The 63,263-nt window shown below is 41.4% G+C and overlaps 1 long non-coding RNA gene across 1 annotated transcript; it reads right to left on the bottom strand.

Moving 5' to 3' along the window:
* Nucleotides 1-10,763: 10,763 nt before the first annotated feature.
* LOC138752316 (uncharacterized) lies at nucleotides 10,764-62,693 on the bottom strand. Its single transcript, XR_011350516.1, has 2 exons — nucleotides 62,437-62,693; nucleotides 10,764-11,090 (listed from the first exon to the last, which is right to left on the bottom strand). It is a non-coding gene; the product is annotated as an uncharacterized lncRNA (long non-coding RNA).
* Between the last annotated feature and the right edge of the window lie 570 nt (nucleotides 62,694-63,263).

Below are 63,263 nucleotides of genomic sequence, written 5' to 3'. Positions count from 1 at the left end.
AATTGACCAAGTTACCATGCATCCCATGTGTTTTAATCTTCTTGCCTGTAGCTACGGACAATACAAATGGTTAGTGAAACAGTTAGCACAGCGCCAGCGATCAGGACCTGGTTCATATCCTGGGCTGCCTCTAAGTCAGGGATGTCAAACTCAAATTCACGGAGGGCCAAAATTAAAAACTTGGACTAAGTCGAGGGCCGAACTAAATATTTATTGAAAATTTTCAACAACGTCTGCATGTTTTCTCTTCTTTCAACATATGTAATGTTAAACTTTTTCTTTTTAAAATAAATGTTTAATAATAGTTTTGGATAAACTCTTTCCAGAAGCATTAACAAATGAGAAAGAAAATATTCAATAAATAATATTTCTCTATAGAGGATTTGTCAAATGTTGCTAGTGTGCCGTCGAATTGTAAAATCTGAGGGCTATTGAGAATGTGGGAGAATAACATGATTCCTGAAACAATCAAATGGGTGACTGATTGTGGGCATGAACTCTAGCAGGGTTATTTGCCATGCCCTTTTTCCATTGGTACAGATATCCTTTGATTTACACACTTTTCAAGTTTTATGCCTAATGAGCTTGTATCCAGGTGCAGGACCATTTTTAAGAAAATTTGTGAATGGTGTTGTTGTCGTACCAAACCACACAGTCGTAGGTGTAAAGCAAGTAGAGCAGGGAGCTACTGTAAGTATGCCACCCTGTGATACTCCAATGTTGATGGAGATTGTGGAGGAGATATTCTTGCTAATCCAAACTAATTGTGGACTTGGGGGGTGAGGAAATCCAGGATCCAACTGCAGACTGGGGTATTGAGGCCCAGGTCTTTGAATTTGTTGATCAGTTTTGAGGGGATGATGGTGTTGAATGCCCAACTGTAGGTGATAAAGAGCATCCTGATGTATGCATCTTTGCATTCAAGGTATTCCAGGGTTTTGTGGAGAGCCAGTGAGATGGTATCTGCTGCAGACCTGTTGCACGGTAAACATATTAGAACAGATCCAACAGGAGCTGATGTGCTTCACACCAGCCTCTCAAAACACTTCATCACTGTTGATGTGAGAACCACAGGTTAATTGTCATTTAGGCAGGTTACCAAGCTCTTCTTGGGCATCAGTACAATTGAAGCCTATTTCAAACAGGTGGGTACCACACCCTGTCAAAGTGAGATGCTGAAGATATCTACGAATGCCCTCACCAGTTGATCAGCACAGGTTTTCAGTACTTGGCCGGAGTACTGACTGTTGCAGTAGAGTGAAGGAATCAAGATTTATGAAGAAGTGCTGGACTGCATAATAATGATCAGTTGACTGTTTAGAGCTCCTGCTCCCTCCAGATGGTTTAAATCAGGGGAAAATGGCAGGACCACTTTTCACGTGGTGTTGAAAATTCAGTATGTCAACCTGATGTCTACTTTTCCATGGTGTTACTAAATTAAAGTTTGCTCTTTGTTGTACTGGAATTTAAGTTAACAATCTTGGACTGTTAGTCTGGAAACAGAGCAATTGTACCACTATATAATATTACATGATTCTGTCTTCTCTCATATCAATGAAACCACCAACTTAGAAGGATAACTTATGAGGTAAACTGCATGATCATTATTGATAACAGATTAAAAAGGAACACAGCCAGAGTGAGGAAGATAGAATAACAGAAATGGATCAGAAAAAGAGCTTGTGAGGAAGTACTTCTGTTCCTAGCTGCTCAACCAAACACAACACTGAAAAAGTGTTTCAAGTTTTTCCTGTCATATTTCGACATTGCCTTTTGCTTGCCTAAACTGGTGAAATGTAGTCTGCCTTTAAATATGGACACTTCTTCAGATGACCCACTCAGTACGTCTTCCTGCTCTGCATTTTCCACTCACACATTCTTTTGTGTGGGTTATTTTGTCTGTGTTCTCAATCTCTAATGGCTCCCATTGACCATGTTGCTCTGTTTATAATTTATCCCTATGGCTACTCCAGTTTTACACTATCAGTGACATCCCCATAGTTTAACAAACTTCTTTTGTCTCCTTTCAGTTGTTGCAAAGGGTCTCTGATCTGAAACAATTTTCTTCCCTCAGATGTAGCCTGACCTGTTGAATATTACCAATATTTTCTGTTTGGTGCCAGGTTTTCAAGGTTTAGCAACTCCCCAGTGAACAGGACTAACACTGATAACTATTTTATGTTTATTAGCTATCCTGACCTATATATTTGTAAATATTTCCAAGTCATTGCTCTCACCCCAATTCTGGGCCTGAAGAGAGGGCAACGCAATTGCTTATCAATTAATGTGGGAATCCAGTAATTGAAGTCTCATGGTTTTGTGGGACTAATAACAAAATGATTCTTTGATTCTTTTTAGTCCATGTTCTCCGTAAAATTTGCCTTTTTATTTTTAAAATGCAAATTGACTGCTGGAATGAAAATCGATAAAGATGTAATTGAACAGCTGTAAGTTGTATTACATTTTCTTTTAAAAATAATAAAGAATACAGCATGATTAGCGTAGTGGTTAGTGCATAAATCCGACGCTGTCTGTAAGGAGTTCGTACGCATCTCCGAGGGTTTCCTCCAGGTGCTCCAGTTTCCTTCCACCGTTCAAAACATACTGGGGTTGTCGGTCAGTTGGTTGTAATTGGGCAGCAAGGGCTTGTGGGTCGAAAGGGCCTGTTACTGTGCTGTATGTCTGAATTTAAATTTAAAATTTGTATTGCTCATGAGCAGAAAATTTCACTGTTACATTTTAAAATTATTATTATTAGTTATAGTTTTAATCCAGAGGCGTTCTAAAGGATGAGAGACAAATTCCACAATTGTAGCCAGGGAATATAAATTGATATATTACTGTAACTAAATAACTGTAGAATAAAAATTAGAATTAGTTATTGTAAACAATTGTTCCAAAAGTACACTGATTTTTAGGGGAGGTTACCTTTTACTTAAACTTGATTTAACCTCCTGTTTGTAAACTCCATTCCAACTTCCCATTGAATCGGTCCAGCAGACTATTCATTTGTCTAAAAAACCCTATGCACTTTGGTTATATTTTCCTCAAATTAACTGCAATATGGCACACTTTCCCTTTCTGTGGGGCAGTTGGTGATCAGCAATGTTAGAAGAGTCTGTGATTAATTTTTAAAAACATAAAATCTAAATGAATTCTTATTAGGCAGCAGTTGCATTTCAGATATGTCTGACTATGCTTCTCTTTAATGTTTTCACTTCCTTTTGGGCTTTTTAATAATGTCTTATGCGTAGCATGACTCCTGTCTAAAGGTCATTTTAAAATTCTGTGATTTTTTTTGCTCTTGCTTTGTTTTATTTTGACTTAATTAAGGTACATAGCAAACAACTGCCACATATATGGAACCAAGACCAATTATGAAGAGCAGATTGTAATTGGCCTCCAGAAAACTATTGAAAGCAGGTTTTCAAGGCATAGGTTAAATGCAAGAAATGAGGCAAAACGGAGAAAAAAAATTCCACTGTTTTTCTTTGACAGGTTACACAAATTCCCATGATCTTATATAAAACAAGCTCTTGATAATTAGTTACAGTGTTTTCTTTTTCTCTGTTATCAATAATGAGCATGCAGTTCAACATTGGTATTAGAGAAAAACACAGAATCATAGAATTTACAATGTTCTCAGCACTGAGACAAGGTAAGTGCATTCTTTTCTGTGTTGTGACATTTAATTTCCCAAAATATACTTTTGACTGGCAAGTATTGTGGCTGGACTTAAAAAGCTAACCAGGTGCAGGGAAGCTCCTGGACTCGGCTACTGATTGATAGGTAACCAAGACATCTATCATCCTTCATGAATTAACAGAAAGACACTTAAGCCTGAAACATGGCAGAGATCAAAATACAAGTCCCTTCAATCCATTTCCAATGTCTGCATCAGAGTCTGTTGAAAATGTTGCTCAACTCAGATTTCAAATTTTTAGGCCAAAAAACTCTAAACACTGAACCTAGAGATGCAAGATGAATTGGAGCCCTGACCTCAGTGTTTACCTGAAAGTTAGCAAGTGGGTACAAACCAAGAAAAATCTAATTTAAGTCATTTTTCACTGAATTCCAACCAAATTAAATCCCAGGACAGTGGTCAAGCATAGAAATTTAGTGGCCAGAGTATATCACTACTGGAGATGTAAAGATGGTTTTATAGAAGGTCAGACTATAAGGGTCTTCCAGCAGGATTGGTGGGCAGGATGGAGTTGGGGAGTTTGAGTGGTCCTAGAGAGGCCTTTGAGGAACTGAAAGAAGCAGATACTGGGTTGGATCTTGCTCCCGCCTTAGATCTAAGGCCAGCTCCTGGCAGTACATCACCGCCCCCCCTCCCCCCTCAATGAGTAATTCTACTTTGGGGTGCTTTCAGCCAAGACATTTGAATATTTTTACTGCCTTTTGTGGGAGCCTTGTGACTAAGTTGACTATGGAAATAGTATAAATGCAAACACCCAGAAAGATTGCAAGTAAGAAATGGGAGGTACCAGTAAATGGTTAAAATGTTATCTTCTCCATCCACTATTCTAGCTGGACATAGATAGCAGGGGGGAATGGCCATGTTGGTTAAAGATGGGTCCACAAGAATTAGCTAAGCCTTCGTCTGTAGATTCATATTGAGATGTTAACAAATAATTCAGTTTGGGAAAAGTCTATTTTTATAATAAAATTCTTACAAATTATGAGCTAACCAGTAGTTTCAAAGAACTGAACCAGATAGACATGTCAATTTAGTAGAATGTGAAGCTAATTCATTTGACATTACAGGCTGTTCATAAATCCAATGAGTGGAGGGAGTGAATCTATATGATGTGTCTATATAGATTTCACCAAACCATTTGATCATATTCCATTCAGAAAACTGGTCAAAAAAGCATAAGTTATGGGATCAAAGGGTGACTGTCAAATTGGTTCTGAACTCTACATGACAGTGCTTGATGTTCTGCTACTAACCTGGACAGACTGTCTTTTCATTAGGAATTCCAGGATCCAGTTTCAAAGAAGGGTATTGAGTCTCAGCAAAGATAGCTTGATCGTATTAAGCACTTATGAGGAACATGAGGCGTCATTCTCCAGGTTATCAAGATGGAGTGAAACAACGAAGCTATAGCATCGTATATGGAACAGTTTCTTCTATAGGTGAATTCAAATGGATCCAATGTTTCTGGGAGGTGTGCATTGATGCGTTCCATCACCAGACACTCAAAGCATTTCATAATGGTAGACGTCATTTCCACAGGGCAGTAGACATTGAGGCCTGTTACTGTCACCCTCTTTGGTACCAAGATGATAGTGGCTATCTTTGTGGTGAATGTCTGCCAAGCTGCCTATTTCCCCTCTGGCGAGCCTTGCTGTACTAACATTGGCTGTGCATTATCTCTACGGTCAAGGACACTCCCCTTGGGTATAACTGTGTATGCACCTATTGTCTTTCATTATTGTACCATGAGTTTCTGCTAATAAAAGCCATGATTAGTGCTTGACCACGTCGTCTTTGTCCACTTCATCAACTGGCACTTCAATCTTGAACCATGCAGGAACGATGGACTGCTGCAGGGAATGCAGTAAATGGTCATTCCCATGTAACATAACATAACATAACAATTACAGCACGGAAACAGGCCATTAGGCCCTTCTAGTCCACACCGAACCAAACACCCCTTTCTAATCCCACCTCCCTGCACAATGCCCATAACCCTCCATCTTCTTCTCATCCATATACCTGTCCAACCTTTTCTTAAATAATACAATTGACTCCGCCGCCACTATTTCTCCCGGAAGATCATTCCACACAGCTACCACTCTCTGAGTAAAGAAGTTCCCCCTCATGTTACCTCTAAACCTCTGCCCCTTAATTCTTAACTCATGTCCTCTTGTTTTAAACTTTCCTCCTCTTAACGGAAATAGTCTATCCACATCCATTCTGTCTATCCCTTTCATAATCTTAAATACTTCTATCAAATCCCCTCTCAACCTTCTACGCTCCAAAGAATAAAGACCCAATCTGTCCAATCTCTCCCCATACTCCAGATGCTTAAACCCAGGCAACATTCTGGTAAACCTTCTCTGCACTCTCTCCACTCTGTTTATATCCTTCCTATAATTAGGCGACCAGACACAGAACTCCAAATTAGGCCGCACCAATGTCTTATACAATCTCAACATCACCTCCCAACTCCTATATTCCATGCAATGATTGATAAAGGCCAGCATACTAAAAGCCTTCTTCACCACCCTATTCACGTGAGTTTCTACCTTCAGGGAACGATGTACCGTCACTCCTAAATCTTTCTGCTCTTCTGTATTCCTCAATGCTCTCCCATTTACCACATATGTCCTATTCTGATTCTTCTTACCAAAATGAAGCACCTCACACTTATCAGCATTAAATTCCATCTGCCATTTTTCAGCCCACTTTTCTAAGCAGCCCAAATCCCTCTGCAATCCTTGAAAACCTTCTTCATTATCCACTATTCCACCTATCTTAGTATCGTCTGGATATTTACTAATCCAATTCACCACCCCATCATCTAGATCATTAATGTATATAACGAACAACAATGGGCCCAATACAGATCCTTGAGGCACACCACTGGTCACCGGCCTCCAACCTGACAATACAAGATATGATTTGACTGGAGAAGATGCTGAAGATACATCTGTAGATGCTTTCAGAATTAAAAAATTTTAGATATGATGTGAAATTTGATCAACTGGTATTTTCTTTTCTTTTCAAGAAAGCACGGTAAGGGGAGAATTAATTGAGGCACATATAATTAGGGAGAAATTAGGAAAGTATTTTCTTTAGCTGAGGGCATAAAATTAGGAGTTGTAGATTTAAAATAATTTGTGAAACACTTTGAGCAAATTGAAGTTGTTTTACACCTAGAGGCTGGTAGATTCAGGATCTCTCTATCCAAAGATTGGATGTAGAAACTATGATTACATTTCAAAAATACTCATATATGTTCCTGAAGATCCATGATTGCAAGATCTGAGGATGGAAAATGGCATTAGGTTGGATATGTCATTTTTGGCCAGTCTGGACAGGGTGGACCAAATGGCCACCCCTATGTTTCATTGACCACCGCCAGTGGGCTGATAACGCCTCAAACCGTGCATCTTGGCGCCTCACAGTTTGGCGGGCAGCAACCTCCTTTGAAGAAGACCGCAGAGCCCACCTCACTGACAAAAGGCAAAGGAGGAAAAACCCAACACCCAACCCCAACCAACCAATTTTCCCCTGCAACCGCTGCAACCGTGTCTGCCTGTCCCGCATCGGACTTGTCAGCCACAAACGAGCCTGCAGCTGACGTGGACTTTTTACCCCCTCCATAAATCTTCGTCCGCGAAGCCAAGCCAAAGAGAAGATACTATTTTACCATTCAGGCAGAACAGGTCACTTCAGAATTCCATTGAAGGATTATCAAGCCTTCACTAATTTTCTTTAATTATTCAATGTGCATAAACTTAATATTTTGACATTGTCCCCTGCAAAATTTCCAAATTATTTACGTAATTGCTCCAGCTCATAATTCCTGTGCACCCATCTCCATCCCGTCTCCCAGATTCACTTGCTGACAAACTTATCTTCTTTTACTTTTTATTCAAAAGCTCTATTTTAAACATAGCCTCATGAATCTTTGAACAATATAATGAGGTCCCTAATGATTTTCCTGCATCACTGAAATCTTCTGGCCTTTCAGTCATTTCCTTCAATACACTACAGCAAACCAGAAACAAATGATTACAATGGGTATAAATCCAGGAAGAAGTTTTGAGCTCTGAAGCCTTTTCATCCAGCAACTATGTAATTTATTAGTATAATATACAAAAAAAATTATATTGTAAAGGGCTTATACTAGTATGCTTAACGCTACAAGCAAAGTTAGTTAACTGATCTTCAATTGCATTCTTAGCCTTAAGTTTTTCAAACTCAATGGATTTAAGAAAAAATATATTCATATGTTCAAGCTTCTAAGTTTCGGTGATAATATTTTATGAATAAGATGTCAGAATAATGGATTGCCCATGTTAGACAAATATATGATAGTTCTGTTTAACTTCAAGTAAATGAGAAACCATTGGTGAAAAATGGTTTATCCTGCTTTCCCACACTGCACAGCATTGGTAGATTATTCACACTACACAGAATTAATACATAATTTTCCTGGTTAGGAAGAATATGAATGTTGTGGTAAGTGGGAATGAGGTGTTGCTATGTGTCTTGTGGTGGTTTGTGGAAGTGTCTGGCATTGGAAATAAAACGAGGGCAATTCAAAAATAGCATCAATGGATAAAGCACTAGCCGAGTGGAGGAGAGAAATGTAGAATTGCAACAACCACAGGGCATTTACTAGTCAGGAGGACATGGGTACTTGTGAAATCATTAACACATGTATTCTGTGTTGTCTGCCTGGTTTCAGGGTATAGGATATTATAGAGATGTCTTTTAAACATTTTTTAAAAAGTAAAGATTTACTCCCTTGTACATTGAGATCAGTTATGAAAATGTTACGCAAAGCACTTGACAAAATGTCTACTAACTCTGTCATTAATTATGAATATTTTAATAATTTCTAATCATTGCAGCAATTATTAAAAATCCACAAAACTTTTCTCTTCAATATTTCACAATCTTCACGCCATCCTACTCACCAAATCCCCCCAATACCACCAACTTGTTACCAACTGGTGAGTATTAGCTGATTGAAACTGTGCTAATCCAAACTAGGCAAGCGACCTCTAAATTGGAGAAGGTGTGGCGGCACACCATTAGGCAGGCGAACCAGCCCCGCTTGTAACACACGCGGCGGAGCAGCTGGCCGAAATGGCGCCGTCGGGGGTTTCCCCTTCAACCTCGGCACTGGGCTCAGAAGCCCGCTCTTGGGGACCCACGTAATGCTCTGGTGACGTCAGCGCCCCCAGCGTGGTTCTCAGCCAGGTTTGGGGTGGGAGTATAAGGCCAGCAAGGCAGCCTGCAATCAATTAGTTCTGCTCACTGAGCTCAACCCATCTGGTTGTGTGTTATTTCAGTTAGCAGTGTAGCTGCCGCTACAAAGGCAACATGCTAATCCAATTTACTGGAAGTCAAGCCATTAAAAGTAGACAGGCCCTCCGGTCATAGATAGGGGCCCATTCCATAATTAAAATTTCCTAAGTAATGTTTCATCTTCAGCTTTGCTATTATGTGACTTTGTTGTCCTATAGTTTGTCTGGCAACCTGTTTAGAACTATCTGTGTTCTTTCCTCCCTCAGTATCCTTGCCAAGAAATCTAGTAGAATTTTCTAGTCTATTTTTGAGTCTGTTTGTGAAAATAGTCAAATTTTGTGATTTTTCTGTGCATATTTTTCATCTGTGAATATTGTTACGAGTTCAGTGAACCCCATATACTTCTTTGGCTTGGCTTCGCGGACGAAGATTTATGGAGGGGTATGTCCACGTCTGCTTCAGGCTCGTAGGTGACTGACAAGTCCGATGCGGGACAGGCAGGCACGGTTGCAGAGGTTGCAAGGGAAAATTGGTGGGTTGGGGTTGGGTGTTGGGTTTTTCCTCCTTTGTCTTTTGTCAGTGAGGTGGGCTCTGTGGTCTTCTTCAAAGGAGTTTGCAGCCCGCCGAACTGTGAGGCGCCAAGATGCACAGTTGGAGGCGATATCAGCCCACTGGAGGTGGTCAATGTGGCAGGCACCAAGAGATTTCTTTAGGCAGTCCTTGTACCTCTTCTTTGGTGCACCTCTGTCCCATATACTAGCAGCAATAGAAATACAATGTTTCCTTAAACAAAATTCAATATTTCCTTAAACAAAATTCTCTGAGTATAGAGGATCAACCCTTAACTTAACAACAGTGTTATTTACACAATCCCTCCCCCCCAACCTAATCTAAAGGTGCTTTCAGGTGGCCAGAATAACCGAATGTAAAGCCGCCTAAAATACTAGAATGCGGCTGTTGGGAGGCCACCTAAAAGTGGAGAACCCGGCCCCGAGGAGCACTTAACTAACCCTCCTCGGGGAGGCATATTCTCCGGCTCGAAGCAATCCCCCTAGGCACCTGAAAGCAGCAAGGCAAAGCGGCTAGCACCTTTCAAGTGCCTAGCAGTGGGCGGGCTGCTGACAGTCAGCTGGCAATCCGCTGACAGCTATCCTTCCTGCTGCTGACACCTACCCTCCCTGCTGCCGACACCTACTCTCCCCGCTGCCTGACAGCCCTCCGGCGTGGGACTATGGGGCTGGGACAACCAGTGTGGGACTATGGGGCTGGGGTGGCTGGCGCGGGACTACAGGGCTGGAGTGGCCGGCGCAGGACTACAGGGCTGGAGTGGCTGGTGCGGGACTACGGGCTGGGACGGCCGGCATGGGACTACGGGGCTGGAGTGGCCGGTGTGGGACTTTGGGCCCCTGACATCCTGAGCCGGCCGCTTCAGCCCTGTAGTCCCGCGCCAGCCACAATTTGGTGTCGGTTTATAGACAATAAGGAAGGCTTGTTAGTTGCAGTTAATCTTTCATATTGATTTTTGCATTCTTGAGAAAGTTCTACACGAGCATCTCTCAACCTTTGCATCCTTAAACCTGATAAACCGAAACACGCAGAAATTCTGTCATAAATTATCATTGATCAAAAGTAAAGGATACATCAATAGGGAGAAATACATCAATAGGGACCAATACATCAATAGGGAGCAATAAATCAATAGGGAGCAATACATCAATAGGGAGCAATGCGCAGAGATATTGTCCTCGTGAAAACAAACCAATAACTGTTTTGTGGACGACAATTAAAGTTTATTTCTTTTCCATTATAATGCTGCTACAAGATGCTCCATAAACAAGTCGTGACTACGGCCACAGTTTACAGGAACTGGCGTTTGTTCAGATGTGGCTCTCCTTCTGCTGGCACGTTCAGGTGACATAAAGGCGTCTTCTCTGCAGCTGCACTCCCCCAGCCGCGTCTGCCAGCGCATTATCTGCGTCCGAACACCTGAAAGCGGCTTACTTGCAAGTGTGTGTAATGTGTTTTCAAGAGAGTCCTTCTTACTGTCTTCCACTGTCCACGTTTTCAAGGCTACTGTTTCCAGTAATCTTCAATCCTGTGCACAGAATTAAACAGTCATTACATTCAAGCAAACTTCAGTCCTTTACTTAGAATTACCAGACAGGAAAGTTGTGGAGGGTTACAGAGAGATGGTTGTTGCTTGTTGAACACCCCATCCAGGAGTGTCTTCCAGAAGAAATATATCTTTTTTTCCCAGGTTCTTCTCACAGAGTTCTTCTCCTCTTCACTACACCGGGGAAGACTAGCCACCACTCCTGATTTCCACAAAGAGAACACTCAGGCTACCTTATTTGAACTCTGCCCAGTCTTGAAAAAGGGGTCTTTTCTCAGACTGCCTTCTGCTAACTGCCTTCTCTCTCGTTTTCTACCCCTCCTTCCTGATGTTCCAGGCACTTATTTTTTTGGTTTCAAGTTTGCAAATGTTGCAATTTCCAAGCTTTACAAAAATCACATGGCCGGACTCTGCAAATGTTTCAATTTCTGGGATGTGCTTGCCATGTTGCTAAAGCTCAGATCCTTCTGTTTGTACCTGCCCTCAGACTTTACAAGGTTGTGTCTGTGAAATGCATGCAACCTAACAGCTAACCCAATTCTAATCCCTTTTACAAGCATATATTTAATTAACCCATTGCATCACAATATATTTGTCCCATGGGGTGTCACACGTTTATTTTTTTAACTATCAGTTCATTTTAAAGTTATTGAAAACAACAAGAAGAAACTTGAAATGTCAATATACACTTTTTGAATTCAGCTTCACCTGCTGAGTACTTCTGTTTTTTTTGTTTCAGATTCCAGCATTTTCCATCTCTTTAGTATTCACGATAATTCTAGGGCTGTTTAAATTTTCCAAATAGAATTAACATGAACAAATACAATCTCCTTTGTTTTATTTTGAAGCTTGATTTCCTGAAATCTAATTTTCTTTCCTTCTTCCTCTGATACAGAATCCTGTTTGCTTGAGGTGTGGAAATGACATCCTGGTTGTCTGGCCTTCAAGTCATATGCATTTCATCATATGAAATCAGTGCCAATATGTAGAACTAATCTGCTTTGTCCTGGGTTTTCATGAAAGATTTTTGAGTTATAAGGGCTACCTAATAGGAATTCACTGACAGTTTTTAATTCAAAAGGAAGCTTCTGCCTGACTAATGTGGCAGTAAAGCAGACAATGGTCGTCCTTGCTGTAATAGATAATGCTCCAACATTGACAGCAGCAAGCCATGAATTCATCTGTCAGTTTCCAAATCTCTTAACTGAACAACCTTCTGTGGTATTGATGATAAAGAAATTATATTTTAAATGTTAAAATCACGTATTCCACTTTTTTAGAAACAAATGTCATTTCTGGTCTGTCATTCTGAAAATCGAGCAACTTGCATTTTCCCATCATCCTCCTTTTCATAACACAGAGTGGATTCCAATAGAAAATACTTCTCCATAATCTGAAATGTCAAAGAATTCAGTACTCACTTTAAATTATTTTGTGACATTCAAGAAAAGGAAGGGCAAAAAAAGTTAAAGCAATTTCAGCCTTTCCATGTGCCTCTCAAATATCAATATAATCCGTTTAATTGTACTGTTCCCTGCAGAATAGTTTGGCTGAACCCACCTGCTGTATTTCCTTTTGGTAGTTCATGTAGGTGGTGATGGTTATTCTCACTGTCACCACAAACTCATCAAAACAATTTCCAGGCCTAACCTTGCTTGGTTGGGTGTATCTCTGATATACATGGATTGTTATTCACAAGACGGTGCATTTTTGATTCTCATTCTATTCTTTGAAAAGTTCTTATTTTTGTCAAGATGAGTTAGTGGTGTTGATGCATTATTTGAATTCAAATTTAAATTGCCAACGAATAAAAAAGCTTATATTCAGCTAATATGCCTTTGACACATCAGTTGACATTGTGAATTGAAGTCTGAAAAGCAGAAATATTTTCTTATCCAATTGATTACCAAAGAATTGTTTATTGGAAAGGACCAATATATGTACTGTAATCCTCCTGCTGAGCATCATTTAGCCAAGGGATTCATTGACAATTCTCTTCACTGTTTGAAGATGACTAGAGCACAAATGCAAATCAAAACAATTCAATCCCACTGAATTTCCATAAGGTTTTCTCTGTTTTGGAGAAAATCAAGTGACTGGTTTAAAAACAAATCCTAAGAAAGTTGTTTTGAGAAGATGAACAGTATTGCAAGGATATAGTTCTCCATGTCTTCTTTGGCTTGGCTTCGCGGACGAAGATTTATGGAGGGGGTAAAAGTCCACGTCAGCTGCAGGCTCGTTTGTGGCTGACAAGTCCAATGTGGGACAGGCAGACACGGTTGCAGCGGCTGCAGGGGAAAATTGGTTGGTTGGGGTTGGGTGTTGGGTTTTTCCTCCTTTGCCTTTTGTCAGTGAGGTGGGCTCTGCGGTCTTCTTCAAAGGAGGTTGCTGCCCGCCAAACTGTGAGGCGCCAAGATGCACGGTTTGAGGCGATATCAGCCCACTGGCGGTGGTCAATGTGGCAGGCACCAAGAGATTTCTTTAGGCAGTCCTTGTACCTCTTCTGTCACGGTGGCCAGTGGAGAGTTCGCCATATAACACGATCTTGGGAAGGCGATGGTCCTCCATTCTGGAGACGTGACCCACCCAGCGTAGCTGGATCTTCAGCAGCGTGGACTCGATGCTGTCGACCTCTGCCATCTCGAGTACTTCGACGTTAGGGATGAAAGCGCTCCAATGGATATTGAGGATGGAGCGGAGACAACGCTGGTGGAAGCGTTCTAGGAGCCGTAGGTGATGCCGGTAGAGGACCCATGATTCGGAGCCAAACAGGAGTGTGGGTATGACAACGGCTCTGTATACGCTTATCTTTGTGAGGTTTTTCAGTTGGTTGTTTTTCCAGACTCTTTTGTGTAGTCTTCCAAAGGTGCTATTTGCCTTGGCGAGTCTGTTGTCTATCTCATTGTCGATCCTTGCATCTGATGAAATGGTGCAGCCGAGATAGGTAAACTGGTTGACCGTTTTGAGTTTTGTGTGCCCGATGGAGATGTGGGGGGGCTGGTAGTCATGGTGGGGAGCTGGCTGATGGAGGACCTCAGTTTTCTTCAGGCTGACTTCCAGGCCAAACATTTTGGCAGTTTCCGCAAAGCAGGACGTCAAGCGCTGAAGAGCTGGCTCTGAATGGGCAACTAAAGCGGCATCATCTGCAAAGAGTAGTTCACGGACAAGTTTCTCTTGTGTCTTGGTGTGAGCTTGCAGGCGCCTCAGATTGAAGAGACTGCCATCCGTGCGGTACCGGATGTAAACAGCGTCTTCATTGTTGGGGTCTTTCATGGCTTGGTTCAGCATCATGCTGAAGAAGATTGAAAAGAGGGTTGGTGCGAGAACACAGCCTTGCTTCACGCCATTGTTAATGGAGAAGGGTTCAGAGAGCTCATTGCTGTATCTGACCCGACCTTGTTGGTTTTCGTGCCAACAGTTGGATAATCATGTTGAGGAACTTTGGGGGACATCCGATGCGCTCTAGTATTTGCCAAAGCCCTTTCCTGCTCATGGTGTCGAAGGCTTTGGTGAGGTCAACAAAGGTGATGTAGAGTCCTTTGTTTTGTTCTCTGCACTTTTCTTGGAGCTGTCTGAGGGCAAAGACCATGTCAGTAGTTCCTCTGTTTGCGCGAAAGCCGCACTGTGATTCTGGGAGAATATTCTCCATGTATCAGATCATTTAATACATTAATCCTTCAAGATTATTCAATATTACTAGCCTCACTGCTCTGGAGAGAATGCAATAAAAGATGCCATTTCTTTTAAGGCAATAAATCAAATTGATTGATAGGCTAAAAAAAAAGAGCTGTCAGAATGATCCAGTTAGTTTAGCTGTTTTATGATTTAAAATACAAGAGTGCATTTTACTGCCTCTATAAATCCACTGTCCACATGTATGAAAACAAAACCCGTTTTACAGCACTTACCTATATTACTGCCAGACTCTTGTTTCCATATCTCATTAAGTTTACCTGCATGTGCAGCCAGGAGGATTTGTAAATAACATCATAACCCTATATTAAAATGGGCTATTGCTACCCTGGCAAGCAATTCCACCCAGTCACCTACTGCATTACACGTATCTCATTCCCCTCGGGCTCAAGGTTATGGAAGTATCTTGGCTTTTATTCAGGAATCGGTATTTCATCAACAATGGACATGCCTAATTTACAAATAATAGTTTTGTAACTAATGAACACATTATAGTTTTTATTTGTTCAAATTTGTTTTATTTTTTTTTTCAAATTCTCCTTCCCGCAATTTTTTTGATGGGTTGAATTCCCCACATGATTCATGCAGCCTGCAGCGCCCTTCACTGGATCAAACAAGAAGACCTTAAGGCTCAGTTAATGAAGTGCCAAAGATAACTGCACCAACATTTAGGTCTCATTTGAAAAGTATGGACCATGTATGTTGATGCTTAATTTGCAATAATACAGTGTTCGGCATTAGCATTGGAATCCATTAGTTTTTCTGATCACTCATGAATTTGGAGAATGATAATAGTTTAAATGTAGAGAAAACAAATTAGCACAGAGAATTAGTAGTTTCTCTGACTGGATTGATTATAGGGATTCCACTTTCAACTATGACAAAGTATCAAAAACTTTCAGTGCCCTACATGCCTTCCATAATTCTGTGAGAGATGGAAGCCCTGCATCAAGTAAACAAAAAAATGAAGGTTGGTAGGCAAAATACGAGTTCTATATTTTATAACATAACAAACCCATAAACAATATGTTTTGGTTAATTTTTTACTATTTATCTATTACTTTTAGATATAATCTCTGACGCATCATGCTCCAACTTTATTTTTTATAATCTATGTTTATTTCCCAAGCTCCAGACATCATGAGAATAATCAAGACAGTCCATTAGGCAGAGCAGACATAGGATGATTGGAAGATTAAATTGTATTTATTCAAATTCAAGGAGCATGACCAATAAGGCAGATGAATTTGGAGAAATGATCAACACATGGGAATATGAGATTATTGCAATTCCAGGCATATGAGTGAAAGAAGGACAAAACTGGCATGGAAACTGGCAAGACAGGGAAAAAAACATTGCAACCTTGATTAAGGGAGCTATCAGTAATGAGGGAGAACATTCTAGAAGAGTCTTCAAATGATGCCATAAAAGTGGAACTTGGAAGTTTAAAACAAGGCAGTCATTTTGCTGGGGATGTACAACAGGCTTCCTAACAGTTAACAAATTACAGAGAGGTTTGCAATAGGATTACATTACATAGTAGGGGATTTCAACTCAGGTGAGATTCGTAACACATTGAATGCGAAATTATACACCTTGTATATTAGAGAATATATTAGATCTGGTCTACATAAATGTCCATGGAGCATACAAGGCTGCCTTCCACCCCCCCCCCCACCACCCCCCACTCCTACCTTACTCAGACCACATATCCATTTTGTTAATTCCTGTACACAGACCATTGGTAAAATAAGCCGAATCAGTTCACAGAGACACCCAGACATGGCCAGAGGAAGCCTCAGCAGTGCTGCAGAACTGCTTCCAAACCATGGACTGAAGTGAATTCAGGGAGGCTGCCACCTACAACAACCACATCAACATCGATGAGTAAACAAGCACACTGACCGGCTACATACGCAGTTATGAGGATGTTATGAGAATCAAACGCAGCACAGCAAGGGAAAAACAGAAACCATGGCTCCGTGAGGAGGTTCTGAATTGCTCAGAGCTCGTGACACTGCATTCAGGTCAGGTGATAAGATGGCATTAAGATTAGCAAGGATTCTGTGCAAACTGGAAGGCAAAGCGTGGGTGCACATAGAGAATCCATAGATACCTGTATGATACTGGCAACACAAGGTGCATGTTGAAGGCTATATAAACCATAACTGATTATAGGTCAACCCTGTTGGTCAGTGACAATTCCTTCCTAACTCCCATGCTGACAAGTTGAATACCTTCTACGCACAGTTTGATGTGAAAAAATGATGTCACACCAAAGAAATCCCAGTCTACCCCTGAAGAACAAGCACCCTGCATAGCCGTGGCCAAGGTGAGGAGGATCCTTTCCAGGGAGAACCCACGCAAAGCTGCAGGACCAGACAACATACCCGGCCAGATGCTGAAGGACTGAGCAGCCCAGCTGACTGAGGACCTAACAGACATCTTCAACAAATCATTGCAGCAGTCCACACAGGATTCAAGGCAACCACCCTCATCTGGTGCCAAAGAGAGCAACAGAAACTGGAACTAAATGACTATCGCCCAGTGACTCTCACTTCTATTATAATGAAAAGTGTTATGAATGCATCAAATCACACCTTCCAGTGACAATGGACCAATTCCAGTTTGCCTTCTGTCCAAACTAGTCTATAGCCTTGATGCTCCACTCCATCCTAACTCAGCTCGAGAATAATGATGCATACAACAGGCTGTTGTACATTGACCAGCTTTGCACAATCATACCTCAAAGGCTGGTGGATAAACTGACCTCGATGGGGCTCAACAGCCCCCTCTGCAACTGGATACTGAACGTCTTGAGTGAAAGACCATAGCCAGTCTAGTTTGGTAGCAAAATCTTAAGTCCCATCATCCTGAACACTGTCACAACTCAGCCCACTACTGTTCATGCTGCTGTCCTACAACAGCACTGTGAGATTCAGTTCAAACAGAATCATCAAGCTTGTGGATGATACATCAGAAGTTGGCCTCATCAGTTTTCAGAGAGGAGTTTGGAAGGCTTGTAAAATGGTGTGAGAACAACAACCTGAGACTCAGAGTCTCAACAGGGACTAGATAAAGGAGATGATTGTGGACTTCAGAAAGTCGAAGATCGACCATTCTCCATTATGCATCATGGTTCTGTCGTGGAGAGCACAAAGTGCTTTGGTGTGCCTTTAAAGGACAACCTGTGCTGGACACTTCCACATTAATCTGGAAGGCACAGCCGCACTATATTTCCTAAGGAGGTTGAGGAGTGCAAGACTACTGGCCTCCATCATGGTTACATCATTGTATTCAAAGCCGTGGACTGGAAGTCTACACATGGAATCATCTGTTAAAGTTGACCTGCGCTGTATAAAACAACAGCAGAATAAATGAGCTACACAAACAACCTTTATTGCATATCACTAGTGGGAGTGGGGAACATAAAGGAGGAGTAGCTGTTGCTATTTGTTTCTTTCTGCTATACCCACTCAATTAATACAGAGTTTCATTCACTTTAAATGAAAGACCATAGCCAGCCTGGGTTGGTAGCAATAGTTTTCAAGGTTGACATCAGACTCTACGTGCAGTGGTCTTGGCTCAGCAATCCTCTGGTTGCTTCTCATTAGGTCTTTTACAATATCTCTTTGTAGTCAACTAAGCAGATGAGGTTACATATCTTTGTAGCTGAGCATAGTTTCAGTTATGCTATGTCTTGCAGTTTTGATCACATGATTTTTGGCTACTTTCTTTTGACTATTAATGCTAACAAATGTATGTCAATTTATTTTCTGCAACTTACATTTTCCTGCCCTCCCCTTCAACATTCCCTCCTTTTAATCATTTCATGATAATAACTAAAATCTGGTAGGATTGATACAGCTGATACAGCAAGAATATAATATAGATAACAAAAACTATAACTGCAATAATAAGATAATGCATTAACATACCTCCCCACCCCAACCAGTAAACAGTCCTCAAAGTTCCACCATCTAGGTGACCCTGAGTGAAAGACATGCAGATCGACACCTAACTATTGAGCTTCGAGATTTCAAGCTGTCAAGTGTTTAGATAGAGAATAATATTTTCCAACTCATCTGAGATTTCAGTGCAACATTCCTGTTCTATTATGGCACATATACCACCCTTCTCGGCCAAAGGGTAATCCAAGGCTATTCAATTTTGTAATAGTTTGTTGCATAGCTATCATCTCAATACTGGCTGTCTGCATCTGATTGTATTAGCTAATTTTTCCAGGGAGGTGGCCAGTTTAATAATTTCCCTCAAATTTCTGGCTGTTCCATACAAGGGAAAAGCAATCATCTGAATCTTTCAGATTCTGAAATGTCCTGCTGGTGACAAGCCAGCATTCCTTGATAATACAGATTTCCAAAGCTGGCTTGTCACCGGCAGGGCATTTCACATAATAAAGCTTCTACATCTGCTTCTGCCGTTGCTCCAACCATTGGTATTGCCTCGATCCACCTACTAAACATATCTATCATAACCAGACAATCCCGTAACAATGTATCCTGGGTAATTTTATAAAATCTATCTGTATGCATTCAAATGGCTCTTTGAGTATCCTGGGGACATTTGGTTTTCCTAGATTATTCTTTTGACAGTAACACAGCTCTGGGTTTTTTGTTGTGCTTCCTTTCTCAACCATGGGTGCCACCAAGTATGTAATACCACTGCATCCCTGTAATGTGATTGAGACCTGTGTGGTGCACAAACACGCTTTTATTAGCTTCCAACTAATGGCCAGTATTTACAGAGGTCTTATATAACCATATAACCACTTACAGCACAGAACAGGCCAGTTCGGTCCTACTAGTCCATGCCGTAACAAATCCCCCACCCTCCTAGTCCCACTGACCAGCACCCGGTCCATATCCCTCCAGTCCTCTCCTCTCCATGTAACGATCCAGTCTATCCTTAAATGTAACCAATGATCCCGCCTCAACCACGTCTGCCGGAAGCTCATTCCACATCCATACCACCCTTTGCGTAAAGAAATTTCCCCTCATGTTCCCCTTATAATTTTCCCCCTTCAATCTTAAACCATGCCCTCCAGTTTGAATCTCCTCCACTCTTAATTGAAAAAGCCTATCGACATTTACTCTGTCTGTCCCTTTTAAAATCTTAAACACCTCTATCAAGTCCCTCCTCAATCTTCTACACTCCAGAGAAAAAAGCCCTAGTCTGCACAACCTTTCCCTGTAACTCAAACCTTGAAATCCTGTCAACATTCTCGTGAACCTTCTCTGCACTCTCTCTATTTTGTTTATATCTTTCTTATAATTTGGTGACCAAAACTGTACACAGTACTCCAAGTTTGGCCTCACCAATGCCTTGTACAATTTCATCATAACCTCCTTACTCTTGAATTCAATACTCCGATTTATGAAGGCCAACATTCCAAATGCCTTCTTCACCACACCATCTACCTGAGTATCAGCCTTGAGGGTACTATTTACCATAACTCCTAAATCCCTTTGTTGCTCTGCACATCTCAATAGCATACCATTTAATGCATATGACCTATTTAGATTAAGGTCATCAGGATTAAGGCAGGAAAACAGAGTTTCTATCAGGGCTGACGGGGGCAGAGCCAAGAGGAGGGGTCGGCCATCTACTTGACATACAGACAGTGAATTCCAGATCACTGCATTCACCCCTTCCTTCAGAAAAGAACCTGCAGGCGAAAACAGAGACCACATTCAAAAAAAAATTTTTGTACAAATATTTACAAGTTGAGTCTGTCAGGGGACCTGGTTATTCTGGTTGAGCATGTTAGCACTGGTGGGCTTTGCTCTTCCAGAACTTCCTGTGCCTCCTGTGGTTCTTGGGTAGTGGGACTTGGAGGGGGACTTTGGGGTCCTAGTTGGGGTTCGGGTCTAGTGGTAGCTCTGTTGAAACCATGTCATCCGGAACCTTGCTCGGGGTGTTTGGAGGTCCCAGGCCCACTGTTTCTGAAGGTGCCAGATCTCTGATCGAGTCCATGTTCTCCCTGCCATCCAGGTATGCCACATAGTTATACATCGGGTTTGCATGCAGTAGGTGCACATTCTTTACCAGCGGGTCCGTTTTGCTTCTCCTCACGTGCTTCTTCAACAGGACTGCTCCTGGTGTTGTTAGCCATGCTGGAAGAGTGGCTCGTGATGTGGATTTCCTCGGGAATGTAAACATTAACTCGTGAGGAGTCACATTGGTTGTGGTGCAGAGGAGTGACCTTATGGAGTGGAGCACAGTGGGCAGAACCTCTTGCCAGAGTGAGTCTGGAAGGCCTTTAGACCAGAGGGCCAGTTTTACAACCTTCCAAACTGTTGCGTTCTCCTTTTCAACTTGTCCATTCCCCCAGGGGTTATAGCTAGTCGTCCTGCTGGAGGAGATGCCTCTTTCGAGCAGGTATTGGTGTAGTTCTTCGCTCATAAACAATGAGCCCCGGTCGCTATGAATATAGCTGGGATACCCAAACATGGTGAAAATGGAGTGCAGAGCTCTGATGACTGTGGTGATGGTGGTGGTGTCTGGGCAGGGGATGGCGAACGGAAAACACGAGTACTCATCGTAAAGAAAGTACACATTTCCATTGGTGGAAGGTAGGGACCCCTTGAAATCGACGCTGAGTCAATCGAAGGGGCAGGAAGCCTTTATCAGGTACGCTTTGTCAGGGCGGTAGAAGTGCGGTTTGCACTCAGCACAGATCTGGCATGACCAGGTCATCTCCCTGATGTCTTTGATAAAGAAGGGCAGGTTGTGTGCCTTGATGAAGTTGGCCATGTGGTTGATGCCCAGGAGGCAGAGGTCATCATGAAGTGGCCACAACTGGCTAGTGTGTGCTGTAGCACAGCTTTCTTGGGATAAGGCACCTGGGGGCTCATTGAGGATACCTGGCCTATACACTATCTCATAGTTGGAGCTGGAGAGTTCGATTCTCCACCTCGCAATCTTGTCATTCTTTATTTTGCCCCTGTTTGTATTAGTAAACATGAATGTTACAGATTACTGATCAATGAGCAGAGTGAATTTCCTGCTGGCCAGGGGTAGTGCCTCCAGTGCCCGATAGCCTCCACAATGGCTTGAGCTTCTTTCTCCACAGATGGATTTTGGAGCTTATGGCCTTGCAGAGTGCAGGAAAAGATAGCTACCAGCCTGCCCACCTTGTTAAGGGTCATGGCCAGAGCTACATCAGAGGTATTGCTTTCCACCTGGAATGGTGTGTTTTCATCCACTGTATGCATGGTGGCTTTCACATTGTAGCTCCTGACGCAGTTAAAATCCACCTGGACTTTGGCCAACAATGAGAAGGGGTGGACCTTGTCAGCGTAATGAGGTAGACACTGGAATGAGAAGAAGCCCAGGCACTTCCTTAGCGCCTTCATGGTCCGCAGGATAGGGAGGTCTAGGAGGGGGCGCATATGCTAGGGGTCTGGGCCAATGACACTCTTCTCTACTACACAGCCCAAGATTGCCAGGTGTTTGCTCCTGAACACGCACTTACTGGCGTTATACGTGAGGTTCAGGGATTTGGCTATGTGGAGAAACTTCTGGAGATTGGCATCATGGTCCTTCAGGTTGTGTCCGCAAATGGTGACATTGTCAAGATAGGGGAAGGTAGCCCTTAACTTGTACTTGTCTACCATTTTGTCCATCTGCCTCTGGAATGGGGACTTGACCTCTAAAGGGACCCTCAGGAACTGATAAAGCAGTCCTTTGCCTCAAATGCGGTGTAGGAACGGTTCTTGGAATGGATGGGTAACTGGTGATATGCAGCTTTCAGGCCGATGGTCGAATAGACCTGGTACTGAACAATTTATTTCACCATGTCCAAGATTCAAGGGAGGGGGTATGTGTCCAGGAGCGTGAAGCAATTAATAGCTTGGCTATAGTCAGTCACTACCCTGGATTTTTCTCCCCCTCTCACGACTACTACCTGGTCTCTTCACGGGCTGTTGCTGGGTTCAATGATTCTTTCTTTAAGCAGCTGCTGCGTTTTGGCTCTAAAATTCTCAGTCCCCTGTACTGTATCGCCTGCTCTTTGTGGCTATGGGCTTACAGTCGTGGGTTAGGTTCTGGAACGAGGGTGGGGTGGGGGGTGGGGGGGTTCAATATTCAGTGTGGAGAGACCACATGTAGTGTCTGGCTTTTGGGATTTTCCATTCCGCACCGTGATTGGGGGAAGAGGACTGAGTACTCCATGATCTGCTTTCTCCATCTCCCTTATGGACCACGTACTGCCAACCGACCATCCCTCATTGTCTAATCTCCTTGTTAATGAAGCTGACAATTGTCATTATTCTTTCTGGTTTTTTAGGTCCAAATAACACAAAAGGGTTCCCCCATCACTCTTTTTTTAAAAACTTTATTTATACATTCAGAGTACAGATAATAAGTTACATATATAACAATAAACCATAAACATGAACGTTTATATTTTATATATATTAAAAAAAGAAAAGAAAGAGAGAAACACCCCCCCTTCAGCCAACTCTCCTAAGGAGAGCCATAAAGAGAAGAAAAAAAAATTAAGAAATAATTAAGCATAAAAATTAAGATCTAATCAATGTAAATCAAAATGTAAATATTCTGAATATAACAACCACTTATTAATAAAGAAACTATAGTTGTCACACAAAACATATGTAATTTTTTCCATTATTAAACAATATTTCATCTCATTATGCCATCTATTAATATCAATCATATTCGCATCTTTCTATGTACTAGCAATACATTTTTTTGCTACAGATAAAGCTAAATGTACAAAAGTAAGTTGAAACTTATCTAATCCCAAACCTTTCAGAGGTTGCAAACTACCCAATAAAAATACTATCGGATCTAAAGGTATTTTAATCTTATCCAAGTATTCTAGAAACAATTGAACTTTCTTCCAAACCGCATGAAAAAAAGTTCCAACAGCGTTACCACATCTAAAACACAAATCTGATTCATGAAAACCATACTTTTTTAGATTTTCAGGTGTTAAGTATAATTGATGTAAAAAATTATAATTAATCATTGCATAACGTGCATTTATCAGTCTAATTACACTATCATAACAAATATCTAACCAATCATCCTCAGAGAAAGTAAAACCGATATCCACTTCCCATTTACCTTTGGATTTATCCCAACCCTTTTTATCCAGTAATATTTTTATCCTGTAATATTTGATACATAAATGAAATATAACCCTTCTCTGGTGCCTTCATAAGAAAAGTCTCAAATTTAGTCATTTCAGGTAAGATCATATCTCTACCAAACACATGTTTTACCAATGATCGAATTTGATAATAAAGAAACAAAGAATTCTTATCAATACCATAACAGTCCCTCATCTGGTCAAAAGATAAAAATTTATCTTCTTTAAAACAATCTCCCAAATTTTCCACACCTTTAAATTTCCAATATAATAAACTTCGATTATGTATTGAGAAAGAAATAAGTTGATTATTATACAATGGAGTCAAAGCCGATAATTCACCCCTAGAACCTATCATTTTCTTTTTCTTTATCCATAACTTCATTAAATGTTTTAATATAGGCACATTATGTTGCTGTAACAAATTTACATTCCATCTAAACAAAAATTGATGTATTTCAAATTCAGAGATATTTGCCATCTCAATTTTGGCCCATCCCCCATCACTCTTGTTCAATTCCTAACCCATAACTTTATAATGCTGTTGTCCGAATTCTACTTTAACCCGGTCAATACCGTACTGCTGCAGTCCAAATTAAAATTTATTTAGCTCTCAGGCATTAACCTATCACATGCCTGTCCCATACTGCTGCAGAACTAATCTTTATTCTATCCCAGCAACTATGGTTGCTGTCCTTATTAAAATTTGTCCCAGTCCCAGGCACTAACCTATGTATCCTATACATCCTCGCTTTAGGCTCTTTGTTGATCTTGAGAGGGAGATGGGTCTACCTCAGACAAGGGACCTCAGCGCTCCCAGATTCAAGAGATCTGAATGCGCCTTTGTTTTTCTCCCTCCAGCTTCTTGAATTCCATATGCCGCTTACTAAGTCAGAGGTGTTCCGATGGTCCCAGCAAGATCCTACCTACTGTGCCAATGTTAAAGTTGACCCACGGTGCATCACCTCAGGATAAGGCAACAGCAGAACAAATGAGCTACACAAACAACCTTTATTGCTGGCTAGAGTGGGGAACATAGATGTTGCCATTCGTTTTCTTCTGCTATACCCACTCAATTAATATAGAGTTCCATTCACTTTAAATAGTGTTTTCAAGGTTGACATCAGACTCTACGTGCAGTGGTCTTGACTCGGAGCATCCCCCAGTTCCTTCTCATTAGGTCTTTTATAATATCTTGGTCTTTTATAATATGTGGTTACATATCTTTGTAGCTGAGCATATAGTTTCAGTTAGCTATGTCTTGCAGATTCAATAATATGATGTCTGGCCACCTTCCTTTATCTGTTAATGCTAACAAACTTATGTCAATTTATTTTCTACAGCAGAAGCCCCCTAGCATCCTTACATTTTCTTGCCCTCCCCTTCAATACATCAAAATAATCGAGAAGATCATTGGTGCATCTTTTGCTCTATTAATAACATTTATTGGGGCTGGTGCTTATTGTTCAGGACTCTTTCCATCCAGCCTACAGTATCTTTGATTCACTACCATCAATAAGGAGGTACAGGAGCATCAAAATCAAGACCGCCAGGCTGGGAAATAGCTTCTTTCTGAAGGCTGTGAGATTGATGAACAGTAATCCTATAACCAAGTAAATAATTCCAAAATATTTATTTTAAATTATATCTTTGTGTGTCTGTGTGTGTGTGTGTGTGTGTGTGTGTGTGTGTGTGTGTGTGTGTGTGTGTGTGTGTGTCTGTGTGTGTGTCTGTGTGTGTGTGGGTGTGTGTGTGTGTGGGTGTGTATGTGTGTGTGTGTGTGTGTGTGTGGGTGTGTGGGTGTGTGTGGGTGTGTGGGTGTGTGTGGGTGTGTGTGTGTGGGTGTTGTGTGTGTGTGTGGGTGTGTGTGGGTGTGGGTGTGTGTGTGTGTGTGGGTGTGTGTGTGTGTGTGGGTGTGGGTGTGGGTGTGGGTGGGTGTGTGTGTGTGGGTGTGTGTGTGTGGGTGTGTGTGTGTGTGGTGTGTGTGTGTGTGTGTGTGTGTGTGTGTGTGTGTGTGTGTGTGTATAATATATGATTATTATGTACTGTGTATTGTGTATATATGTGTGTGCACCGAGGTCTGGAGAAACACTGTTTCATTGGGTTGGATATGGACTTTCAGGTGACAATAAGCTTGAAATTGGAAAAGAAATCTTATTGTGACTTGAAATGAGGCCGACTTGTAAAACTCCAGGCAATTTATGTCGTTTGAACTGCGACGATGAGGCAACATTGGAAAAGCAACTTAAGTGCCCTCATCACATTTATTGACAGGATTCTCTCTCTATCCCATTGGTTCTCAACCTTTTTCTTTCCACTCACATACCACTTTAAGTATTCCCTATGCCATAGGTGCTCTGTGATTAGTAAGGGATTGTTTAAGCTGGTATGTGGGTGGAAAGAAAAAGTGTGAAAACCACTGTTTTAATCATACCTAATTGACTCATTATGTGCACGGTTTCATAACTCCAAAGGAGATGGGCCAATGACAATTTTTCTCAAGCAAAATATTTCAGTAACAATTGGACCTAGAGCAGTGATTCTCAACCTTCCCTTCCCACTTACATGCCACCTTTACTAATCACGGAGCACTGATGGCATAGGGATTACTTAAAGTGGTACGTGAGTGGAAAGAAAAAGGTTGAGGACCACTGCTCTATCCTATTTGCATTTATCCATCTATCCAATCTAAACTTTGATGCTGACCTTTTTCTGGCACAACCAGAAAGTGTGAATTCGGCATCTTTGCAAATCTCTTTGAAAGTTGGTCTGTTCTGCCCTCTGATTCAGATTACAAAAAAAACATATTTACTCATGTCAGAAATGAACATAGAACAAAACATTATTTCCAATAACATCGTGTAGGTGACCATAACACTTTGTGCTTTGTAATCAATGATGCTATATTCTCTTTAATTTCATAGGTGTAAATCTTTTCTTTTAATCTTACAGTATTTTCTTGAAGACCTTCTTAAATTTAAATATTAGATCTGCTGGATCTCATTAGTTATGTCTATTACTATATTACCATGCAATTTTCAGTTGAGTTTGTCTTTTTTAAGCCATTTTAGGACAGAACCTTCTCCCTTTTTGATCTTAATGCCTCATTGGGGATTTCAGTAGTCTGGAACTTGATAACATCCAGCTTAACATAATTATAGGTCCTGTGGTCTCTGGAATATTGTCTCTTTGCTCCTTCAGGATTTTGAGATAATTCTCCTTGGGCCTTTCATTTTTTTATCTAGTCTAATTAGTTTATGTAAAAACTTTCCTTTTAGTTGGTTTATCTTGCTCTCAACAATTTAGGATTCACAGCTTCTGACATTCTCTTCAGTAACGGGACAATGCATAATACAAATGTGGACAGAGGAATTTATGATATGTCATTTAACAATCTCAGGAGTTCCTTGTCAAAATATCATCCTTTGTAAAATAGTTCACAAAAAGGTAAAAGAGAAGTTGACATACCAAATATCCCACCATCCTCGTTGTAGAGAATTAAGAAATGGCAGTAATACTAAATAAGCACATTGTCTCAGTTTTAATAGTTGAGTTGTTATTTGGATTGTAACATATCTTGGTTATTTCTGTGAAAGATTATTGTCTGCAAATTTTCCCAAATTATACAGTCAGGAGGGCCTGGGGGGGATCACGCTCCACTGACCATTGACAGCTCAACCATTGATGTGGTCAAGAGTATCAAGTTCCTTGGAGTGTACTTGGCACAAAATCTCACCTGGTCCCCTAACACCAGCTCCATAGCCAAGAAAGCCCAGCAGTGCCTTTACTTCCTGTGAAGGCTCGGGAAAGTTCATCTTCCACCCTTCATCCTCACTACATTCTACAGAGGATGTACTGAGAGCATCCTGTGCATCTGCATCACTGCCTGGTTTGGAAGCTGTACCACCTTGGACCGCAAGATCCTGAAGTGGATAGTGGAAAAGATCATTGGGGGCTCCCTTCCTACCATGAAGGACATCTACAACAATCGATGCAAGTGGAAGGCAATAAACATTGTGAAGGACTCTACACACCCCTCACGTAAACTATTCTCCCTTCTGTCATCTGGTAGGAGATACCATAGCTCTCAGGCCCTTTCATCCAGATTGGGAAACAGTGTTTTCCCCCAAGCCATTAGGTTCCTGAATTCCCAGAACATATATGGATAGTGTACTGTGGACTTTTACTGTATAATTCAATATTTAATATTTCAATGCATTTAACTTCTATTCTAACTTATATTTATGTAAATATGGTCTGTGGTCCTGGAGAAATGCTATCTCATCTTTACCGTGCAAGCATGGTATGAACAATAAATAAAGGCGACTTGACGTGACACTTCAAAACTTCTGCATTGGCACTTTGGGAAGTCCAGGAGCTAAATAATTGCAAATTATTTTTAATTTTCTTAATCAAAATTATATGTTTATAAATAAATTAGACAAATTATAAACTTAGAATCGCTTATACTTAATATCACAGAAGAAAGTTTGGAGAATTCTCTACAATCATGAGGAAAGATAAAATATTTTTAGAAGATTACAAATGGGTTAACACAAACCCCTCTTCAATAAAAAGTAAATAAAAAAATCTTAGAAACTTGTATTCCAATTAGTTTGACTTCTGTCATCAGTAAACAACTAGCATATATAATACAGACAACACATTTCTAATTCATGCAGAAACACAGATTTGTGCGATATTTCTAAAACACAACTGGATAAACTAGAACTTTTTTGGGGTTTTAAATTCTGCACTGATGTCCCCAATCCAGAGGGCTATTATTGGTTTTGGGTATCTGTTTCATAAGAATAAACATAATATTCTGACAGGCTGAAGCTAATTAATCTGCTTGTGAGCTTCGAACGCTGTCAGGCAAGAAGTTTTTAATAAGACAATATTGATTGAATGCAAACGCATTGATGCTGTTCTGCCAAATAGTGACCTAGTTAGCTGGATGGAAATTATGCTAATTACCAGACATCAAGGGTAATTCAAAGTACAGATCGATGAATCAAGCAAACTCAGTCAACACAGGGCATCTTAATTGATTTTGAGTTCTTGTCTGTAGTAATTTTCAAGCAGTACAGGGAAACATTCAGCCCATCAATTATGCAATGGGTCTTTTGAAGTGCAATCTAGTGATCTCACTTCATCATTCCCCATCTTTCTCAATCTTTTCTCCTTTGTGTATTTATCCAATTTCCCTTTGAAGCTAATATTGAAATGTATATAATCACCCTATTAAGTATTCAAAGCCATATCTACCTAATGTGTAAAAGTTTCTTCAAGTCACTTTTGGTTCTTAGGCCATTCACTTGTTCATCCTGTTTCACACTTATCAGGATTAAATTCCATCTGCAAATATTTTGCCCAATTTACTTGCTGAGCAATTCTGTTCTGTAATCTAAGTTGATCCTCCATTTTATCAATAACTTCACCAATTTTCATCCCACCTACTGACATATCTCCTACATTCATAGCCAAATTATTAATGTACATGACAAACTGTAAGGGTCCCACTTGTAGTGGTATACTACTAGTCACAGGCTTCGCATAAAACGCATAAAACCAACCAAGCACCATCTCTCTCAATCTCCTCTTCCTAAGACAACTTTGGATCCAATTTGCAAACTTGTTTTGGATCTCAAGAACTCTAAACCTTAGAACCAGCCTTACTGACCCACTGCATATAAATTACATCAACTTCATTGCCTTCATCAAAATATTTTACTTCTTAAAAAACTCAATCAATTAGTGAGAAAGGATCGCCCACATACAAAGCCATGCTGACAATATCTGATCAATCATTGCATTTCCAAGTTTAAATTAATTCTGACTCTCAGATTTTTCCCTACCACTGACATTTATCACTCATAACCCTGCTTACCTCTGCTACATTTCTTGAATAAAGTTACCACATATACTATCGTCATATATATTCACCTGTTGCCAGCAAATTCTGTCAGGTGCCCAGCAATTTCCTCATTTGTCTCCCATATCAGCCTGAGATATAGCTCATCAGGCCTCATACAGACTCTTTAATCTCTTCCATGCTGACTGTTAGTATTTTGGGCTAGTCCGATTTGCCTGGATTTGGTCCATATCATTCTAAACCCTTTTAAATGTTATAATTGTATCCACCTCTTGCTTATTCCAGCCGTTTATTCCAGAAGTGAAAAGGATGACTCTCAGGTCTCTATTAAACTCTCCTCTCTCACCTTAAACTATGGCCTCTAGCTCTAGAATTATCTATCCTGGGATTGATGAGTAAATCAGGATTATTCACTTTATCCTTGACACTCATGATTTTATAAACCTTCTATAAAATCATACCTCTGCCTCCCACATTTTAAGGAATAAAGATCCAGCCTACCCAACCTGGCAATGGATGAGGCCAAGTACAGACAGGCCTGTATAGGAACTGGGAGGGAAATTTGAGTTGTAAGTCCTTTTCCAGCTCTTTCCTCCCTCCTTTTTATGCCTACACTTCCCGCCTTGATTTTGGAGAAGGTCCCAACCCAAAACATTGACCGTTTCTTTCTCCCTGTCAATGGTGCTTGAGCTGCTGAGTCCCTCCAGCTCTTTTTTGTGTGATCTAGATCCCAGAATCTGCATTTCCTTGCATTTTCTATATTTCAAAGTTTCTAAGGAGCTACTTTGATGCTGCAAAATCTGAGTTTATTGCCACCAACCCAAAGTTTAAGATGAAGCATTTGCAGTATAGGTGTTCTGTGCAAGTAAAAGATGATGCTTACATCATACATACTTTGTGAACTTTTAATAATGTATTGCATAATATGGAGGACAGACTTGGCATGGGCATAAATTTAATGGGTGGCTAAACTTACTGGGTACTTTTCCTCACGCTGGAATATTTGTCCTTGTCTGGTCTTGCAGGCAATTATCTTTCTCACAAACCTTGACCAAGCATTTAGTTACAGGGTAAGAGTGAAAGTATAGATTTTATCGGTGTATTAAAAAATAGCTGTTTCTACTCGGAGAGAAGTCAGACATATCAATCCCAAGCTATTCATGCAGTTTTGACTGCAATGACCAAGCAATTTTGGAAATGCAATTGTAGTCCCATCTTATCACATTACTATAAAAAACAAAGCCTCCTTGTAAAAATGGACAGTTCCCTGAGCTGGACTTGGACCTGTATGAGGCCTGATGAGCTGGCTAATAGTGTGCAAACACAACAAATAATAATTCTTCAAGAGTTGCCTCATTTCCTGTCTATTTTCCTATTATCCAGTGAATACGTACATGCTTGTATACACTGACCTTGCTGCATCTGGCAAGGTCAATTTCCCACTCTCCATGCACATTATCTCCCACACAGCAATTCTAAAGCCATTTTCCACTGGGACAATGGAATCGTTCTGATATGCAGTCTGTGATATTTGAAATGAAATGTAATTCATGCTGATTGATGAGTGAATCAGGATCAGTAGGATTCCAACTGAATTATTGCCAGGGAATGTATTTTTGAATTGACAATTTCAGCATGATTTCAATGCAGTGCACAAAAGGACTGGAGAAACTCATCAGGTCAACCAGCATCAGTAGGCAATTGAAATGTCAGGCCTGAACCCTTTATCGGGTGTGCCTATTATGCACTCTAGAGTTTATGGGAATAATATGAAAATAAAAAGATCACTGGAAAATGTATTATTGTTGACGCAACAATAATTTATAATGCATTTAAATTCTTACCATTAAATTCATGTTTTTAACTTTTACAACAGAATATGCATAGGCAAGCCAATATGATGTTTAATTTTAATATGATTAAAAGCACATTTAATTATGATAAATATGACACAGAGTCTGATATAATTCCTGGATATGATAAAAAATTTGTGATGCTATTATCTGAGTCTGCCTACCTTCTGATTCATAAACAACTGACAAGAAATAAGACATTCAAACAAATAATATGGATGCTCTTTTTGCAATCAGAGTGAAATGTACTTTTGCATATCAATAATAATAAGATTGAATATCATTCTATGTAAAAGCGAATCAAAAAACTATCCATTCTGTTCTCAATGTTAGACTGCAGGATTTGTGAGGTCATAGAAGTTTTATAAATAGATGCACTAAATCATTGGTCCTTCATATTGTTGAATTTTAATTTTCACATTTTGTGTATCAGAATTGTCCTTGTCCTCCAGAGATTGAAGATTGAACGGTGATCAGAGGTGGAGAGGGTGATCAAATTTAAATTCCTGAGAGTCACTATGTCAGTGGACCTTTCGTGGACTCAACATACTAATGCCATCATGAAGAAAGCACGTCAGCGGCTTTACTTCCTCAGGAGTTTGCGGAGGCTCGGTATGGCATCGGACAAAATGTGTAGTGGAAAGTATACTGAGCAGCTGCATCATGGCCTGGTGTGGGAGCACCAATGCCTCTGAGCAGAAAGCTCTGCAAAAGGTAGAGGACAAAGCCCAGTACATCACAGGCAAAACTCTCTCACCACTGAGAAAATCTGAACAGTAACAGCTCTTGTCATTGAATATCAAGGAGCTTTTAACTATTCAACAGAAATCTAGCTAAAATTGTTATTTCATAGCATAATCAACACTAAAGTAAAAATAAATTTTCTCAATTACAGGTTAGGTGTCTAAAAAGCTCAAATGGAAATCATGTGAAAATAACTAAAATTAGTAAACTCCTTTAATACTAAAATCTTATAAATTTCTGGCTAGTTGAGTTAGTATTAGCGAGGCAAAAATGGTACTTTGACAAAGGATTAATTTTTGAGCCATGAATAATGATTGCAAGTCACCTAAATTTTTTGAACTCTTCCACACTAATCGTTTTGCTACTCAGTTGTGAATGGTGGGGTGGGGGGGGGGGGGGGGGGTGGGGGTGGGGGTTGGTGTTGGAACAGCATTTTCATGTCTGAGAATAATTATAGAGAAAAAATAAACTATGCCAGAAACTAAAAGCCCAATGATCACAGATGATTGAACAATGTTCTATTTCATTCATAGCTTCTTAAGAGATAGATCAGTTCATAACTAACAACACTCAAGACTCAGCTGTTAATCTGTAGGAAGTATTTATTCATAAAATGTCTGAGACTATGACAACTGTCTAACCATCATCAATGTTATGACAGACAGCATTCATCAGAAATTCTCATGGATCAGTTACTTAAAACTGCATCTGCAAGAGTAAGTCAAATCTGGGTGCTCTGCACTGTAACTTAATTCCTGACACCCCAATGCCGTTCCAACATCTGCAGGCAAAAGTGAAGGAATATATTGCAATTGATTGGGTGAGTGCAGCTCCAAGAACATTTCATAAGCCCTACACCATGCAGGTCAAACAGCCCAAACATATCCTATAAAGAAGAAAGGCACAAGGAAATAAGAATCTCCACATTTTATGTAAGACTGTGGCTACCAAAATCTTTTCCAAGGTAGTTAAGAGGGGCAATAAATGATGATGTTGAGAGTAATTCCCTAATCCACAGAATAAGGGTCCCATGTCCTAAAATACAACTTCCAAAATCAATAGAGGAGACTATATATGTAAATTCATTCAGGCCTTACAAAAAACTAGTGACCCGTCCCTCTGACTGTGGCATCTGCTTAGTTTGTTTACAGTGGTGCTGTTCCTGCACTGCAGGAACCAATCTCTCTCTGTGCAAAAATAAAATACCTCTGACATCTTCCCTAAATGTTCCTCCATTCACCTTGATCAGATGTCCTCTGGTATTTGCTATTTCACCCCGGGAAATAGGTGCTGCGTATCTACCCTATCTAAGCTCCCCATAATTTTATATACCTCTATTAAGTCACCTCTCATCCTTTGTCACGCCAAAGAAAAAAGCCCTAGCTCTGTCAACCTCTACCCATCATTTCTCCTTTGTTTTGTTCCATTTATCACCTTCCATGCATCAGATTCCAGCAAGTTCAGCCTCTTGTAGATGGACCTCAATCCTCTGTTTCTACTTCCACCCACCTCTCCCTCCACCTAGCTCCACCTACCCCATTCTCTTCTCTCTTTATCTATCTCTACCTATCACCTACTAGCCACTGTCTCCAAATTCAACCTCCCTCACATTTGATTAATTTGTCCACCATCCCTCTCCTCACCTACATTCACTGTTCACTTGCCAGAACTTCCATCTTTCACTTGATGGAACTCAACAGGTCAAGTAGCGTCAGTGGAAGATAAGAAATTGTTGATATTTGGGGCAGAAACTCTTTAGCAGGACTGAAAGGGAAGAGGAGAACTAATTGGTATAATGCGGATAGAGTGGGAGGAGTTGTTCAGAGGACAGTTGTGATTGGAGAACTAGGGAGGTGAAAAGTGACAGACAGAGGCAGTTGATTGGCAGGTGCCAGACAAAGGGAGAGAGGAGGGAAAATGAAACAAAGAGGTCAGGAGCAAGGTGAGTCTTACAGGGTGGAGAGGAGAGATGTCAAGTCAAGTTTATTGTCATCTGATTGTATAGCTTGATGAAACAGCATTCTTTGGTCCTTGGTGCAAAACATCCAGACATAACCTCATGCAGATAAATAATAAATATGCAGGGCAAGCATTTTATCTATAAATAAATATTGTTTTGTACAAATGAAAGTCTTGGATGGTTAGTGTGAGCAGTTCCTTTGGTTGTTCAGCATTCTTACAGCCCATGGGAAGACGCTCACCCTAATTGTGTTGGCTCTGATACTCCTGTATTTCTTCCCTGATGGGAGTAGCTGAAAGATGCTGTATGCAGGGTGGAAGGGCTCCTCCAAATGATTTTGTGTGCCCTCTTCAGACAACAATCCCAGTAGATCATGTCGATGGTGGGGAGTGGGACTCCAGTGATCCTCTCTGCCAGTCTTAGGATGCTCTCGATAGAGGTCCTATAGAAGGTTGACATAATGATGGCCAGTAGCCTTGTCCAGTTCACTCTTCTCAGCAAGTGCATTCGCTATTGCGCCTACCTGACAAGCGAGGAGATGTTAAGTGTCCACGAAAGGAGTTGTTGATGGGTAGTGGATGGTAGTCATTTCTGAATCTCCTGAAGTGCACGATCATCTCCTTTGTCTTGTCCACGTTGAGACTCAGGTTGTTACTCTCACACATCTCCTTTGTCTTGTCCACGTTGAGACTCAGGTTGTTACTCTCACACCACTTCACGAGATTTTCCACCTCTTCTCTGTAGTGCGACTCATCATTGTTGTTGGTGAGGTCAACTATCGTGGTGCCATCTGCAAACATGAAGACACTGCTGGAGCTGGATCTTGTGATGCAGTTGTGGGTCAGTTGCGTGAGCAGGGCTGCTGAGCACACAGCCCTAAGTGAGTTCCGCCAGGTGTTTGAGGGTATCAGAGAAGGGAAACTGGTCGGAATGTTGTTCCAAGAGGAAGCAGAGGGTGTCCTATAGGGAGATGGAGGTCTATAGAGATTGGTCATCCATGGTATGTCTATTTCATTAGGACCCCATAACTTATCCCTCCCTCTAACCTCTTTCTCCAGGCTATCTCCCCTCTACTCTCTCAGTCCTGCCATGACTAACCATCCACCTCTGCCAAACCTACTGAATTCTTCCAGCAGCTTTATTTTTCTAACTCCAGATTCCAGCATCTGCAGTTTCCTGTGTCTCCTGAAAATTTGTGATCTGAATTGTGATTTGTTTATTAGGGGAGAGAGTAAAAAAGGTGTTGCTCATTTTCATACCCACAAAAAAAGAGAAGAAAATTTCAAACAATGCTGAAAGTATAGTTGAAAATAGAGGAAATAAGTTGTATTTTGCATAGAAATTCTTTAGCATTTTGACACAGGCCCTTGTTTTTTTTTCCTGAAAATTGTTGATTCTTTTCCAACTTATTAACATGACAAAAACAGAAGCACTAAAGGAAATGTTCACATTAGAGAAAACTATAATCTATACACAATTCTCAGCTGGACACAAATGGGCACATATCATTAACACTGCAGAAATAGAAATCCTCTCTTCCCACTCAGCCATGAGTTTCTGTTGAGATTGTTATTGATATGCAAAATAGAGCAGCTGTACTGGAGCAATTCCCATCAAAGTGCTTTTCCAGCATGATTTGATTTGACCCTTATCTGAACTTAACGATTTTTACAAACCCACATAAACAGGATATTTCTGTGATAACCCGCTCCAAGGTCAACAGTGTACCTGAAAGTGAACTGAAACCTGAGCAGTGTGAGAGTACAACAGTGAACAAGAAAAGTCAGGGCAGTAGAAATAATGGAAAAGATTTGGCAAAAATTAATAAATAACACAGGCCAAAAGGAAGTCTGGATAAAAGAAAGTAATGTCCAGTAGAATCTCCGGTATCTGGAATTCAAGCAACCAGCAGCTTCAAGCAAAAGGCAAAAAAAAAAAGCAGAAAATAAATACAAAAGTTTAAAATTGGCACCTCCTAGCGGTCAATTCACCAATCCACACAACACGCCATCTCAAGCAACCAGCAAATTCACAATCGCCATATGTGCTGGATATCGGGAGTTTTACTGTAGTAAATGGCTACATATGTGGTTAATTTACCAGACTAGTAAGTCAAAGATCCAGCAACTAGAATTCAAATCCTATTACAGCAGCTGCAAAATTTAAGTTAATAGTCTGGAATTCGGTTGGGGGACATGGGGAAGATGATGAAGGGCTCAATCACAAACCATCAATTATCTTTGCTATATAAAGGAACAGTTTGACCTGCTGAGTTTCTCCAGCATTGTGTTCTTACTATGAAAACAACTGGGTTGTCCTAAAACCCACATTGATCATCAATGCTTGTGCAAGGGAGAGCTGCCTGATATACTAGGCAAGCAACAGACTGCCACTGTCTGTGAGAACAACATTTATGCCTAGGCTGATAAGTCACAAGTAACTTTTGCATAACAAATGCCAGGTGATCACCATCTCCAAAAAATAGGTTAATCTTGTATCATCGACGTTCAGTGGCGTAACTTCAGTTTCCCATCATCAATAACCTTGGAGTTACCACATGCCAGAAAGACAAGAGTCAGTCAGAGGCTGAGTCTGCTTAGAGAGTGACTTTGTCTTGAAAGCCCAAGACCTTTCCACCAACTATAAGGTAAAGAACAGGAACATGTTGAAGCACTTGTCAGGATGAATGTAATGCCAACCACTCTCAAGAAACTTGGAAGAAGCTATCCAGGACTAGATCTCTTTCATCCATCCTAAACATTTGTTCATGACATAATGTGTACAATGGCTGTTGAATATACCATCTATCAAATGTGCAAGTTACTCCACATTAGGACCTCACCATAACCATTAAGGAGGTCAAGAGCAGGAAGTAAATGGGAATACCACCATCTGCAGGTTCCTTTCCAAACCTCACACTAGCCCGACTTGCAAATATATCAACATTCCTTCATTGTTTTTGCTTTTAAATCCTGGAATTCCCTGCCCAGCAGTACAGTTGGAAAATCAGAAGGACTTGAAACTTGACCATCATTTGTTTCTGAAATCTCTGGGATAGTTTAAAAAAAATTTCTTTGGCTATGGGAATACCAGAAGGACTGAAACTGTTAAAAAAACTACACACTAATGGGTACATGACATTATATCTTCCTAGAGTTTGGAGAAAATTAGATATAATATTAAAGAGATCAAGATTGAATTTGACAAGATATAGGGCCCATTCATAGACTATTATCACAATTTGAATACATAGGCAAGGGTGCTCTGGGGGTTTCCTGTCCGATGTCTGGGAGCCGAGACTCAATTCTTTACATATGATTTGCTGGTGACCATTTTTAGTGGAAGGGGTAGGATTAGAATGGGGGTGGGGGTCTTTTCCTTTTTTTAAATTTTTCATTATAAGTAGAAGAGATTAGTCCAATTAGATAACCAATAATGAATATGCTCCAACATTGAACCTCTTTCTGGGGGCTTTACTGTTCCTGGGCTTTGGCTTGAAGTGAAGGTTGAGCTTGCAGCGAACCAGCCGGTGGTCAGTGTGGCATTCCGCGCTAGGCATGACCCTGGTGTGGAGCACATCTCGTTTGTCACTTTCTCGCACCAGGATGTAGTCCAGGAGGTGCCAGTGTTTGGATCGGGGATGCATCCAGGTGGTCTTAAGGCTGTCCCTCTGCTGAAAAAGGGTGTTTGTAATGACAAGCCGCTGTTCTGCGCAGAGCTCCAACAGGAGGTGCCCATTGTCGTTGCACTTGCCGACGCCATGCTTGCCCAGGATTCCTGGCCAGGTTTTTGAGTCTTTGCAGACCATGACTACCAGCCCCCCCACATCTCCATCGGGCACACAAAACTCAAAACGGTCAACCAGTTTACCTATCTCGGCTGCACCATTTCATCAGATGCAAGGATCGACAATGAGATAGACAACAGACTCGCCAAGGCAAATAGCGCCTTTGGAAGACTACACAAAAGAGTCTGGAAAAACACCCAACTGAAAAACCTCACAAAGATAAGCATATACAGAGCCGTTGTCATACCCACACTTCTGTTCGGCTCCGAATCATGGGTCCTCTACCGGCATCACCTACGGCTCCTAGAACGCTTCCACCAGCGTTGTCTCCGCTCCATCCTCAACATCCATTGGAGCGCTTTCATCCCTAACGTTGAAGTACTCGAGATGGCAGAGGTCGACAGCATCGAGTCCACACTGCTGAAGATCCAGCTGGGCTGGGTAGGTCACATCTCCAGAATGGAGGACCATCGCCTTCCCAAGATCGTGTTATATGGCGAGCTCTCCACTGGCCACCGTGACAGAGGTGCACCAAAGAAAAGGTACAAGGACTGCCTAAAGAAATCTCTTGGTGCCTGCCCCATTGACCACCGCCAGTGGGCTGATCTCGCCTCAAACCGTGTATCTTGGCGCCTCACAGTTTGGCGGGCAGCAACCTCCTTTGAAGAAGACCGCAGAGCCCACCTCACTGACAAAAGGCAAAGGAGGAAAAACCCAACATCCAACCCCAACCAACCAATTTTCCCCTGCAGCCGCTGCAACCGTGTCTGCCTGTCCCGCATCGGACTGGTCAGCCACAAACGAGCCTGCAGCTGACGTGGACTTTTTACCCCCTCCATAAATCTTCGTCCGCGAAGCCAAGCCAAAGAATGAATATGCTGTAATATTAAAATATGAGGTGGTTTTTATAAGGGAATTTCCATTTTATTTGAGCATTATGTCCAAGACAATGTATAAATTACTTATGGTTCATATTCTGCATTGTATAATATATTAATTATGTAACTAATTCTTCTTTGGCTTGGCTTCGCGGACGAAGATTTATGGAGGGGTAACTGTCCACGTCAGCTGCAGGGCTGATGTTTGTGGCTGACAAGTCCGATGCGGGACAGGCAGATTTGGGTTGGGTGTTGGGTTTTTTCCTCCTTTGTCTTTTGTCAGTGAGGTGGGCTCTGCGGTCTTCTTCAAAGGAGGTTGCTGCCCGCCGAACTGTGAGGCGCAAAGATGCACGGTTTGAGGCGATATCAGCCCACTGGCAGTGGTCAATGTGGCAGGCACCAAGAGATTTCTTAGGCAGTCCTTGTACCTCTTCTTTGGTGCACCTCTGTCATGGTGGCCAGTAGAGAGCTCACCATATAACACGATCTTGGGAAGGTGATGGTCCTCCATTCTGGAGATGTAACCTACCCAGCGCAGTTGGATCTTCAGCAGCGTGGATTCAATGCTGTCGGCCTCTGCCATCTCGAGTACTTCGATGTTAAGGATGAAGTTGCTCCAATGAATGTTGAGGATGGAGCGGAGACAACACTGGTGGAAGCTTTCTAGGAGCCGTAGGTGATGCCAGTAGAGGACCCATGATTCGGAGCCGAACAGGAGTGTGGGTATGACAACGGCTTTGTATACGCTAATCTTTGTGAGGTTTTTCAGTTGGTTGTTTTTCCAGACTCTTTTGTGTAGTCTTCCAAAGGCGCTATTTGCCTTGGCGAGTCTGTTGTCTATCTCGTTGTCGATCCTTGCATCCGATGAAATGGTGCAGCAAAATCTTTGCTAGGATTCTCCTAAATAGAATAATACCTAGTGTCGCCGAGAATGTTCTCCCAGAATCACAGTGCGGCTTTCGCGCAAACAGAGGAACTACTGACATGGTCTTTGCCCTCAGACAGCTCCAAGAAAAGTGCAGAGAACAAAACAAAGGACTCTACATCACCTTTGTTGACCTCACCAAAGCCTTCGACACCGTGAGCAGGAAAGGGCTTTGGCAAATACTAGAGCGCCTCGGATGCCCCCCAAAGATAACATGGTTATCCAACTGCATGAAAACCAACAAGGTCGGGTCAGATACAGCAATGAGCTCTCTGAACCCTTCTCCATTAACAATGGCGTGAAGCAAGGCTGCATTCTCGCACCAACCCTCTTTTCAATCTTCTTCAGCATGATGCTGAACCAAGCCATGAAAGACCTCAACAATGAAGACGCTGTTTACATCCGGTACCGCACGGATGGCAGTCTCTTCAATCTGAGGCGCCTGCAAGCTCACATCAAGACACAAGAGCAACTTGTTCGTGAACTACTCTTTGCAGACGATGCCGCTTTAGTTGCCCATTCAGTCAGCTCTTCAGCGCTTGACGTCCTGTTTTGCGGAAACTGCCAAAATGTTTGGCCTGGAAGTCAGCCTGAAGAAAACTGAGGTCCTCCATCAGCCAGCTCCCCACCATGACTACCAGCCCCCCCACACATCTCCATCGGGCACACAAAACTCAAAACGGTATGTAACTAATATATAGGCAATATATAGGCATGTAATATTTCTCTCCACCAAATCAATAAAAATATTTTAAAAAGAAAAGTAAAAAAGCACATTTAGAGGTGGGCAATAAATGCTGGCCATGATGCAAATGAAAAAAATAATGTTGAATTTAATATGGAGACAGTTAGAAAATTAAAATCCAACAGGGGATGCTTTTGACTTTTTGAGATGAAACATGTGAGTGTTGAAAAATCAATCATTTCTCTATCTGGTGATTCTGATTTTGATGGTTGTGGATTCCCACATTTTACTCCATCTCACAGTAAAAAATCTCCCAAGTCAGGTCAAAGAACATGCCAAATAGGAATAGAAAAGCTTTTTGTTTTGTGTTGCTTTAGTCATCACATCATATGTCATGGAACTATTCAAGAACAAATTATTTTCAGCTATTACTTCTATTGTAAAGGTAAGAGCAAATGCAAGAGTATTCAACAAGGACGTGAAAAAACATTCTGCTGCAGCTAAATACTTAAATCTTTTAAGGCCAAAAGGCCAGACTAACATTAAATAAAATGTGTTCAATCCTAATACCCTGCTTTATAAAATATTCCTGAAGACAGACTTTCTGCCCTAAAATGCCACAGAACTACAAAATTGTATCCATGTTAATAAAGCTGTGATCAAAGAATTTGTCCTTATTCTGCATGAATTATAAACACCTGTAGATGTTATTTTCAGATGCAGAGTGTTATTTTAACCTTTACACAGAGTAGGGTAGAAAGTAGATAAATTGGGAGAGGATCACAATGGCCAAGAGTAGATACAATATCAAGGTGATTCCATTATGTGGTAAGTAAAAAAGATTAAAATTTACCTTGGAGATTTGTTGGTTTGGCTGCATTTTATAATTACAGTTTGTAAAGGTGGCCTAACCATGTATTAGGCTGTTGTGGTGAAACCATTTATGTACGTAAATACTTTGACCTTATATGCTCAACCCTGCTCTCACTGGCTGGCTCGTGACTCCTCCCCTTTATTCCCCATAAAGGCTGTCATGGCACAACCCTGCCCCCAGTTCGAGCCCGGGTCAGTGTGAGCCAGCAACTCAAGAGATGCTCTCCATCTCTAGCTAATGAAAGCCTTCAGTTTCTGTACGTCAGTCTTTGCGTTAATTGATCATGCATCATTTTGATTAGCTAGATTTTTGCTTCCTTGGAACATGGACAAGTATTTGAAATTGGATTGCCTGGAAATTGACCCAAGAGAACCCAAACCAGCTGACAAATTCACTCTCTGGCATCGCTGCTTCAAAACATTCCTTATAGCCTTCACAGACACAATTCAGGACGACAAAGATAAGTTCCATCTATTGCCCTCATATATCAGACACAGGGTCTACTGGATGGTCCAGTACAGAGACATCATGGACATCTTAAAAGACCAGTACAAGGTACAGTGAACAAGGTCTATGTGCGGCACATATTCAACTCATGCAGGCAGTGACCCGGGGTGACATTCAACAACTTTGTCAGGGCCTTGCAGGAGGTTGTGAGAGACTGTAACTGCCAAGTTGTGACTGCAGAACAGCATGCACAGCTACTGATGAGAGATGCCTGTGTCGCGGGAGCCCGGTCCCACTATGTGAGGCAAAGGCTACTTGAACAGAAACAGTTGAGTCCACCTCAAACCATCGAGCTAGTGAATACCTTGGAAAGGGCTATCCACAATGCTGAATCATTCTCCAACGAGCACGTGGCCAGTTTGTGGGGAACCCGGGAGCCACCATCTTGGGAGGTGGGATTGCAAGCCTCCCGTTCTGGACTGCCTTCAGTTCCTATACCTCAGTCTTTGGGTTAATTGATTGTGCATCAATTTTATTAGCCTTCCCACATAGTCAACCAGCAGCTAAAAGCCAGATCACTGCACCCGACATGTGGCCTCTCCACACTCCGGATCTTCCTCCGCTAATCTCACCCCTGACTGTCAGTCTGTTGCCATTAAAAGTTGGTGACAGAGCATTCATTAAGTCAGAGATGAGACGCCTCCTCAATGAGGGGGTGATAGAACAAAGTACGAGCCCCTGGAGAGCCCAAGTAGTGGTAGTAAAGAGTGGGGAGAAACATCAGATGGTCATAGATTACTCACAGACTATCAACAGGTTCTCCAGGCTAGATGCCTATCCCTTACCTCACATCATTGACGTGGTGAACCAGATCGCACAATATAGGGCATTCTCACCCATTGACCTTAAGTTGGCATACCACCAGCTCCCCATTCTCCCTGAAGACGGCCAATAAACCACCTTCGAGGCAGATGATCGACTGTACCACTTCTTTAGAGTCCCTTTTGGGGTCATGAATGGATTTTCCATCTTCCAAAAAGAGATGGATCAGATGGTGGACAAACACAGGTTGAGGGCTATCTTCCCATAACTTGACAACGTTAAAATCTGTGGCCATGACCAGCAGGACCATGACAGGAATCTCCAGAAATTTCTCCAGACTGCAAAGTGCCTTAACCTAAAATATTACACAGGGAAGTGTGTCTTCAGCACACGTTGCCTGGCTACACTAGGCTGCGTGCTGGAGAATGGAGTCATCAGCCCCAACCCTGACCGCATGAGCCCACTGTTAGAACTCCCCTCCCTCACTGCCTCAAGGCCCTGAAAAAGTCCCTGGGGTTTTTCTCTTATAATGACCAATGGGTCCCCAGCTATGCAGAGAAGGCCTGTCCCCTCATCAGGGCCACTGTTTTTCCCGTCAGTAGAAACCCACGAGGAATTCGACCGAATCAAAGCTGACATTGCAAAGGCCACAATGAACGCAGTGGAGGAATCCACCCTGTTTCAAGTGGAGAGCGATGAATCGGACTTTGCCATGGCTGCCACACTTAACCAAGAGTTTTTTGACACATCTTCCAGGGCCCCTAGATTCAGCACTCCTCCATCAAGAAAGAGGCTCAGGCCATCATTGAGGCACTGGAGACATTATCTCACTGATAAGCATTTTACCCTGCTAACTAATCAATGGGCAGTTGCCTTCATGTTTAACAACCAGCAGCAGGGTAAAAATCAAAGACGATAAAATCCTGAGGTGGAGAATCGAGATCTCCACCTACAATTATGACATACTGTACCGGCCCAGAAAGCTCAATGAGCCTCCTGATGCCATATCTCAGGGGAAATGTGCCAGTATGCAGATGGACCAACTGCAGTCGCTGCACAATACCCTCTGCATCCCCGGATCACCCGTTTTCTTCATTTCATCAAGCCCCATACCTCCCCTATTTCATTGATGACATCAGGACTCTGACCAAAAATTGTCGGGTCTGCGCATAATGCAAATTGCATTTCCACTGCCCAACAAGTCATACCTGATCAAGGCCACCCACCCCTTTGAATGCCTATGGACTTCAAAGGCCCCCTACCCTCCACGAACCACAATGCGGACTGCATCACCATCATTGATGAGTACTCGCAGTTCCCTTTCACCATCCCCTGCCCGGACATGACTGCAGTCATGGTCATAAAAGCTCTGAATAACCTGTTCACCATTTTCAGATACCCCTGTTAAGTCCACAGTGACAGGGGTTCATCCTTCATGAGCGATGAGCTGCACCAATTCCTGCTGTGAAAGATCATTGGCTCTAGCCATAGCACCAGCTATAACCCCAGAGGGAATGGCCAGGTGGAGTGGGATAATGGCACAGTCTGGAAAACAATTCTACTGGCCTTAAAGTCCAAGGGCTTCCCATTCCCTCACTGGCAAGAAGTCCTCTCAGAGGCCCTCCATGCTATCTGGTCCCTCCTGTATACGGCCACCAATGAGACACCTCAGGAGAGACTCTTTACATTCCCCAGGAGATCGGCATCAGGAACGACTCTACCCACCTAGTTGACATCCCCTGGGCCAGTACTTCTGTGGAAACACGCAAAGACCATGTCTGACCCTCTAGTTGAGAGGGTCCGGCTGCTCCACGCCAACCCACAGTACGCCGATGTGGCATTCTCAAATGGATGCAAGAACACAGTATCCATTGGGGACCTGGCACATGCAGGAGGATCTGAACCCCTCTCCCTTCAGCCAACAGTCAGGTACCACCCCCCCCCCCCCTCCCAGTGCTCCAGGGCCTCAGATCCCTACTCCTCGGCCAACCCGCCTACCAGCACACATGCGCCCACCCCCCTGGCTCAGCCAAACATCCCGGCCGGGCCAATCGAGAAGGAGCAGCTGCAACCAATGGAGGCCACCGCACCACCAGAGGTATATTGGTCATAACGCCAAGGAGGCCGCCGGACAGACTGAACTTATGAGGGCGCCTGACTGCACCATATCCCCTTTATAAAAAGAGGGGGTGAATGTGGTGAAACCACTTGTGTACGTAAATACTTTGACTTTATATGTTTGACCCTGCTCTCACTGGCCGGCTCGTGACTCCTCCCCTTTATTTCCTATAAAGGCTGTCATGCCACAACCCTTCCCCCAGTTCGAGCCCGGGTCAGCGTGAGCCAGCAACTCAAGAGATGCTGTCCATCTCTAGCTAATGAAAGCCTTCAGTTCCTGTACTTCAGTCTTTGGGTTAATTGATTGTGCATCAACTGTGGAGCAAGCATGTGTCCTAATATATCCTACAGAGGAGCTTTTAATAAAATAGCAGAAAGCACATTTTAAATCTAGAATGAATCCTGGTCTGCCATTGAAGCAATCTTTTAGACATCAATATTATGACTGTAACATGGGCACACATAATTTACTGGCCCTGCAGTGAAGATTCAGCAGAGAATCTGAAGCTTCATTTTGTATTTTTGTCATTTTTATTTATCTGTTTTTTCAACATTGTTGGATGTCATTAACTGAATCAATCAAAATGCACATTCAAGCCCAAAACAAAGTCATAAATTACTTAAATGTGGACCCAGGAGGTAAGCACAGATCTTTAATACATATATTTTTTAAAGCATTGCAAATCATTTTAATATTCAACAGCAATTTTGTAAAAGGTTACATCAAACCATATTCTGTAAAAATTCAGATTATAAAAAAAATGTAAATTACTTGCTCAACAGTGGGTTTACAAATTGGATTGTAACAGGAGTTTAACCTGCCAATTTGGCATGTTGTCTACCCACATATAGGCCAATTGGTGGGTAGAATTTAAAAAGTGCACAGGTAAGCAAACCACCTTGGAGGTGAATTGTCTACCTATACACATGCACTGTGTATCTGCGGCTCGTCAATTTGAAAGCGATCGATGGCTGCCTGAGTAGAAAATGACATCAGTGCTTCCGTGTAATGGCCACCATCCTTGCCCATAATCCCCCACACCGCCAGAGCGGTTCCAGCAGCATGGGGGATTATGGGTAAGAAGGACAACCATTGATCCTGCCCTGTATCCGTTCCCTGACGGCCCACTCTGGTCTCTGCTGGCCTGATAATGTTCTCCCCCAGCCCAGTGTTGTGACTCTGCGCTCGCCCAAGCCCCAACAGCACCTCCGCCTCCCCGATTCAGTGCCCGACCTAGCCAATTTTTAATACATATTGATCTAAGAATGAGCATCTAGCATAACTTCATAGAGCTGAAGTACTACTCAAATCTCACCCATCTAAAATAAACAAAAGTTTTGATGCACCATCAATGACTCCAAAAGACAAGTTGAACAAACTGATAGGCTTTTATTTGCGCAAAGGCAAATCCATGCTGCACAACTGTCCTGCACTGGGGAGGGGGCTGTGGAACAGTTGCCTTTATTCAGGAGCCTGTGGGAGGGGTCACAGGTAAAGTCAGCCAATGGGTGTGCCCAAACAGGTAAATATTTGCATACAGTGGTTTACCACAGGTTTATCAAACTGCTTAGTATTTTTAGCAGTTAAAAGTGCATTGCAGTGTTAATTCCCCATTTTACAAATATGAGTAGGATCTCTTAAGATCTGTTGTGATAAAAATAATATAAAAGAAATAAGCTAAAAAAAGTGTCCTCTCTAATGCAGAATTTAATAAACATTTTGTATGTATAAGACTATGTTTTAGAATAGTGAGCTCAGGATCACCTGTCAGGCTATTCATAAATATGGAAACCAATGGAAATAAAACAGAACAGTCTCAGAGATGTCAGAAATGCATGATGGTTAAATTTTAAGTCCAAGTTACATTTATTATCAGATGTACTGAGGTACCGAGAAAAGGTTTCATTTTGAGTGGAATCCATCATGCCAATCCATGCTTAAGTACAGTTGAATTAAACACAGTACAAACAGTACTGTTACAGTGAGAAATCAATTCATTTGGAATAAAGGCAACATTATTTTACAGATGTGATGTTCATCCAATTAGTTCATCTAATAGAAGGAAAGAAACTGTCCTTAAACCTGCTGCCTGATTTCACACTCTTCTGATGGGTGGAGGCAGAGACAGTGCGGTTGGGGTGGGATGAATCCTTTCGCACGTTGGCTGCTTTTCCCAGGCTTTGGGAGGTCAGAGCTGCAGACACAGTTCTCTGTAGTTACTAGCAGTCTTGAACAGAGCAGCACCTGTACCCCACAGTAGTGCATTCTGATAGAATAGTCTTAATTGTGCACCTGCAAATGTTGTTGAGGGATGCCAGGGACATGCCAAATTTCATCCAGCGACTGAAGATATAGAGGTGTTCTTAGCTGAAGCACTGACATGGTTGGTCCAAAACACGGCGTTCAAGATATTTACTTTGGGGAACTTGATCTCCCTACAATCTCGACCTCCAGTGCTGGGAGAGTGAGCTCTACTCCTCTTTCTTAAGTCTTGATTAGCTCCTTAGTCGTAGTCTTGATGAAATGCAAATTGATAATTTTCAATAGCAAAATAAAGTGCAGCCTAGGCAGCAACTTCAAATGTTGTTTGGTTCCAAGGGTTCATGTCTTTCACGTGAACAAGGTGGTTCAGCAAGAAATACTTGTATGAGAGTTGAAATCCTACTAATTAAGTCTTTGGAATTTTATTACTGATAGATGTTGAAAATGGAGAAGATTGGCAGCCAGACCTGAAGGCCTTTGAATTAATTTTCCTGCTGAAAACATTTGAGGGTCTAAGATCCATGGTTGGACTTTACTTGGAATTGAATGAAGCAGCATAATTGCATGTTAAGTAAATCCCATTCTGCAACTGCAGTTGCAACATAGTTGTTGTGAGGCTCTGGAATGACTAGTTAAAGGGGGGGTGGGGGGGCGGGGAAATAGGCAAAAAAGGAAAAGGATGAAAAACAAAGTATTGTTCCTCCAATCTGTGGGTCGTTAGGGTGGGGTAGTCATTTTTTGTCTGGGCACACTCCAACCTCAGGGCAGGAACATTAAGTTCACTGCATTCCACTAATCATCTTGCCTCTCCCCCCCCACCCCCCAACCCTTTAACTAGTCATTCCAGTTTCTACTTCCTTTCTCTTTCCATTTAGCCTAGACTCCTCCCCCCAGCTTCCTGCGGTCCTCCCCCTCTCCCCTCCACCAATCATCTCCCACCCTCATCAGCCCCCTACCCCTTCCCCCTTTTGTTCAGACATCTCTCATGTTCTCCCACACTTTTGATGAAGGGCTCAAGCCCGAAACATATCTTTACCTTTGCTACTTCAAGGTACTGTTTGACCTGCTGAGTTTCTCCAGCATTTGTGTGTTTTTTTTTCACTTAACCATGGTGTCAACAGAATCCTGTGTTTTACCTATGGTCAGTAATGATGATTTGTGGTCAAGCATGATATGCCAAAAGAAGTTCTTGGCATCTAGGACTGAGAATACAATTATACCAGCCATTTGTACAGCAACCTCTTCCACGGTACACATCGGATGGTGTGGTCTCTTCAGGGCTGTGTCGAGGTCCCGCGGGTTAATGCATATCCAGAAGATGTCTTGCCCATTATTCTTGTTGGTGGCTACCATGGAGAACAGCCATTTGTTTGGCTCTGAAACTGGAGTAATTACACCCAACTCCTGCATTCTGTTGACTTGTCCTTCATGGCCACAGGTATGCGATGCTCCAGATGAACCACAGGTCTTACTTCTGGGTCGAGGCTCATGGAATATGCTACTGGCAGCCTCCCAAGCTCATCTGAGAAGAAATCACTGTATTCCAAGAACAATTTCTGCGACAAATCATCTTCGGAGGGGCATACTTGGTGAACGTCTCTACTAAACGAGACAAGTCCCATGTCCATACGTGCTTTTAGGCCAAGCAGAGGCAGAACATCCTCATGGACAATGAAGAACATCTGTAAATCTAACTGTCCTTGTAGGTAGCACCACAGCTTCACCATGCCAATGGTTTTGATCTTGCTGCTCAAATTAGAACCTTGTCCTTTAATTGCTCTATTTAGATCATTTCAAGATGATGATGTTTTACTGACTCCAACTCAAAACCAAATTTTATCTTTTACTTCATTGATAGTGTGACAGATTATATTATATTTTATATTGCACATAGATATGTTTTAAAGAAGATAAATTGTGGCAGGTGTTAGGTCTGCATTGTTCATGAATGAGTGAGACAAACACCAGACTGAGTCGAAATCAGGGTTCTTTGTTCTTTATTACCGGATTGTAACACTTGCGACTAACAAAGTTAGTCGGAGAATGCATTCTGCCGTTATCAGCAAAATGGTGATTTTTTATACCCTTGGATACATGCTTAGAACATCATCATATCATTACTTGTCCAATGACTAAAACTGTTGCTATCCTTTCCCTGCTAGCTTCCTGCCTCTCAATCCATCAATGTCTCTCTTATCTTGTAAGTACAAGGATGCATTCTGTTACTCCTTAGTACTGGGTGACTCCTTCTCCGGTCCCATCTCATGATGTTTTACCTTACACAGGTTTATTTTTAGTGTAAGGTCACATACAAACACTTCAAAACAGATCCCATTTAAAATGCTAGAACTCTGTTCAAGTCAGACAGTCCAGGTTCCAGGTGCCTTTGCAAAAACTTTGAAGAATGCCTATAAGGACTTCACAAGTAGGTGTTAATTGGACATGCTGTGGAGTAATGGATTATTGTTTTAGAAAGCAATAGATGAAGGAACTCAGAAGATAAGATCTGGAGCCACAGTTGGCTGTTCTAAGAAGGTCATGTGGTTTTCTGTGTGTGTGTGTGTGTGTGTGTGTGTGTGTGTGTGTGTGTGTGTGTGTGTGTGTGCATGTGTGTGTGTGTGTGTGTGTGTGTGTGTGTGTGTGTGTGTGTGTGAGAGAGAGAGAGAGAGAGAGAGGGTGTTAGTAAGCTTGTGGAAAAACCCCATTTTGAAGACAGGTTGTGAGTTCTTAATTCAGCCTAGTCAAAGCCCTTGTGGTCCATACAAAAGGAGAGGACTGACTGCATAATGTTTCACTTGAAATAAAGGAAACAAAAAGGAATTATGTGGTGACCTGAAATCGGTTATCATCTGGAAAACCCTAATTGGTCAAGTTTATTTGGTAAGACACAAGTTTATTTGGCAAGACACTGAAGTGGCAGATCGGAAGGAATCAGTTGTGGGTATTCAATGAGCAACAAATCTCTCTCTGAAAACTGACAAGAACCTTCCTGAGCAGAAACCATTTACCTCTCAAGCACCAAAGCCTGATGAAATACATAAATGTTAATTTCTGTGCACAGTATAAGAATTGCCTGCAACCAGCGAACTTGGAGGAGTGAGAAGAGAGATTGGACTGTGAATCAAAGAACATTTTTAAACGTACACACACATTACATACATGTGCACTTAGAATTGAAGGGGGTTAAGTTAGGTTAAGTTAATAGTAATAAGTTAAAGTTTGATCCTGCTTTCATGTTTAAAGAAAAATAAAAGCAACTTTTGTTTAAGTAACTATTTGTCTTGGTGAATTTCTATTGCTGTTGGGTTTTGGGGTCTTCTGGGCCCATAAAAAAAGCTAGACATGCAATTTTGATTAAATGGAAAGACAATGCTTCACCTACACATGCACAATGGTCAATGATATTATGTTTTGTTTAAGTTTAGAAAAAAATTAGATATACCATTAAAGAGTCGAATATTAACTTTGAAAAGATGTGGAGTCCATTTATTATCATAACCTAAAGAATTAAGATTTGTTCTGAAGCTTTAGTGCTGTGCTGTCCATCTCCAGGTTTTTGATATGTAGAGCCCCATGTACGAAGACATGGACGAGCCCACAAAATGGCTGACAAATGTGGTGACCGTGTGGACCTGGGGGTGACACTGGCTGTCGTCCCAAGTGACCTTTGCACGCGGGAAGTTGGGGAACTCTGGCAGGAATAACAGCTAATTGCAGGCTGGTGCTCCAATGACACTGGGTCCTGACGTCAGTGCCTGGGGCCCATATAATCACGATGGCCAGAGCAATAAACCAGTCTTGTTTTCCAAGGCTTTGGTGTGTGTTATTCTTCTCCACATTCTCATTGCGCAAATGCTATATTGGTGACCCCAACAGGTTCAACTGGCAGTTGGACCCGAAGATGACAGATCAAGCGGAGCCAGTGACCATCTACATGGTTTTTCTCAGGCTCCCAACGTTTTGGATTTCAAAGCTGCAAGTATGGTTCAAGCAGGCCAAGGCTCAGTTCCAGTTTTGGCACATCACCGCCGACAGCACCTACTACATTGTGAGCGCCCTCGATCAGGACACAACGGCAAGGATCATAGATTTCTTATGGCAGTCTCCAGAGAAAAGTAAATACTGTTAACCCTCACATTTGGGCTCTCCTGGTGTGAGCTCGCCACCTGATTGCTGCATATGGATGGATTAGGGGACAGGGTCTCGTCTGCCCTATTGAGTGAGATGCTCACTCTAACCAAGGGCCATAGGTCTTGCCTGCTCTTTGATCAGATCTTTCTGGAGCTGCTGCCCGAGGATATCCAATTCTTGCTTACAGACGAAGACTTCAGCAACCCTCGAAGGGTCATGGCTCAGGCAGACATGCTCTGTAGAGTGAAGGACAGCAATGCCATTGTGGACCACATCAGCAAGCCCCATGAAGCACTGCCTGCAAGAAAAAGCCCAACGGAGAGGCAAGTTAATGCCCCAGGACAGTTATGCTATTGTTATGTCTCTGGAGTTACTTGGGAGGCTTCATAAATAACTTAGAGATACAAGATTCAAATAACTGATGCCTTCCACCATCTCAGAAAACTGTTCACACACATGAATATACTACACCCCACAGTGATGCTCCACAGTTACTACAGTGAGAAGGGTGTATTCTTACGCGGTTACAAAATAGTTCACATTATCCTGACTATATAACATCCCTCCTTCTCAAGATAAAGAAAAAATTATCACTTTCTTTCTAGTCCACCTTAAGTAACTGAACTTATACACAATAGAACTGCCGGATGTGCAGGAGCATCCTCCGATGCTACACTGCGCACCCCCGGGCCACCCAGCAATGTCGTGGGCTCATGTGCAAGGCTTCACGTGCATGCGGGTCAGCTACGACTGAACTCACCAAAGTGCCAGCGCCATCTTGCGACTGCAGGATCGGCGCTGAGATCAAGCTTGAACGGGCAGGAGTTCTCGAGGTTTGGAGACTCTCAACAATGACTCTGTGGATTTAGCTGTACAGGTAGGCCTCAGATTGTCTATACTTTTATATGGTAATTTCTTCTGAAGAGTTTTAGATTTCTTCACATTGGTAGCCATGATGAATCACTGTTATTCAAAACACTGTAAATATTATTTTTAACCACTTTTCTACTTTTTAAAATCGGGTATTTAATAATCCAGCTGAAGAAAGGTGGAACACACGTCTTTCTTCTATGCCATCTTGCCACACCCCCCTATCTCTCCCATTCTTTCTGGGGCCCCAGTTCCCTGTCACTCTCCAGGTGAAAATATTTTTCCTCATTTCCCTTTTCTATATCCTATCAACTAACTTTAATCACAGTACACAAAAGTGCTGGAGAAACTCAACAGGTCATGCATCAGCCTTAGAAACCAAAAGGCAGTCAACATTTTGGGCCTGAGCCCTTCTTCAGGTGTGCTAAAAACCAGGCAGCCAGTTGAATAAGAAGGCGGGTGGATGGTAGGGGAGGGTGATGGAATGATGGGAAAGGGGAGGAGCACAGGCTAACAGGTAGAGACAAATGTGAAGGGGAAGAAAAATAGTAACTGAGAGGTGATAGGGAAAGGAGAAGAGGGCTGAAAAGATAGGTCTCTGATAGAAGGGAAGGGAAGGGGCCGGGAAACTCGAGGAAAGGAGCCAGAGGGATGAGGGAAAGGAGTCTGGTGGAATTGGTTAACATAAATTCATAGAAGTCAATGTTGATGGCATCTGATTGAAAAGTACTAAAACTGATACAGGTTTTCCTATAATTTATGAGTGACCTCAGGCTTGCAGCGCACGAGGCCATGCACAATGTGTGGAATTGAAGTGGTTGGCCACTGGGAGGTTGTTGCTGTTGCAGTGGACAGAACAAAAGTATTCAATGATATAATCCCCCAGTCTGTATCTAGTCTTCCCTATGTGGATGAGGCTGTATTGGGAGACCCTTACCGATTCACAAATGAGATCTTGCATCTCCTGGAAGGAATGTTTGGGGCCCCAAATGATGGTGTAAGGGGGGCTGTAGGTGCATATGTAGCACCTCTTGTGGTCACAGAGTTAACTACCAATGGGGAAATTGGTGGGAAGGGATGAATGGACGAAGGAAAGAAAGAGCAAACCTTAATTTCATTTCAAATAATTTCTTGGTTTTTGGCGCTATGCCAAAATAAATAGGTCTTGTCCCCTCAATCTTATCAAACCTCAGAAAGCACCCTTACATTTTCCAATCAGTCCTAATAACTACTATTTCCCATCCTTGTATATCTCCTTGACATCCTCTCGAGGCTACAAACCAATTACTAGAAAGTATGATTAGCTTGCATAGCTTTTAGAATAGGAATCTGAATCTGTACCATACTTTTTCAAAATTTAACTTTTGCAGATACAGCGCAGTAACAGGCCTTTCCAGCCCACAAGGCCATGTACCCAATTACACTCATTTAACCAATTAGCCTAGTAGTTGATATTTCTTTGGATATATGTAGGAGGAAGCTGGAGACCCAGTAAAAACCCACACAGTCACAATAAGAGTAAAACACGAAAGTCTGCAGACACCCAGATTGAAATGAAAACACAATGCTGGAAAAACTCAGCAGGTCAGTTAGTGTACTTTATGGAGCAAAGATAAAGATACATCATTAACGTTTCGGACTTGAGCCCTTCATCAAGGCTATTACAAAATGTTGGTGGGGGTGGAGTGGCAAGGGAGGAGCACAGTCCCATAGGGCAGTAGGTAATTGGTGGATAAGGGAGGGAGGGAACACCAGCAAACATGGTAAAGGGTAAGAAACAGGATAACAACAACTGTTGAATACTGGTAAAGGGTAAGAAACAGGATAACAACAACAGTCGAATACTGGTAAAGGGTAACAAACAGGATTAGAACAACTGTTGAATACTGGTAAAGGGTAACAAACAGGATAACAACAACAGTCGAATACTGGTAAAGGGTAACAAACAGGATTAGAACAACTGTTGAATACTGGTAAAGGGTAACAAACAGGATAACAACAACAGTCAAATACTGGTAAAGGGTAACAAACAGGATAACAACAATAGTCGAATACTGGTAAAAGGTAACAAACAGGATAACAACAACTGTTGAATACTGGTAAAGGGTAAGAAACAGGATAACAACAACAGTCGAATGCTGGTAAAGGGTAACAAACAGGATAACAACAGTCGAATACTGGTAAAGGGTAACAAACAGGATAATAACAACTGTTGAATAGTACAGATGCTGGAAATGTGAAGTAAAAATGATGAAAGATTGGAAAAGCAGGTCACAATGCATTTCAAGTTGATGACCTTGAATTAAAAATGAATGAAGAGTTTATTGTCACATACTGAAGTACAATGTACGATGAAAGTTTTACTTGTTGCAGTTTGCAGGAACATAAAACACTCTGACAACAATTTATGTATAATTAACACATGAAATACCACAAAAAATGGGATGGAAAGTATGACCATAAAACAATAAAATGAGTGATGGTCCTGGTCAAAAACAGGCAGTAGTAGGACAGATAAAATGAAGGTTATAGATATTGATGAATGGCTCTAGCCCAAAACGTCAGTTATGTATTTTTATCTTTACAATATAAAGGGGACTGGTTAACCTGCTGAATTTCTCCAGCCTTGTGCTTTTACTTCAATCACAGTGTCTGGAGATTTTCATGTTTTACATCATGGTGCTTTTGTACAGAATCCAGCTGATTTCTACACAGGAAATTCACTACAAAGCCATTAGAAAAACTGCAGTGTTACATTTCTAATCCAACTGAATGCTTCAATAACAATTTTAGGGCTGAGTTAGCACAGTATGAGAATTAATGTGCTTTTTCTCTTCATTGGATGAGAAACAGTTAATACTGCATCTGGATAAAATAATCCATTCCACTAAATATAGCATTGCCATCAGCAGGAGAAATTTTAAAATAAATCAACCAGTCTGGATTTTAGGCAACATAATTTTATGAGGAAATTGAGTTGTTAATTAATAGAATGCTTTAGTAACATTCAAGAAGCATAGAGATATAAATTTATCTTTGGTCACTTCCACCAGCCATGGATGTCTTCTCATCCATAATATGATTCCAATGCATACTTGGTATGAATATGCATTGGAAAGATGAATTTCTCATTTTCCCTAGTTCAATGAAAACTATTTTGGTTTCCCAACAATCAAGTAATCATAGCTTGTTGCCCAATGCATGGACTGGAAATAAACAATGGAAATAAATTCAAATGCATGCTTCCTGTGGGTGAAAATGCAAGAGCTGTGTGACAGAATATAGATTCATTTTTGGGTGATAAATTGGGGCAGGGTTTGTTAGTGTAGGCCATATACAAACACTTTAAAACAGATCTTATTTAAAATATTGGAGGTCTGCTAATGCAAGACATGTCAGGGCCTCAGAGCCTTTGCAAAAGCTTTGGAGAGTGCCCAAGAGACTTCACTAATGGATTATTGTTTACAAAAAGGCAACAGATGAAAGAGCTTGTTGGAGCCACAGACAGTCTGGAAGAGAACTTGACTAAGAGAGTCATGTGGTTTTGCAAGCAGAGAGAGTCAAACAGGCTTTTTCTCTGAGAGAGAGAGAGATCAGTTCGACAGTTTTACAGTCAGCAGCAGCAATTGGAACTGGAACAGGACAAGCTGGCTAGCTTGTGGAAAACCTGATTTGGAAGATGGGTTATGAGTGCTTAGTTCAAAACCCATCTGTTTCCTCTCCTTCAGCTCCCTACCCCCTTTCCTTCCTTCTCTATCAAGGAGGTTCCCTTCTTAGCTCTCTGCCTTCTTCCACTATCACTTCTCAGCCTCTTTCTCTTTTATCCTCCTATCTGTATCCACCTATTAACTTTTACCTGTTAGCTCATAATCTTTCTCCCTCCTTTCCTCTCCTCCTCTTTCCTCCCCCACCTTCTTTATTCAGATCCCAGACAGAGGGCTCAGGACCAAAGGAGTTGTTACATCCCTATGGATGCTGCACCACCTGCTAAGTTTCTTTATTTTTGTGCACTGCACTCGACCACAGAATCTTCAGATTTTCTTGTTTATTTCCAATTTTGGAATTTTTGTTGCTCCAAGATAGAGAGTTTGGAGAAATCTTCTGTCAACCCATTTTTTTCATTGTGAAAATAATGCCATTACCACTGAGACATAGATGAAGTATGTAATCAAAAGCTAATGAAAAGCATAAATAAAAATTATGATTAATTGTTTTACACCAGACAAATACTAGCAGAAACCAACTGTATAATATGAAACAACTAAATTAAATACTACTAATGTTTCTGATGCAAATGCAAGCAAACATTGATATGTCTCTTCCCAAATTAATTTTTTTATTACTGCTGTATAACAAACACATCCAAATTGAGTTCAAATTGCATATAACATAATCATTAGAATGAATTTAAATCCGGTTATAAAAATAAAGGGGGCACTGCCAGAGCTATTGTAACAGCTAAGTGAAGTTGCATCCCTCCCTGGTGGGGGTCAAGCGCGCCGTCCAACTGCTGTCAACTCTGTGCATGATTTAATGGAGCCAATGGTGGTTCATTTTAAAATCCCATGGCTACAGGGTCTGGGCCCAAGAGGCAGCACCTATGATCAGCAGCTACCAGGAAGGCTTGCAAACTCCAGTGAAGTAGAGGACTGGTGCAGGGTACCATAAACTGGGGAGACCACCTCTGTTTGAAAAGGAGAAGCAGAGGAAATGACCCATGGGCCAGTGACAAACCAGAGGATCAGTGAGGGGCTGTGAGGCTGAAGAACACACAGGCGGGCTGTAGGCTACTCAAGGTGAGGAACACATGCAGGCTGCAGGCAACTACGGTCAGAGAACTCACATCAGGCTGTGGACTGCTCAAGACTGGCTCGAGACTGGCTGAAAAGGTACCAGGTCACAGAATCAAGATGCGAGAGGGGTTGAGGGTGCTGAACGTGTCAAAGATGTGCACCTGGAGCTCGGGTTGTTGATGGTTTGGACTGAAAGCTGCGTGGCTGTGGGAGTGTTGAAGGCAATGCCATTGACATTCAGTGACTCTGGGGGAACACTCTTTTTTGCTTCTCTTTCTCTGGCTATAAGGGTGCTGGACAATTTCTGCTGATAGTGAATCTTTGTCTATCTTATGGTAGACGAAAGGAAATTTTGTGTAATATATTTTCTGTTTTATTACATGACAATGCATTAATCTTGAATGTTCTACAACTATATAGTATGAAACCAAAATATTTTTGTACATTGATTTCCGGTGGAGGTTATGGCTGTAATTGCACTGACAGCAGAAATGAATATATTGGCTGCAGCGATGAAATGATCATCAGATTGTTATATTCACATCACGCTCTAATCCTTGCAAAACAAGAGTATACATGTTTTCCATACCAGCTTCAGGGGATGTATTAAAAATTAATAAAATAACAATGCTAGGGCCAGGAAGGGTGGAGATGACTGGGTTTAGCATAGTTTCAGATGTTATCAATGATCCTTTGTGATTACCACTGCTGCACATGTTTGAGTTTGAGTTTATGCACATAATTTATATTCATCACTCACTTATTCTGGTAAAGTTGCTCAATAAGGAGAAGTTTCCATAGCTTTGGTTGCCTCTATTCTTTATAAAAAATTTTCTGTTTAAATGGACATTTTTTTTTGCTGTGTGATGAAACATTTGCTCTGATTCATATACCCCATCTCCAATGAATTAATTTACCCAGTGTTGTCAGAAAGTAGTCTTTATTAATTCGGGACAATTTTGTTCCAAAAAGTAATGCTTGCTGGTAATATTCCAACTGTTTATTTTCCTTTCAAAAGTGAAATACATCTTGTTACTTTTTAAAAAAATGTTAGCGTGGTTTATCTGAATGTTTGCTCTGTGACGCTGCCGCAAAACAACTTGTTCATAACAATAAATCTGATTCTGAATAATCCTGCACAACCAAGAATTTGTGATCTCACATTTTAAAATATCACTCTAATTGATTGTCCCCTTTCATTATTTTTAAGATGAATCAGTCAAAGATACCTTTTTTTGAGGTAAAAGCAAGTTATTTCTTAATGCTTATTCTTCAGTCACCTGCACCAACTTTATTCACTATGTTAATAAAAATGAATGGGTTGGCCTCTCATCAAGATCATTAGAAAATACAGCTTTTGGGAAACTGTTAGGTCTGCTTTGTTCATGAATGAGTGAGACAAACACCAGACTGAGTCGAAATCAGGGTTCTTTGTTCTTTATTACTGGATTGTAACACTTGCGACTAACAATGTTAGTCGGAGAATGCATTCTGCCGTTATCAGCAAAATGATGATTTTTTATACCCTTGGATACGTGCTTAGAACATCATCATATCATTACTTGTCCAATGACTAAAACTGTTGCTATCCTTTCCCTGCTAGCTTCCTGCCTCTCAATCCATCAATGTCTCTCTTATCTTGTAAGTACAAGGATGCATTCACATCTTGTTACAGCCCTGTACAGGGTAACTCCTTACACATTCCCATCTCATGATGTTTTACCTTACAAAACAGTGCAATATATGATCCTATAGTAGACTGGTGGATAATTCAAATCACTCCTAATGTTGCCTGCTTGTAAAATATTGCAGACATTGTCAGTTTTTTTTATATTGGTCAAGTCCCCCTTCATTGATATGAGAGGAATACTGTAGATGCACTTAAAACAATCAGATATAAATATTTGATTGAATGTAATATTCTACATTTGGATAGGCTGCAAATTTGTGAGATTGAGCATCTCTAACAAAAAAAAAGAAACATTACATCATACTAATGTCATTAATTAGAAGATGAGCCAAATTGATGTATTTTTGGCAAAGGAACACTCTTACTTGTGTGCAGCTTGAATGATTGCTCCATATTGCATCAAATACAATATAAAGAGCCTTCTTTCCTAGATAAATTCTTTAAATTTTAGTTGTCTTTCATAATCCAAAATGCCTTGCGAAGATGTTGATGATGCCATTTCCTGCATCACAAAATTTCACTTTCACTCATCCAGTTTTAAAAGAACAAAATTAAGTTTTCAGTTCACGATGGTGGGATTTGAATTACCTCCCAGTGATTTTTAGATCAATCTTTATGATCACACCTAATGACCCATTATGTGTCTTACCAGACTATTCTATTCATTCATTTTATTGAAAAAATAACTCCCATATTTCTCATGAATTCAGAAGCATTACAACTTAAGCAAAATTACAATTACAATAATGAAGTGACTCAAGGGGACCAATTGAAACACTACAGACAAAACATTGACCTTGTTCCAAGGACGATACATTTTTAATTTACATTTATTATGTTTCCCATCCCATTTTGACTTTTAAACCAGAGAGATTTATTCAAGGCTATTCCTCCAAAATAAAAGCTCCTAACCTCCCAAGACTATGCTGTCATTCATACTAAAAATGGTTGATTGATTCAAAGTCTTAACATTTACTGGATACACCAATTCTTTTGGAATACGAACTCCTACCTTTATTTATTTCAGGCAATGTTTCTCCAAGCCAGTCTTTCCCTGCAAAGCCAACAGCTAACTAAGGTTTTCAGATATGACTTCTGTGATTCCTTCCTTCAGTGAAGATGTGAGAGGGCAGTGGTGTTGCTCATTTCATTTCTCACTGAGCAGAACACACCAGAGTGCATCATTCCCCACCAACACAACTTGACTTTTTTGTTTCATTGATAGAATGCATAAAGGACTCAAAATCATTGAACCTCCATTTTAAGAACAGAATAATGTTTTATTTCATGAAAATGAATCTATTCTGCAAATTCCATTATATGCATATGAAACCATCATGACATTTTCTTCCTACAATAATCTTCCATTATAGCTCTGAGAACCCAAAGCTTTGCATTAAGATTCCTGATTATGTTTTAAAATATTAGACATGCATACAGACAGGTAACAGGCCCTTTTGGCCCACAAGCCCATGCTACCCAATTACACACACTTTCCTAAACCCTTGGTACATTTTCAATGGTGGGAGGAAACGAGAGAACACAGAGGAAACCCACAAAATCACAGGGAGAACGCATAAACTCCTTACAGACAGTGCCAGATTCAAGCACTGTCATTTTTGCTGTCACTAACTGTGCCACCCAATTTTTTCACTTATAACTCCAGTGAGATTTCTTTAGACAGTGAAGAAAAAAAATGTGGCAGGCACCAGGCTGATATCGCCTCAAACCGTGCATCTTGGCGCCTCACAGTTCGGCGGGCAGCATCCTCCTTTGAAGAAGACCGCAGAGCCCACCTCACTGACAAAAGACAAAGGAGGAAAAACCCAACACCCAACCCCAACCCACAAATTTTCCCCTGCAACCGCTGCAACCGTGTCTGCCTGTCCCGCATCGGACTTGTCAGCCACAAACGAGCTTGCAGCTGACGTGGACATTTACCCCCTCCATAAATCTTCGTTTGCGAAGCCAAGCCAAAGAAGAAGGAGAAAGAAAAGAAAGAAGAAAAAAAAGAGTGGAGTCCAAGCAATTGTGTTTGATTAATTTTTTTTGATGCGTGTGATTTTATGCTTGACATCCACAGGCAGCTGCAATGATCCACTCTATAGATGAAATATTAGCAGGCCAACCATGTGATAAATGTATGTAACTAGAAACTATATGATAACAGATTATTAAAACTTCATTGTTCAACTTAAGATCATTTTTCATGACACAAATTTCCTCATTTGTTCGATATTAATGATAGATGTTCAAAATGCAGCAGGTTAGCTTGCAAAGTAACTTTCATCTGGACTCAAGGAGCTGTTGCAACACTAACTAGGAATCTGTATGAACCTATCAAGATTGATATCACCAGTTATGCACCAAAGGCCAGTGATGTCTTTTTATTACTTTTATTACTGGGGCAGCATTTGTTATTTGCAAAAGAATACCGTTATCTTGTAAAGCATTAGCTGATATTCAAGGACTATCAATGGCCTCAGAGATACCCACGATCAAATTTGGGAGGAATGTTTCTATCATGCAGGGAGAAACTGGTTTGTACAATCTGTACAGGACATTAACTATTTTATTCAGAGAATGAGTGGAGGATGCAACCTTTGTCTAGTTCTCATGTACACAGGAGTCAGAAGTTGTGCATTTCAGTCTCACTTGAGAAGGTTGGATAGATTTCATAGTATTTTCCTCACCCAATGTTTGACTTCAGTCAGCTTTGATGCCTTAAAAATAACCATCAGTTCCTCTTTTCTCTTCCTCTGCAGCGCTGCAGGTGATGGTTGTGACAAAAATGCATCAAAACCTTGAAAAAAATAGCAAACCGCCCGTTCAGCACCTGAACCTGACTATATGTTCAGTGAGATATATTATTTGGAAGCTAAGTTGTAGCTTTAATATCATCAAAGATGTTAACAGTGGTTACTGACACTTCAAATTAGACAAAACTAAAATTTTAATATACTGTACAAAAAATGTATAGATGTAGTTCACAATGGGTTTATTTTGTGACATAATTATGATTTCTGTAACTGTTCGCTTGCCTCTCTGCAAAAATATATGTGCATATAGAAGTACATTTTAGAGCCTGACAGCAGTGGTGACCTGCTGTCTACTCACCATGATATATCATGTGAAATCAAGTCTGTGAAACGATACTCGATGTCTCCGATCGGTTAATTTCAATGGCAGTGAGATCAGGACAGTTAGAGAGTTTACACATCTTTGTCTAAAATCCCAGAGATGAGTGAGAAGTTTGAGTGCTTCCTAAATTTTCTGTGCTTACTAAAAAAAGCAAAGTTCAGCCACTGACTAGATGACAACATAGAACCATTTACACCAGATTGGTACCTTGAATGGATTTAAAGTGATCAGGCACATTCATGAGAATGATGCAAACAACATAGATTGATTCAGGACAAAGGGATCAGCCCACTGCATCTCATGAAAACGATGACAACAAAAATGACTGACCAGAAACCTCGAGATCCCACTTTTAAGCAGTAGTTTGAGAAGAGAAGGTTTTGGAAGCATCTTTCCATAGATGTTCCCAGACCAGCTGAATATTTCCAGCATTTTCTTTTTTTTCAAAATACAGGCAGTCCTCGGGTTACGAACATCCGACTTACGGACCACTCATACTATGAACGCCCTGTGAGCTCCGAATACAGGGTGGAGGTGTACCCGCAATATAGTGGTCAGCCTGTACAAGCAGCTCCTTCCCCTGCTCACTGTCTGTTTTAGATATTCATTGCAACCCTGTAGGTTGCAGTCTTCATTCACTCACCTGAAGAGCGAGTAGCAGCTCTCCCACATGCGCTGGCTTCATGATCCTCAATCAGTAATGAAGTCTCCTCAACTGGTTGGAAAGAGCGCCGATAAATGGAAATGAAACAACCCGTGGCATCCAATCATTTGGAAATCACCCCAGAAGGGCCCAACAGCTACATACAGGAGTCCTGTGCACCCTGGTGCACCCTTCAAGTCATCCCATGCTAGGTGTGGAGGATCCAAGCTTGTGTCAAAGGCTGTGGGTTCGTTCAGCTTCCAAGATTGTGAGTGCTGCTGTACAAATAATTCTGACACAAAGTCCACAGACTTTACAACAGGCTTTAAATAGCTTAAACTTGTATCTTTGCTGGCTCCACATGTCTAACTGTTCCCGAAGGGGCCGGCTCGAGTTTTTATATGGGACAGTGATTGACAGCTGGCAGGTGGGGCCAGTCTCCCAGGTTGCCTACCTGCAGGTACAGTGATTGCCCCCTGCAGTAGGCTGAAAGGAGTACAGTCAGTATAGTGATTGTTGTGAGGTTTTTCAGTTGGTTGTTTTTCCAGACTCTTTTGTGTAGTCTTCCAAAGGTGCTATTTGTCTTGGCGAGTCTGTTGTCTATCTCGTTGTCGATCCTTGCATCCGATGAAATGGTAAAAGCATTGAAAGCAGAACCTTCTGTTTCCATGGTCAGATGGAGAATGTGTTGTTTCTTTTCCTCAAAATGTCTTTCCTCTAGGATGACATTACAGCATACCAAGGACCCAATGGCTCTCTTGGTGTCCTCGTCCTCGGTAAGCACAAGATATCCAGTGACATCAGTTTAAACATTGGCTAAACATCCG

Source organism: Narcine bancroftii, chromosome 2 (genome assembly GCF_036971445.1).
Source record: "Narcine bancroftii isolate sNarBan1 chromosome 2, sNarBan1.hap1, whole genome shotgun sequence".
In the NCBI taxonomy this organism is placed as follows: domain Eukaryota; kingdom Metazoa; phylum Chordata; class Chondrichthyes; order Torpediniformes; family Narcinidae; genus Narcine; species Narcine bancroftii.
Note: the sequence above shows the minus strand (reverse complement) of the source record. Positions and strands in the feature narration are given on the sequence as shown.